General features: G+C 38.4%; 2 protein-coding genes across 5 annotated transcripts; both read right to left on the bottom strand.

Annotated features, from left to right (window-relative positions):
- Positions 1 to 4,020: 4,020 nt before the first annotated feature.
- Positions 4,021 to 42,257, bottom strand: LOC131232829 (myosin-12-like). Of its 4 annotated transcripts, XM_058229318.1 has the most exons (40): positions 41,983 to 42,257; positions 41,758 to 41,886; positions 38,464 to 38,607; positions 37,856 to 38,001; positions 37,611 to 37,767; positions 37,129 to 37,187; positions 36,879 to 37,038; positions 34,479 to 34,628; positions 33,872 to 34,008; positions 33,643 to 33,789; positions 30,718 to 30,819; positions 30,561 to 30,618; positions 29,952 to 30,053; positions 29,823 to 29,860; positions 29,204 to 29,330; positions 28,950 to 29,120; positions 28,711 to 28,842; positions 28,523 to 28,629; positions 28,236 to 28,296; positions 27,638 to 27,815; positions 27,346 to 27,551; positions 26,696 to 26,815; positions 26,434 to 26,532; positions 26,118 to 26,333; positions 25,572 to 25,711; positions 25,368 to 25,469; positions 24,754 to 24,868; positions 23,619 to 23,690; positions 23,343 to 23,402; positions 22,851 to 23,021; positions 22,574 to 22,729; positions 22,272 to 22,478; positions 22,027 to 22,173; positions 20,935 to 21,005; positions 20,723 to 20,822; positions 20,561 to 20,617; positions 20,411 to 20,467; positions 20,189 to 20,269; positions 5,006 to 5,088; positions 4,021 to 4,455 (listed from the first exon to the last, which is right to left on the bottom strand). In XM_058229318.1, exons 1-40 carry the CDS (start codon positions 41,983 to 41,985, stop codon positions 4,332 to 4,334), a joined length of 4,692 nt encoding a protein of 1,563 aa, XP_058085301.1. In that variant the 5' UTR covers positions 41,986 to 42,257; the 3' UTR covers positions 4,021 to 4,331. The 4 variants fall into 4 exon arrangements, with proteins under 4 accessions (XP_058085301.1, XP_058085298.1, XP_058085299.1 ...); XM_058229315.1 differs by having other exon boundaries at positions 41,758 to 42,257; XM_058229316.1 differs by having other exon boundaries at positions 23,619 to 23,663; positions 41,758 to 42,257.
- A 15,943-nt stretch (positions 42,258 to 58,200) lies between these two features.
- LOC131232430 (uncharacterized) lies at positions 58,201 to 59,671 on the bottom strand. The gene is made up of 4 exons (XM_058228648.1): positions 59,498 to 59,671; positions 59,129 to 59,402; positions 58,865 to 59,039; positions 58,201 to 58,657 (listed from the first exon to the last, which is right to left on the bottom strand). The coding sequence occupies exons 1-4, from the start codon at positions 59,669 to 59,671 to the stop codon at positions 58,201 to 58,203; spliced, it is 1,080 nt and encodes a 359-aa protein (XP_058084631.1).
- Positions 59,672 to 62,577: the final 2,906 nt, after the last annotated feature.

Genomic DNA, 62,577 nt, shown 5'->3' with positions numbered 1-62,577 from the left:
GTAATAATGAACGAGTGGCGTACACACAATCATATACACATGATGGGTCTCACACATCACAATTGACCCTCGCACATACAAGGGGGGCTTCACACAATCGCAATGGGTCTCATATAATCACAATGAGCCTCGCACAATCACAATGGGCCTCATATAATCACATTGCACCTCATATAATCGTAATGAGCCTTATATAATCATAATGGGCCTCATACAATCACACAATAGGCTCCATACAATCACGATGGACCTCACATAGTCACATTGGGCCTCATACAATCACAATGTTATACTAACACATATTTAGTGCGTATACCAATCATAGTCGTAATTGATAATCGGCCTATATATATGGCGAGGTTCATAGAAGGACAGCAGATCTAATCCATAACATAAGGATCGGTCCTCAATAGTGGATATACTAAACCTGATACCACCGATTTTTCTGCCTACGGTGACGATGAACTCTCATCATATCAAGGATGGGCCTAGATGGCTTACTCATATCAAGAGTGGGCCTAAGAACAAGGAGTGGGCTTCCTTGCCCGTTCCATCACGTAGCAATCTGGGCTTCCTAAGGGCCCAATAAGCATAAGGTGGGCCACATTCCCTATGGAAGGCTCGGTTTGAACACAAGATGGGTTCCAAGGCTTGGGTGGTCCTACAGGGTATGATGGAAAGCATCATTATCAAATGGGGGCCCAATGGATTGGGATAGCCTAATTACGGGAAAGATAGGTAATATAATCATCAATGAGGGGGGGGATGAGAATGGGCCTAACAACGGGCCCTAGGGAGAGTTACAATGTGGACATCTAACCATCATTGCTCATACAACGTGGACATTAAACCATCATTGCTCCCAAAGCTTGGCCCATTTAATATCAACTAGGAACATGGATAGGCATTATAAACATCATTACATACATCCTGGTGGAATCACACATCAAAACGGGCCTCATATACATCACCTTGGGCCTCACACAAGGGTTTTATCTACATCGCATTGGGCCTCACTCATGGGCCTCATAAAGATTACATTGGGCCTCATACTTGGGCCTTAAATACATCACAATGGGCTGCATCACATGTGCCTAATATACTTCATAATGGGATGCATCACATGTGCCTAATATATATCACAAAGGGCCGCATCACATGGGCCTAATACACATCATAATGAGCTGCATCACATGGGCATAATACACATCATAATGGGACAATCACAATGGGCCACATACAATCATAATGGGTCTCATACAATCACAATGGGTCTCATTACATAGGCCTCACATACATCACACTGGGCCTCACATATTACAATGGGCCGCATCACACGGGACTCATATACATCAAGTGGGTCCACCGCCCTAGCTAGACTATCTACACCATTCCTCTATTTTTAGAAATCATTATAAAGCGTTACCCCAAAAAAATGAATTATATCGAAAGATCATCTGGACCACACCACAAATAGCAGTGGAAATAATGATTTTAATTGTTAACAATTCGCAGGGCCCACCTTAATGTTTATTTTCCATCTAGTCTGTTCATAAGGTCACAAAGGCCTGAATTAAGGGAAAAACAAATTACATATTAATCCAGAACTTCTGTGACCCCAAAACAGTTTCATGGTGGATGTTCAATCCTTCACTGATTTTTGCAGTGTGGTCCACCTAATAGGCAAATCTGCCTTAACTTTCAGTCTACAGCCTTAAGACGAGCTTGAAAGTGGATGGATGGTTTGGATTAACACTTACCGTATGATCAGACCCTCAGAACTTACTAACGTCCATGCAAATGGACGGTTGGATATAACACATACATCATGCGGGACCCATAGAACTTGCTGACGTCAATTACAGCAACTGTATTGCTACATGGAAGGAGCACCAGCCAATCTGCCTCCGTCCACTGTCCACAGATGGACGGTTAGAATTAAATACATATATCAGGGTGGGTCCACGTCAACGTGACCCACTAGGGTTTTGAATCAAGCTGGTATTTGTGGTTTCCTTCATCCAGGCCCGTCCAGGACGGACAACCAGGATCAAACGCACACACATATCAAGGTGGATCCCCAACAAGTGCTTTTATATGTCTTCACATGATTGAGATGGTGTGGGCCACCTGAGTTCCGTGTACAACTAATTTTTGGGGATATCCCATTCCAAAAGGGGACCCTGCACGGTGGAGATGTTCAACATACATCAATGTGGGACCAGTGGTGGGGCCCACGGTCCTTGCATTCAACCAAGCAGCTCGACGCTGCTTGCTGCAGAATGCTGGCAGCAACAACGTCTGCTGTTATTATTTATTATTTATTATTATTATTATTATTTTATTTTCTTACGATTTTCATAGGTGGGACCCACATCAAGAGGATCTACTCTGCTGGTTGGGTTCCCGGACTCGGGACAGTTCCAATGAGTCTAATATTGGATATGTTTTGATGCACAGAAACATCACAGTGGGCCCTAACAATTTTAACAGTGAAAATCACTATTTTCTATGATGTGACCCGCCAGAGATTCGGATTGGCTTCATTTTTCGGCTCAACGATTAAAATGAGTTGGGAAATTGAATGGACGATGTGGATTTAATACATACATCATGGGGGTCCCAAGTCCAAGGATTGGACGGCGTGGACAGAAACATACATCAAGGTGGTCCCACCATTCCAGTCCTGCTGGACAGTGCGGATAGACATATACAATAAGGCAGGCCCCACCATCCACTGGACGGTCGTGGATAAAACACCTACTTCATGTGGGGTCCACATGAGTGTGGCCCACTAGATGTTTTGGAATAAGCTGATATTTATGTTTACCTGTGCTAGGCTTGCTGGACGGTTTGGACAGCAGACGTCCAGCGGTCCCTGGCCCATTTAGGCACTGGATTTGGACGGTGTGGATGTGCCGCACATATATATGCATGACAGGGTAGGGTCCACATCAGTGGGCCACCCCAAAACAAGCTGAGGTTTGTACTTTCCCTTCATCCAGGCCAGTTAAAAATAAGGTGGGCCGCTGCTGTTGGATAGTGGGTGGCCCACAGTTAAACAGCGTGGATGCATACATTTCAGTGGGGTTCACCACATATGTGGGAGAGAGAGAGAGAGAGAGAGAGAGAGAGAGAGAGAGAGAGAGATGGCAGAAAAGGGAGGAGCTCCGCCACTATGAGCTCCCCCTTAATCATACAACACAGACAACAAATGGGTCCCACCACAAGTGGGCCCTCAAATAAAATCAACGGTAAAAATTTTAGGATTACCCACCTATATCACTCCTTATTCGTCCCTTGGCCTCCTAGCCTTCTATGCTCAATTTTTAATGGAGGATGATGAAGATTGAAGGGTTGAGATGTGAGATGTTAGGGTAGGGAGTGGGCCACACCTGATTCTTCTCATGGAAAGCTTGAACATCGGCTCTCTCTTAGTGCTTGGGAGAATGGGTGGAGAATGAGAGAGAGAGGGGATGTAAGGAGAGAGGGATGGGTGAGTGATGGATGTGAGTGAGGAGTGTACTTGACTAGAGAGGTATAGTTGTATTGACTTTTGAGTGAGAGAGTTGGGTGTTGTACTTGATAGATTGATTAATTTGAGTGGTTATAGCTGATTTTAATGCTAGGTGATGGATCCGTTTTCCTACCACACGTGTGACACGTGGCAGGAAATACTAACACTATGCAACACCCAGTCACATCACATGCGGAGAAAGGTGGGCCCACTTGTATTCAAACGAGCGTTTTGGCGGTTCAAACTCCCGAGCTTTGCTTTGGGTTTCTTCAACACTAATCTTCTCACCTGTTCTCTCGTTAAAAAGAAGTTCCAATTCTTACTCAATTCAACATCTCATTTTCCTCCGATTCTAGTAATAAAGAGTACACCAGATTTGTATTACTGTAATACCAAAATCAGAAACAGATGGGTCAAATTGTCAACCATGGTGGGGGTAATGGGTGGCATTTCCCCACTTTGAGAGAACATTTGTTTTTTTTTTTTTTCAAAAGAAGTTAAAAAAAAAAAATTATTACATTTTTCCTTGACTAGTATGATGCAAAACATATCTATGCAAAATTAACAAACAGTTGTTTCTCTTTTTAATTACATTCCGAAAGCATTTGCACGACATAATACACTCAGCACGCCCAATTCCAACGGCGCAATCAATCAAAAGAAAAATAAAATAAAATTGCATTTCCGACTCTCTTGACAAAAATTCACAAAAAAAAAAAGAAACAAAGGAGAGAGAGAGAGAGAGAGAGAGAGAGAGAGAGAGAGAGAGAGAGAGAGAGAGGTTACAATATGCCTTTGTGAAAAAGTAAGAGTCTCAATCGGCACGTTGCAGGAGGAAATGGAACTCGGAGTTCTGACGGAGAAGAGGCGGCGGGTCCACGTCGGAGAGGCTGATGTCCAGCACCGACCGGGATATGTCGTCCAATGAGAAAGGTATGCTGCACAGTTCCCGTGTGAGTTAGGTTTGAATTGAAACTAGCTTCTTTCTGTAATTGTTTAGATTACAAGTAATGGTTGGGGGTTTTGGAGTGAAGGGGATTGACAGTTTTCTCAACAACGCATTTTCGATCAGGGCCATGCATCAGGTGGGCCCACCTGCCCTCTGCATCCCCTCACCTGGAATTTAAACTGGTCTATGTTTCTCTATCTGCCCACTTAATGACTGGACTGCCCTGATTTTTTGGATAAGGCATGTTCAAGGTTGGCCCAGCTGATGAATGGCTCATATCCCACACACAGTAGAACCACCGTGCTAGCATGCGTACCATGAAGAATCGTTTTTTATTTTTATTTTTATTTTTATTTTAAACACTCTTTTCAAAATTTTTTTTTTCTTGGAAAAGATAGAAAATTAAAACTAAGACTAGCAAATTGAGCTAAGCAACAAAATGTATCGTATCAGATAGCCCAAGGCATCGATGTGATGCAATGCATCAAAACAATATTTGCGCACTCGTTTCGTTGGTATTGGATGTTGTGTGAGATTACCTCGAATCATCGTCAAGTAAGAAAGAGTTATTAGAAGTGTTGACTGAATCTTCCGTCATTAACGTTCTCATCTTGCTGATTACCTGGACAAAAACAGCAGTGTAAATGCATATTTTTAGTGATTGTTTGCTTAGGCAAATATGAAATTAAATGAGAAAACAAAACAAGGTTGTAGATTAGGATGTATTCTTGAATATGCTGAAAAGAGTGAAAAGAAGGGTGCAAAATTAAAGATTGCTCTCTTGAATACTGCAAAGTAGGAGAAGAGTGTAGACTGCAGAATAAACAACATTTTTTCCAAAGAAATATATAATGCTCAACTGAATTGATAATGGTTTTCTCTATCCATTAATCCATGTAGGTGGGCCCACCTTCAGTGACCCAGATTGTAGATATGGTGTGCGTTTTTGGAGATGAATGGTGATGTTAGGGATGTAATGTTGAATGTATTCTATTGTGTATTACTTGAGAGACACCTATCTTTTAATTGAATTACTAGTAGGGAACTGCAATATGTGTGGCACATGTCAAGATGAATTATCAATCATGTCCATACATCTATTGGACACCAATAAGAGTGTCTTATGTTCGCTTATCAGACAATCCTGTCCATCCGTTTTCTTCCGTCCATTAACTATTTTTGGTTTCTGCCATTGCTTTAATATTCAGCGGTCAGATAGATAAGTCTAATTGGTGTATTCTTTTAGGCATGTGCCATCAATGCCAGGATCCAATAAATGAATGGAGCTGATTGGTTTAAAAATTGTCATTGAGACCAAAGAATGATGGGTCTAGCATATTCCAATTCCTCCTCTATATGTATCTACTTGAGGTTTTTTTAGGTAATAGAATTATTTAATACTTAGGCAGCATATGGGGGTGCAGGCAGTTAGAAATTGCTTACACGGCATGCATTAACTCAAATGAAACCATTTAAATTGTGGAAAACACTGCATCTAAGTCACAGTCCCAAAATCAGATGGTTGAGTAATCCTAACCTCTGATTAGGAGACACATGTTTGTCGAAATAGGACCATCGGATATTTTTCATTTTTAACCATCCAATAAATTTCCACTAATTATATAGATAATCAAATAGGCATAATTTTTGGCACATGATGCATCTACACTTGGGCCCATAATTTGAACAGTTTAAATTAAATTACTCTTGTATGCAACATATACGATTTCTAAGTGCCTGTGTATTATCCACCAGCCTCTGCAGAGTATCAATGTTTTTAGGAAAAGAGAATAGTTAAAATTGCTTAAAATTCTTTTTAAATGATACAGAAAAGAAGAGGCCTGCGACGTTGGAAGGTCCCTGTCTGAAGGACTTTTCATTTAGCAAATTTACTTGCATTATACATGTTGATGCATTTTTCCGGTTAGCCTTCCCTGGACCTTCAAGTACCTGCATAGTGAACGGACAAAGGAGACCCTGGCTAGCACAGGGGACTCTCCGATGCTTAAGTCAGCTAGGGAATCTGGGTCTAATCAAATAAGGGGTTTTAGGCTAAAGATTATGTGCACCTTTCACCATTGAAGGTGCTCCTATTTATAGGTGAGAAGAGGCAATAGCGTAGAGGAGATCTTCCTATTGCAGAGGGATTTAGATCCGGGATTCAGATCCTGAATGTGTGGGGGAATTTCCCAAGATCCTTGGCGAAGATCTCGGGATCCTGAGCGTGTCACGGATATCCTTCGAGATCTTTGGAGAAGATCTTGGGTGGATCTCCCTTAGATAAAATCTGTTTGATCGGAATCAGTGGAGATGTGTAGTAGGAGGCCGAAGTGGCCTTGGCCGACCTGACCCGACGGGAGTATGCCGACCTGGAGTTATATTGACCTAACTCCTTCAGCGAGTAGTCTAGCTTCTTTTGACGTCGGGCAGATCAATGGATCTTTCGACCTGCTGACGAGAGACCGAGTTCGACCTCGTTACCCGCTCGGCCTGGGATCAAGGGGTGGACTTTTAGCCGCGTTTGTCGTTATCCGACCTGGCGAAGTGCACGTAGTTCCGACCTGACCTTTTATTATTGGTCAGTCCATTTTTCCCGTAACAATACATGTCCTTTGAACTGTGTATTATATACTATATGGTAGGTCCATTGATCTAAAAAAAAAAAAAGACACATTTATGCCGTCTTTTTTTTTTTTTTTTTTTTTTCATTTTCTCACAACTCACATGGTATCAGAGCAATACTAATGAGGACATGTGAGCACCATACCAGAGGAGGAGGGCTCAGCCAGTCTCCTTATGGCTAGACGACCATTACTTGGGGCCCACTTGGCCCAATTCATATTACTAGACACGTTGAAGACCCCACGTTAATGTTCGTGCATCTTTGAAGACCCTACACTGGGAAGATGCATGTGGGCTGCATATAAAAGCTTGATAAACACATTAGACCGTTAGATCAGGTGGACACAATGATCGGACTGTTGGATCATCATCATTAGATATCTTAATTATGAACCCCCATGAGCCATGAAATAGTTTAGTTGTTTAGATTGTTTACATGCTTTATTATTTTTGGCATAACTTATATTTATGTTGAGATTATGGAGTTAAGAACAACTTTTCATTTATTAAGCGTCTTTATGTTGAGAATCTTATCTGAGAGTTTTTTTTTTTTTTTGTAAAAGGTCTTTTCTGAGACTATAAAAGAGAAAGGGGGTGTGTGGAGCTCTAATGCCATTATTTTGAAAAAAAAAGTTGTGTTTTTTCTTCTTCATGTGATTTAAAGAATACTCCATGTGATTTGGGGCTTGGGGGTGTTGTGATTCCATTCCCCATTCAACGTAGGTGTGAGGCTTCCATCTATCATCTTCCTTTTCTCTTCCTTTCTATCCAAAAGAGGTATTTTCTTGAAAACTTCATCTCTCTTCCTCCATTCCTATCTAAAACCATCGAAATCATATTTTTCTTCAACTTTTCATCATCCAACTTCAATCCCAATCAAAATTAACCAATGAGAACCCCAAAATCCCTAACTTCCCTTTATCCAAAACCTTAATTCCTCTCTACCAATACGTAAATCCATCAATCCCCTTAACCAATTCACCCAATTTAGCCCTAATTTCATCTTTTCCCCAAATTCTAAAAATCCCTAATTCCAAAATTCCCAATTCCCAACTCCCAATTCCCATGAACCATAATTTTCCAAATTTTAGTTTTTCTCCTTCCTAACCCTAATCATATAACCTACAAGTCAGTCCCTTGAGTGTGGAACGTGCCTATGCTAAATTGGAAGTTCTATCCTTCCATTGAGTTTAGTTTTAATTGATTTATGCAATTTCTTAGCATGCGGGCATGTGATTTAGGTTAAATAAGATTTTATTTCCTATTGTTTACTCTTAATTACGTTGTGGGTTTGCATGTTTTGTTAATTGAATTACTTTATGGACTTTTTCATAATCTCTGTGTTTCATGCTAGCATTAAATCATGTGTCCTGCATCAAATACATTCCTTGGTACTATTATCATCAGGTGGTAGTGAAATTCAATCATTATTCTACATCTAGTCTCTCTTCTAGAACAGCTTTTCTCTTGTCTAGATTAACCACAATTTTTAGGCATCTTCTTCTTCTTCTTCTTCTAGCTTGCCAAAAATTTTAGAAAAAGTTTTATTCCTTAAAAGTAGTCTTTGAAAAGCTCCTATCTTCTTTTTCTTCATCTTTTACCACCTGTTATCAATTTCGTTTTTCTCTTCCTTCGTACTTTTCATATCTGTAAATCCTCTAACAGTTCTTTCCGTCTCTTCTTTTTCATGTTGTAAATATGTATTTTACAATAGGACTATTCCATGTTAGACTTTTCTTCTTTACTTTTAAAGCTTTCCAATCATATAGAGTAAGAGCCATTCCAACACAAGCCTCTTTGTCTTTCAATGTTAGTTCCGTATTTTATTTACCCCTTTGACATGTGTCACATTCTTATTTTGTCTATATTCTCTTTAAATTAAAGAAAAGACTCCTTTTCTATACTTTCTTATAATTGTTATTTTACATTCTTAGTCATCCATGTTCTCTTTAATTACAAGAAAGGACTCCTTTTGTATACTTTCCTATACTTGTTTTATTCCAAATCCAGTGAATATAGCATTCCAGCCAAACTTTCAATCCCAACTCTATTTTCTATCCCATGATACTTTCCTAAAAATACATGTCACATCCAAATCTTTCTCATCCACTTGTTTCCTTGTATTATTTCCAGCTCTTAAATTCAAAAGGCTCCAACCAATCAAATTCCAGTCCAACTTTCAGTTCTAACTCCATTCTCTATCCATATATTCTTTCCTAACACTTCATGTCACATTCAACTCTTCCTCTTTCCTTGTTCCTTCTCTTGCTTCTTTACATAAAATTCAAAGAAAAAGAAAGAAAGGAACACACACACACACACACACGCAAAAAAAAGAAAAAAAAACTACTATTCATATGTGATCTCCTTGGACCCTTCAGAATTCAAAAATCTTCTCCATCAAGTCACAATTTTCAACATCCTTTCACTTATTGTTGTTTAGCACTTTCTTTAATTCTTATTTTCTTTTTCTTTATTTCTTTCTTCCTTTTTTCTCTTATCAGTATTACATATCATTGCACCCCTTTCTCTCGTTCTATTATTTTCTCATTCCTTTAGGAATTTCCATTAATACAATCTTAGTGCCTCTCCTTCTCTAATTTAGCACAAATGAAGGAATTGAACTTTTTTTTTTTTCCTAAGTGCAACAAAAAAGTATTAAAATGGTTTTTAAAAAAAGACCAAAAGCCAAAGGGCCAAGGCTTTTGTATCCTCTTTTGATGTAGCTTTGTTACATAAAATTGTACTACTTCTTTCCTTCCATATTGTCTAGAGACTTGAATCGTAGCAAGGCGCCATAGATCCCCTTCTCCTTTACCCCAATGGAACCCATTCCACATTTGGAAGAAATCTTGAATCTGAGCAGGCATCATACAATTTTACCCAAATAAGCAAAGCTAGCCGGATGCAGACAATACGACATAGAGAATGATCATTTTCTGCTCCTCAAGTGGTTGATGGTTAGGATCCTCCCTACCCACCAATCATCCAAAATGGCCACCCTCGTAGGACTTGGGTAATGCAAAATACATGCTGATGGATCTGATACTTGCCTTACCAATGATCATGACCATTGAATAAAAGGGTTTGGAGTTTCCACTATTTTCTAGACACTGTTGTGACTCATCTCTTTCTTCCATGCTTGGACTTCCATCAGAGGAATGGAATCCTCTCTCTTTATTGTTGAGGGCCCTCCTAAATGTTGGACACCAACACAACCTAATTGCTTTCCATAGAGCAAACCCGAGCCTTCATCGAATCTTTGATTGATGCCCCCTGAAACAATCTTGTGAATGTATGAGAGAGAGTGGATTTTTCGCACCACACATATTCCTAAAAATGTAGGCAGTTTCCATCTCCTAAGTCTGCAGCAACGAACTTAGAAAAAACCTTCTGTTGTTTGAACAATGGCTTCCATAGGCTTGAAGCCTTGTATTGGGACAATGCTTTAATGTACACCATCCTCCTAGCCTATTACCATTTTTGTATGCCAATACTTTTGTCCATAAAATGTTTTCTTCTATCTCAAATCTCCAAAGCCACTTTTCTAGCAACACAATTCATACGCTTGAGTGATTTTAGCCCTATCCCTCCCAAGTTTTGCATCTTGCATACTTCTCTCCCCACTGCACAAGATGAAATTTGTATTTTCTTTTTATCCCTGCAACTAGAACTCTGAATTCTTTTAAATATTTGGATAACACTAGAAGGGCAATAAAAGGGGATGTAATAAATAGGCTTATGGCTAATGTAGAGCTAGCGAGAGTGATCCACCCTGCAAATGACAAGTAGTTTCTTGTTTTAGCCTGAAAGCTTTCTTTCCACTCTTTCAACAAGTATATCCAATGGAGTGAAGGCTTCCCAATGTAAAGAGGAAGACCAAGTTGCAATGATGGAAGTTTCCATACTTTGCAACCAAAAATACAACCAAAAGGTGTTATATCCACTCCTTTTACTTGAACGCCTAAGATTTCGCCTTCTCAAGATTAATCATGAGACATGGAACTGCTTTGAAATGACTCATCACCTTGTGAAGGTTATCAACGTCATTCTTACTTGCATCACACAATAGCAAATTATTGCCGGCGAACTAAAGATGCGAAATTTGGAATATGAATTTTCCACTTTAAGCCTGTTAATTCATCCTTCCTTGTTCTCTTTGGCAATCATCTTGTTGAGGAGCCTTTGCAACAACTATGAACACGAAAGGACCCCTGGATGCAAACCCCTCATCACCATCATATAAGCCTTATCCCGTTTAATTGGGATTGGCTACATGATGCAACCCCTCGATCCCTTGAAAATCCCCTTGGGAGACCCATTTACGAGAATTGAGAAAAAGCCGATCCTACATACTCTTGTATCCAATTCCTCTGTTGAACCTTGAAATTGTGCCTACAAGGCCTATAATTTAATAAGTCTGAATCCACATGCCATTCACCTTTTCCACATCAATCTTCAAAATAACACCCAATCCACTTTCTCTGTACCTAGAATCAATACATTCATAAGCAATGAGCGAACATCTAGAATCCGTCGCTCATGAACGAAAGCTCCTTGAGATAAAGAGATCATCATTCTCAAGAAGTTTTTTAACCTTTTGCTAATTCAAAAATAAAATTGATGATCTTTTACTTCGTCTAGAAAATACTGGAAAGAAATCAATGTGATAACTGGTATAGGAGCATCATCACTCCCCCAAACTTGATACCGCCCCTTCAATCTCTTCCTCCCTTATCAGCCTCTCTAACGAGTTAGCCTCTTCCAATATCTGGTCAAAATAAAGATTATCTTACATCACCCTTCTCCACTTTTCTGCCTTAAAAATTCTTTAGTAAAGTTTTAAAATTTCTTCACAAATCCCTTCTTTTACTTTAGTCTTTCCCTATATATTGTGAAACTAAGAATTCTATTACTTCACCTACTTGCATTGGCCATTCGATGAACGTATTTTGTGTTCTTATCCCCCTATTTTAGCCATAATGCAATTTTACAGCTGCTGTCATTTAATTTCACCCCCTTTCACTTTCTTCTTGATTTCAGATTTTAAGTTGTTCCTGCTAAATCCCTCTTCTTCTGAAATGCTCTCCCCTCCTTATCGATAGCTTGAGTCTTCCAAAATCACGGCTTTTGATTTTGAAGGAATTGAACCTAATTGATTGAAATTCAATATGTACCACTTGTAAGGATCAAATCCTCCTATTTCTAATGCTAGAGAATTGATATTCCAAATAAGGGATTAGAGGAGAATCCAACGGCCTTCTAGTTATAAAACCAGAACAAAGGAAGAAGAATCACTCTTCATATTGACGAAAAGGAAAACTCAAAGAAACATCTTTCTTATAATGTCAAGCCCTAGTAAAATACACATGGCCTTCATGGTGTATATATAGGCCTCAAGTACAAATTAGTATACTACTAGAATAAAGTCCAAATCAAATCCTATTGTTTCACACATAGCAGCCAATATTTAACCTATGTATGTTAATATAAAAGAAATAAAGAGAACTTAGAGAAAGAATTCAAACCGAAATAGGGCCCTATATAGAACTGTATGGCCCTAGGGGCTGTACTGTTTGTACCAACTATGGATTAAAAGTGTAGTCCAAAATGAATACATATTGTCCGATACATATCAATTTCATTGTCTAATTATACAAGTAAATCACACTAATAAACTCCCGATTCGCCTTTTATAACCCATATTTGATGGAGATAAGTTTTCAAAACTGTTTATTTGTATATCTTAATTTATTTTGTAGGACATTAGAGTGATTTTTACTGAAACTTTTGTGTATCATCCAATACTTGTCGGTTTATGTAATGGATGATATAATACCTTTGCTAGTGCACTTATTTGTGCACCTTGTTTGTCAATCACGTGCATCAGTGTGTCAGGGAGTCAGTTGAGCCCTTGAAAGCTAAAGACTGAAGACACATGAAGACTAGAGCATCAAGGATGTGAAGAACAGGTATATGAGGTGCCTTGGTGACCCTAACTTTGACCCAAAACAGCCCTTGAACCTCTGGATGATCATGGCCTAATAGGTAAACCTTTGATTGATCATTCATTAGCCTTAGGATTCCCAATTGAACATGCTTAGATAGGTTATAAAGGTCTCGAACTGCTATTAAACCAAACTGCCCAAAACAACAGACTCATAGGTGCCATCGATCGATCTCCGATTGATTGATCGATCCATCCTCGATCGATCCATCCTCGATTGATCAGGCTCGAGTGATCGAACTTGACCCAAATCGTCCAGCAACAAATTCACTATAAGCCAGAATTACAACAATCGATCGATCAATTGAAGGGGAGTTCGATTGATCGATGACTCATACTGATCGATCAGACCGGCTAATTACTGCTTATTTTTTTTACTGTTGGAATTTGATTCTTTTATAAGAGGCATATGGGCCTTGGGAAAAATGGTTGTTTTTGAATGAGTTCGAAGCCCTAGTGTATACCAATACTTCCCAACACTTCCCAACACTTTTAGGCTCTCACCCAAATGGATTCAAGCCATCTTGCATGTGTGTAATCACTCTAATGAGCATTCCAAGCTCCCTATGAAGATGATCTTATTTCCTTGCATTCTTTGGACAATAGATTCCAATCCAATAGGAAAACTCTTGGTATTTCAAACATCTAGAATGCCCATCTAAGTGAATTCCCATTTGGAAACTAATTAAGCCTTTAGTTGCAGGAGATTCAACCAAACCCCTCTCATTACCTTGGTAGCTTAATAGGAGCATCAATTGCAAGGTAGCCGATTCAAGGAAGCAGAAGAAGACTGACTTCAACGATCCAGGGAGCATAAGGGTTGTTGATTGGAGCATGGGAGAGCATCGATCAAGCAACCCAAGCACGACACATTAACAGGGCTCAATCCGACAAGTGAGTTATCAATTAGTGAGTCCATACTCTCTTTCCTTGTGCAGGATTGATGGTAAGAGTTTATAATCCAAACTCGATATGTTCTTGTGTAGGATCCAGACTCTTGTGTAGGGCCGAATTTACTAGACACAGGGGCGTACATGTTAGTCTCCGTGGGGTCCTCTAACAGGAGTAAATGTAGGTTCTTGGACTAGGATCGAGGTTGGTGGTTAGCCGATAGAAAATCAACTAAAGTCTCTTGCGGGAGCCTTCGACAGGAGTGTATGCTAGGTTCTTATGTAGGACATCGATCCTTGTGTAGGGCTGTAAAGGTTAGAGGTAAACCTGATTTAAAAACACTTAAAGTGAATATTGGTACACTCAGGGAGAATGCGTCTGCCAGGAGTGGAGTAAGGAAATTGAACCACTATACATGCTTGTGTTTGGGATTGTGAATTGTTTACATGTTTAATTCATGCTTATGTGTTTGATTAGCTAAATCATTTGAATGCTTGAATTGAATCATATGCTAGGCACTTAACTTGTAAAGCACGCACAAGCACATTATCGATTATAGACTAGTTACTTCATTGGCATATCTATTGTATCCTATGTTATTGGACTACTTTGGCTTGGAAGCCTTAGTGTTAATTGCTTTACTTACTTTAAATTGGCATATTAGTTTAAGTAAGTAATTGAGTTTTAATTGGCAAAATTTTAATTGGTCCTATTCCCCCCGAACCCAATAGCCATTCATTTTATAGCTCTGTAAGCTTCCATATAGCATGGTGTCGTGTTAGACAACCAACGCAATTTGAACCTTACGCACCTATTTTAACCCTTGGTACCGTCTACTTATTCTCATCTATTGTTTGTATATAAAGCCTAAAAAGGTGTATGACTAGACTAGTAGGTCCAATTGTCCAACCTATTGATAATCTAGGTCATTTATTGGATCTACGGGCTCCAAAATCCGATCATATGATTGATTTGGTATAAATTTTCCATCAAGACCCTTGATTTGGTCCATATCATCAATTAGTTCAATTTGGACCCTTGAAGTGGTCCAGTTGTGTAATCCATCCCCTTGGATGGCTTGATCATTAGTTGGATGGACCTGATCTTAAATCATCTTAAATTATGAAGAGATTTTCTTTCTTCACTCTCTCATGCAAGTCCTCCTCTAACATCTTTTCTCTTTTATTGTTCTATTTCCTTGTATTCATCCATGCTTCTTTTGTTTCTCTTTAATCACCTCCATCATCATCATCTAAGCCTTATCCTAGTTAAATGGGATCAACTACATGACTCCTTTTCCACCATTCCACTCTATCAATGGCCATGCCTTTAGTTAGACCATAGGTCATCAAATATTTTCTTACTACCCCATCCACATCCTTTTGGGCCTTCCCCTTGCCTTTTAGAGCCTTTAACTTGTACCAACTCACTCCTAATTGGTGGTTCTTAGTCTCTGTTGCACATGGCCAAACCATTTAAGTCTACTTTTCCTCATCTTTATACCTATAGGTGTTATTCCTAAGTTTCCTTGAATGCATTCATTTCTAATTCTATCCTTTCTCGTCTTGCCACTCATCCATCGTTACATCTGCATTTCAGCTACACTCATCCTATGAACATCTTGTTCCATAATTGCCCAACATTTTGTCCTATAATGCATGGCTGGTCTTATAGCTATCCTATACAATTTCCCTTTCAGTTTGAGTGGTACTTGACAATCACATAAAACTCCAGAGGCACATCTCCATTTCTTCCGCCCAGCTTGAATTCTATAGGCAACATCATTCTCAATCTGCACTCCCATGAATTATTGACCAAAGGTACTAGAAGTGGTTAATTTTGGAAAACTTCTCGATCAACAATCTTAACTAATTCATCATTTTCATTCCTATTGTTTCTAAAATAGCACTATATACTTTGTTTCGTCCGACTAATTGTTTATCTCATTCCTCATCTTGTCAATCAAAGCTATGTCATATGCAAAAATTGTTGGGGGACCGCAGAAGCACACATAGTAGAATCAAGAGTAGTAAACCAATCGCACAAACCAAGCACCAAGAGAACACAATGAATTTAATGTGGAAAAACCCTTTCGGGAAAAAACCATGGCACAAGGCGACAGATGATCACTATGAAAGCAGAAATCACAAAGAGAAAGAGCTTATCCGATTCGAATGACCTAGAATCTCACCCTTGCTACACCCTTGAAACCCCTTGGACGAATTAGAAACCCTAGAAGTGCCTCCTAATCCCGTTTACACCCATATTTATAAGCTATGGAAGAATCCCAAACGAAATCGGAAACAAATCCCGCAAAATCGCAACTTAGCGTAAATTCGTGCGGATTTTGTCGATGGCATTGAATGGCCTTCGATGTCATCGAACCTAATCCTTTGATGGCATCGAAATAACACCTCATCTGTCTAGATACAAAACATGATTTTCCAAAAATTCTCGATTGCATCGAGCTATGTTCGATGGCATCAAACATCTCCTTCGATGGAATCAAACATCCTCCAATGGCATTGAAAAAACGCCCTGATAGTTCAGTGACCAATTGGAGAAAATTCGAAAAATCTCGATGGGATCGAGCACTGTTCGATGCCATCGAAGGTGACATCGAACAGTTTATCGATGGCATAGACAAGCCCTGTATTTAACTTGATTTAAGACATCAAATACAACAAAAAACATACATGATGGGATCTCTTTCTGTAAATGCTACATTAGCTTGTCCATATCCAATTCGAAAAGGTATGGGCTCAATGTTGACCCCTGGTGCAAGCCTACAATAATTGGGAACTCACTTGTGTCTCCAATAGTGGTCCTTACATTTGTTGTTCCTCCCTCATACATATCCTTAATTATGTCAATATACCCTCTTGAAACTCTTTCCTCTCCCAAGATCCACTAGATTAACTCTCTAGGGACCCGATCATATGCTTTCTTTAAGTCAGCAAATACCATGTGGAAATCCTTCCTCTCCATATAGTTCTCCATCAATTGTCTAAGTATGAAAATAGCTTCATTAGTATGCCTCCCAGGCCAAAAAAAAAGAGTTGATTTTTTATTTTTTATTTTTAAATACATTTGTCTCATGCCTTAGTCTTTGATCAATGACTCTGCCAAAGTTTCATAGTATGGCTCATAATTTAATCCCACGGTAGTTAGTGTGGCTCTGCTTGTCTCCTTTATTATAAATAAAGCATCCTTTATGTTCTTTTTAATCACCTCCATGTATTCTGAATCATTTGAAACACTTCGTGAATTGGTTTCCATTTGAGCTCAATGGAACCGACTTTCTCTTGTGGCATCTTCAAGCTATTGCCATTATATAAAAACCAACTGCTATTTTATCCACCACTATTCCCATAGGTGATACTCAGTTAGGGCAACTGATTATTTTTCTGTAGAATGCAATCCAGAGCTTACCTTGACTAGGTTTCCATTGACCAACTTCTCAGTTGACTTTATGCTGTTCTCACACTGGATGTTATGAATCAGACTTTGAGTATTTTACTACTAAAACTGTAAGGGATTCCTGAATGAGATATATTCTCACATCTCAGAGGCATAGTGTTCTATGTATTGATGATATCGGCCAATATCTTAGGTTTCCCACATGTGTGATGTTGTATCTTCCTGGAATACACTTCTTACATGATATCAACAATAATATTGTCAATATTGGCCGACATCTCGGCTCCAATATTTAGTATTTCCAGTGATATCTACGATATTTCCCATGATATTTGCGATATTAAGCGTGACATGCCACCCAGAACCTAGAGTTCAATTCTTCATTCTATAGGAAGGGAGTTGGCGATTACATTTTCCCTCTAAATATGGCCAACAGAAATGCTTGTCCTCAAAGATAAATTCCATATTTTATCAGACGTAATAGACAATCTCCACATCTAGGTAACTCCATGTAGATATGAAACCAAGATATACTTTTTTGTCCATTTTAGTTTTTTTTTTTTTTTTTTTTTTTTTTTTTGTATTGGATGTGTTTTTATGTTTGTATTGTATGCCATTTGAATAATAGGAGCACATTTCAGGTAAAATTGCCTCACTTGTGACTGACAATGCATGGTTGTCCCCTAGACAATGGGAAACTATCAGGCATTGTGTTTTTATTTTTTATTTTATTATTATTATTTTTATGTTTTGAGTTCTAAATATATAGCCATTTGTCTTTTAAAATCTCCTGAAATTTCACTCAGAAATTCCATCTTCCTGAAGTTTCCCAATGTTTCCCTGGGACTATTATTACACGATACATGCGATATTTCCATCTGTTTCTCCGATGTTTCCTTATCCCAAGGGTGCAATACATAATGCAATATTGACACTTTGAACATTTCAAAGGCAATATATACAAAGTTATTCTTTGAAATTTATAATTTGAAGAAGTTTGATACCACTATGACTAGATACCTAAACAAGTTGGTAGACTATGCCATAAGATGTTGCTATTCAACATCTAGTTTTCCGTGTTTCATCACAAGGAGTTTCTCGCTATGGTTTTCATGGCCGACTATCTCATGTTAGATGTGGCATTGGATGTGAAAAGTATTCTCCAAATAATCCTGGTGATGGAATTAGTTGTGGTTCAAACAATCTCAATAATGTTGCTCGTGAAGGTGTTGGAAGCCTCCTATTTCTCATTGGCAATAATCCGTATGGTGGTCTAGGTCATGGAAAACATAATCATTCATATGGAAGTATTCTTAGTGTCACTTCTTCATCATCTGCAATGAATTAAAAAGTATAATCAAGTTTGTCATACTGATATGTAATAAACTATATAACTATACATATAAATTTCTAGCCTCAGTCATGATCTTGAACATACTTACCTGAATCACAATTCAACTGATTCAAGTTCGAATTTTGTAGTTCGCAGTTCAATGCATTTCAAACTTCTTAAATTAGATGGGTAGGCTTGTTTTAGATCATTTTTCAGTTCATCTGTTTTGCAGTTTAAATTAACCTAGTTTTCTACACAAATATGATACTCTAGCTCCACAAAGATGGATCCATCTGTATAATCATTGGTCCCATTTCAAGTGTCCATGAATCAGAGGTTATGATTGATCAACAGATTTTGGGACTGCGACTGAGTGATGGTGGGCTCCACAATTTAGTCAGTTTAACCTGAGTTAACATCATCACTTGTACAATTTCTGAGTGCCTATGTATCAAGCATCATATTTCAGGTTTTGAACCTTGGGGAAATGAAATCTCCCTGCAAAAATCCACCTATATTAAAAAAATAAAATAAACTCATGATATATCTATAGTCTTTTAGTTGTTAGTTGCAACGCTTCAATTGAAAGTGGCGATACTTCGCAAGTTTCAACTAGAACTACTGGAAATCACCTTAAAAAGAAAAAGAAAAAGAAAAAGGTTTTTGCATGAATACAAAGTCGTTTCAAGTGCTATAGCTGAGCTGAAATGGAGTCAGCTCATTTTGTGTGATCTTTGGATTTCAACTGTTACTCCATCACCCACTGTGATAATTGGAGTGCCCTGGCAATGTCTGCAAATCCTTCTTCCATGAGCATCGTAAGCACGTTGAAAATTGATTATCATTTTGTAGGCAAGAAAGTTCTAGCAGGTCTGTTTTGCTCGACTAACTGGTGATATCTTGACTAAGTTGTAGTATCAGAATTGTCACAAAAATTAACCATACAATCTTTCAATGCATCATGCAGTCAGCTTGCCGAGGAGTGCTGGAGATGTAATATTGAATGTATTTTATTATGTACTCTTGAAAGACACCTTTCTATCTTGCATTCTGATACCTGTCTATTGATCTCTCAGAAATATAACACACATCCATTCTCTTCTTTCATTTTTCTCTCAACACATGCAGAGACACACCCCAAAATTGAAAATCCTAGCCGTATGATTTTTGGACTGCAAATGGGTGGCTGATCATGTGCAGTTGGATAGAGAGCAACAGTAGGACGGAGTATGGACACGATTACTTCATGAAAGAGCCCCCCTGTTCATGTCTATTTACAGTGGTACCAGATGAATCATCTGGATCACTGAAAGGTGTTCCCCACCCATAAGGAATCCTGGGATGAACCGTAAACATTGTATGTGCCAAGTATTATATATGACCTTATACTTTAGTGGAATGGAGGTGGAATGCGTTAAATAACAGAATAAAGTTTGATAGAATACTTACATCTGGAGATAGACCCTGGGTTCCATATTTGTCATCCCAAAACATTGTTCCGATGCGGTAAATTTGTGGAACACTCAAGACCTGGAAAATAGGTACCATTTTAATGGAATTGCAATCATGGAAGAGTTTTAAAGGAATTGCATCACACTCTGTATCAGTTCTGCAGGTTTTCGTGGATATTGACCAGGCTTTGATTTCGGGTATTTCAGTTCAACAACTAACCGGACAGAGCTCATTTGCGATCTCATCCAATGATTTTTGAGCTTTTTGATGCAAAACCTGTGAGTTAATGGAAGAAATCAAATGTGTTATGGGTGAGCAAATTTAAAACACAGGTAATTCAATATGAAAATTTGGGACATGGTCACATACAAGAAATCCAACTGCTTGTCTTATATGCCGGAGTTCATCCCATGACGTTCCTGCAAACTGCAAGTTGAAATATGTATTATAGTAATGTTGTTTTTATTCCCTTTGCATTTTTTTTTTTCTAACTTGCACAACCAACATCTTTCATGGTTTCACCAAGAGTACCTGATCTGTCGCTTTGAAGCACCATTGTTCTAATTCTTGCAAACCAGCTTTAACATATTCTCCGTTGCTAAACGAGCAGCATTCACGTCGGAGCAGTAAGCTGAAGAAGAACCCAATGAAAAATTGTGGTGTTATATGCTTAGTTTTTTTTTTTTTCCCCTCGAGTATCAGTGCATCTTTAATTGAGACATGGGATTGAAGAAGCCTCATACCTATTAAAGAGCTGCACATTTATGAATGAGAATACCTGACTGAAGGTTTTCCTTATGATCATGGAAGGGACCTGCAGATAGCAAACCAAAACATATGATATGTACACGAATTTCAAACTTCATCTCTGCCAATGTTGGTGCCACTGCTAGGATCTCTCTCTTGATCATGGTGTGCCGTAAAGGCCGTTACGGGGCCGTAAAGGTCGTTATGTAAAGGTAACAGTGGCAACTGTTACACGTTACGGGGTCATAATGGCCGTAACAGCCGTTATAGAAAAAATGACCCGTAATTGCTATTAACGGCAAGTTACGTCTCCTATAAAGGCCATAATAGCCCCATAATGGTCTATTACAAGACAGACATAAGTTTTTCATACTTTTTAATCAACATTACGGAGTAGATACAGGTTTTTTAGGGGGTTTTTCAATAAATAAAAAAAATAACAAAGAGAGACTGCAACGGCCATTACGGGGTTGTGACAGCCGTTATGCCCCGTTTTGTAAAGTTAACGGTGGTGGCTGTTACGGCCACCGTTACCTTTACGGAACACCTTGCTCTTGATATTAGGGGTTGCAATGGGCCAACCGAAGTTCAGCATGGGCCTGGCACCACAGGCCCAAGCCTAATCCCGAAAAAATTGGTTGGCCCAAGCATAAAAATTGATAACATCCCTATTTCCCCCTTGAATGTTCCTTATCTATTTGTTAATCAAGTAGGCCACATATGCACAAAGAATAAATATTTAGAGGAATGAACTGATGGTCTAAATTCAAGACAGATGGGTTGCCTAACCAAGGATTGGAATAGCATATTTGTAGGATATAATGTGTACATATAAAGTCAGTTTGGGCTGGCTCAGGCTTATACAATTTGAGCCCAAGCCCAACCCAAAAATTGACTGGGCCATGCATGTGAGGCCCAAACCCACCCCACGGGTCAAGCTGGTAGGTCCAAGCCCAGTGCCTAGCCTGGTCGGGTGGGCTACCCGGCCCATTGCCACCCTTGATACGTGCAAGTATACATTCATTTGTACATGAAAAAGCATGACCAGAAACTGTGAAGCTTAGCTGGGAATAATGATTGAAACTCACATAATTCTCACACATTACACCCAAGGTACGATCTAGACTCTGGACAATGCTTTGCCAGTGTATGCTTGATGCTTGTTTTGCAACCACATTTGAGTGAATGCTTTTGGATGACCCTCTTATTGATCTTACTCGTGCTGATCTTGGTGCCTGCAAATGAGAAATTTTATCAGGATTAAGTTAGTGATAGTAGTTCGATCCATAGTGTGTTGTTGAAATTCAGACAGCATACTATCATAATCATGTACCTGTATGCACATATTCAAGAATGGGCTGATCTCTTTCTTCAAACTGTCTCGGATCATCCCATATATTTTCTCAACATAAGCAGTCAAGTGCTGCTTAAATAGTAAGGCTGGGTATTTTGCCTCAACTCGGGATTGAATGTCTGGCTTTCCTACCATGCCACTGTAACCGCTGGAAATTCCTATCCCTGACGCAGATGAACGGTAACCCTGAAAAAATTCAATACCATAATGAGAGAACGTCATTACTGGTTGCCTCTTCCATTGTGAATTAAGTGGATTTGTTTAGGAGTCTAGATTCTTACTTGGGCCATTCTTCCAAACAAGGTGACGGGCGGTGTTCGGCTTCGGTGTGAAGTTTGACTTGATGCATGGCTTGCTTTCAGTGTGTTTTGCAAAAGAAACAGAAGTGTTGATGTTGTCGAAAGCCAGTAAGCAAGGTCACTGACATTCTCTTGATTCTGTTAGGCACACAAGAAAGCAGTCCTATTGATGGGAATCCGATATTACTCTCTCAAGTATTATTTGTTAATATAACAAAGAATAGCAATGGTCCAATAGGTTCATCTCATAGATCACCACCTCAATGGATATCCGGATCGTGTGAATGATTCGGTCGAATATGTTGGTCTTATCTGCTTCAAACGATCGCCATTGAATCAGTGACTTATACACAATACATGCAGCGGCTGGTCTGTTCTTGTCAAATCTCTTATCTTCAGCGAGACACTTGATAAGTGCATCATGATTTTCCTGGTTTAGAAAAAATAAACAAGGGTTGATGATAAATGGCATGCAGGAAATACCTAAATGGTTCCCTCAAAACTTCCTTAGACTGCATTTGGATGCACATTTGAAATGCCGTTGTCAACCTTCAATTTAATCAAGAATGGCAACTTTCAGGAAGCAGCCCTTAAACCGCAGCTGCATTCCTTTCAAATCCAAATTAGAAGTAATGTACAATTTGATTATTTCCATTTTACTATACTAATAATTGCAATTCAATTCGATAGTGCATCCAAACATACCCTTGTTTTATTCTAGAAATTCTCTTTAGGGGCTTGGACTACATACCTGTTGCCTGTCAGTAAGAGACTTCTGTTTGCTAAGAGGGATTTGACTAGGCGCCAACTCCTGCAAATCAAATTCATTTATTATATTATTATATTATTTAAAACGTAGCAACATAAGGTCGATTTTTATTATCTTCTATTCCCCAAGGGTGCGTTTGGTTGCACTGAAATTTCACTTTATTTCATGATTAATCAGTCTAATTCAGGGCAAATTTTCATGATTTTGGTGCAACCAAACATACCCTAAAGGGATTGTCTTGAATAATGTTTGACATACTTTTGTTTTAATTTCTTCTTCATCTTGATGACCATTTTCATCCCTCTGCATCACCAAAGAGAGGTAAGTTGCCTAGAAAAAAAGATAGAAAATAATAAACTCTATGAGCTAAATAGGAACTATATGATCTTCAGATTGAGGATGTGTAGAGTATCATCAGGTCCTTGGATTGAACTTCTGGGTTCTATGGTTTGGTGATCCACATAGTTAACTCGTGGATCATGGCCCGAAAATCCTCTCAACCAGAAGAATCCTAAACCTTCCAGGATAGGCCTGCAAATTGGGAATTAAGGAAAGAGATACAGCAAGTCCCCTTCTAATTGAAGAATGCGAATATTGGATGTTAGGACCTTTCAATCTGGGAAGTTTTGGGGCATGGTCCATCCTTGGCATAGCCCATAAGATCAACAGTTTTGATCATGGAACCGTGTACCCAACTTGTACAAAGTTACAAAATGAAAACCCCATGAAGCCTATCTTCGGGCTGAGGATCATGTTAACTCATTTGGTCTAAATCAGTGTTTTTAGTAGTGCTGTAGTGTATGCAAGTAGTGTAACTCCTTATGCTACAGTGCATGTAGTGTACATTACATGTAGCATAGATAGCGCAAGCTACCTGAAATCTTATTTTTTAAAGTGTTTTTTCTATGTTAGTTTAACACCTGTTTTAAAATGGTGATGACTTATACCTATGACATGTGGCATTACATTAAACTATTCCGGACCATCCAAATTGTGGTCTATATCATGAATTTGTGATGTTTCAATAAATGAAAAAAACAAGTGGTCACACTTAGAGAGAGAGAGAGAGAGAGAGAGAGAGAGAGAGAGAGAGAGAGAGAGAGAGAGAGAGAGAGAGAGAGAGAGAGAGAGAGAGAGAGAGAGAGAGATTTTGCATGGAAATAAGTGGTTGATGATCCAAATTCGTAGTCAAGAACTCATAGAAATGATGCATTTTGTAAATTTTATCATATATATATATAAATTAATAAATATTAAGGATTGTGTAGCTTATGCTACACGCTATGTAGCTTATGATACATGCTATAGAAGGCCAAATGCCACGCTATACGCTACACGCTACATGCTATACTGGTCTAAATCATAGTAAAGGAAGGTTTTGTTATCAGTGAACCTTAGTGACTGGTGGTGGTTTCCACTCAGGCGCGACTACTGTTTGTACAACGACTGCTGCCTGACTGCAGAGCAACTGATTCTCCTCCTCCAACTTTGCGATCTTACACTCAAGGCTGGAAAGAAGCAAAAAGATATTTCAGAAATGCTTATTCTGATTCTATATCACACCAAATAGGCAACTTCTTAGCATCAGGATTATAGAGGAAGTGTGCAATGTTCAATCTAGCATCTGCTTAGCCAAATAAACTGTACATGTGGGCCCACATTTTGGCGATCAAATTTGGATGGGAATTACGCTGAAAAGTGCCCCGATTAGATGATCCTTCACAATTAAATAGGTTCTTGTTAAAAGTAAACAACTGGTTGTAACTGTCCATTTTCATTGGATGGAAGGATCATCTTATAGGGGAGATAGTGGCATGGTCCATGCCCAGCAGGTCAACTGCTTAGATTACCGAAAGATGGCGCCTGCACCTTTGCTGGTTTAAATGAGGAAAGGTCATTTCTTTCTATCAGGCATCATGCTTTTAGATTCTATTGGAATTATTTGCTAGTTTAAGTTCTCTTCAAACAACTAGATAGCTCAAGAAATTTAAATTCTCAGATACCTACCTTTTCATTTCTTCAGAGAGGTCCTCATTTGTTGATGCAACCAAAGTCTCCTGGCGTAGAACCTGGTTTTCAGATTCCAAATTTGACAAGTTCGCTTCTAATCTGAAGTTCCAAGTAGAGTAGGAAGTTAATCTTTCTCAAATGTATACACGATGATGACATGAATCACAAGTCTGAAGAGAAAAATAGCAATTCATGTGTTACCTTTCTATCATTTCTTGGAGCTGGCAGATTCTTGAATGTGATTCTTCTGCATCTTTAGTACTTGCCTCACTCAGTTGTTGAACCTCGGAAAATCTTCTCTCAAATTCTTCAGCCTTCTTTTTCCATTCACTCAACTCATCCTGTATTTTTGTAACCAATAGCTTCTTCTTATATGAACATTGATGACATTGAAAGTGGAAGATAGTACTTCTATTGCAAATCAAATTGTAGCATTGGTTTATTACATTGATTTTGAGAGGATAAATCACATCAAGCATTTTAGAGAGTCAAACCCCTAAGTGTGTGCAAGGGCACTGCACGTGCATGAAATCCAGGCCCTTCATCATGTGAACCCACCTTGGGCATGTTGTTGCTAAAAAATTTACCTTGCCCACTCATCAGGTGAGCCACATGTGTATGTTAAAACAATAGGTTGATGGATCATGTATTATAGGAATGAGAAATGTGCACAAAGAAAGAATAATGGGCATGATACAGAAAAATGGGAGGCATGAGGAGCTTTGATCCTTCTGTCCCCTATTTTACCTCGAGTTCTTCATTCCTACTTGTTAGCAACTCCAACTTGGAATTGTCCACAACTGGAACCTCTTTTATAACAGGTGGTGCTTGTTCGATTGCTATCTTTGCAGCTTCCCTTTCCCTGATGATTGCTGCACTAGCTTCTTCCAGCCGTGTATGCATTTCATGTAAAGAAGATTGCAGCTTTGCAATTTCTTGGGCTTTTGCTTCCTCAATGTCAATCTACACGAGGTCATATATCAATTTTTACTCTGTAATCAACTGGGCTGTTCACACAGTTGTGAATTCAAGTATGCTCAACAAGATGGACGGAGAATCATACCCTCATATGCTTTTCGAATTCCAATCTCCATGTAAGCTCCTCAACACGCTTCTCCAGTTTGTCTTTGGCTTCTTTGAGTGCTCCTGTCTCTCTGGCAGCCTGCATAGGAGAAATACTCCAAATTATTATTATTTGTTATCTGATCAAGATAATAATAAATAACCACTACAGTAATATCGTAGCGGATTTGGGAATTCAGATTTATGTTAGAGAAACTACTACATTCGAATTGCAAAGTTTTGTTCTAGAAAGGAAAGGTCACCATTCTGAGCTTCCTAAGCTCCTTCCTTCCTACTCGCCCTCTCCATAGACACTGAAGTATAAGACTAGCCTTCTTATGCTTCTTATAAGCTGAAAGTGCTTGGAACCTACGCCATTGTGTCTGTAGCACAAAGGATTAAAAGATTAATTCATTTAAAGAGGTCAGTGACCAGGCTTGCTGAAAAAAGGAGGCAATATATGGTGTTCGTAGAGCATTTGGTCAGCATGACAAAGTTTTCATGTGCGAACCACCTTGTAGGCTCCGAATATTTATATGGTGGGAGTACCCATTGTGGATGAGAGGTATCCAAGAATGTCCCCAAGCAAATGATCCTAACCTTCTCTTAACCCTCACTGTATGCGAAAAAATGGTTGTTATGCCCCTTTCATCACATGGCTAGGATCATCTGGTAAGGGAGATCCCATGATTGGGCCCATCAAATCAATGGCTTATATTACTGAAAGGGGGAGCTCTGTTATTGGTGGATTGAACAAAAAAGAAAAAAGGAAAAGAGAAAAAGCTGTTCATATCTATGAGCATCCTTCAATATACATCAAAAGAATTGTTTACTCCTAGATTAAGTTTTTAGCCACCAATGAAATACCTTTAAGTTCTATAGATCAATATTAAAAACTTTTGGTTAGATTTACCTGAATAATAATTGCGGCCTTAGTTCTCCTTCTGTATCTGTACTCATCACGGGCTGCCATTGCACGCAAGCCAGTTTGGACAACAATTGCAGCTGCCCGTAATTCTGTGTAAGCTTTTCTAGATGTATGAGCACGAGCATGTTTTTGTATACGGAGCAATGCATCTTCCCTTCTCATTTGTTGATACAGCTTACGTGCAAGTTGGGCTGGAGCATACAGAGTAAAATGTCAGTTATCCATACAAAAGACATGATTTTCCACACAAGATACAATTAGGGACAAAATGAGAAACCTCTCCATAGTTTTTGCAAATGAACAGTAGCCTTCCGTAGGATGATGAACTCTTTTCGAGTAAGATATGTTCGGATTTGTCTCTGGATGAGTCTTGCAGCACTCGCCAAGACTTCAATTCTTCGTGCATCCAGTTCAGCCATCTGCCCTGCTCTAAGGAACACCTTTGTTTTCCCCATCTGAAATAGAGAAATGGGGTGTGATTTTCAAAGATTTACATAACATTTTCTTTTGAAAGCTCAAAGAAGTGCATCTTATTCTATTCACGCTTCATTTTCAAATAGTAACTTTAGGCTGCATTTGGATGCTCTACTTAATTGAATAACAATAATCAGTAAAATAAAGTGGCAATGGCAAAATATTATCTACCTTCATTAGCATTCAAAGCAAGGAAGTATCCCTAAAATTGCATCTATGGTCCTGTCAAATCCAGCTTGAAAGTGACAGTTGCAATTTGAAACCTATTCCCGCCATGTGAATAATAACAAAGATGATTGCAGTTTGGTTGGTTTTACTTCAAAGCAGTAGTTGCAATTCAATCCAATAGTGAAATACTGAATCTAAATTCAAGCTTATTAAATTGCTTGAATATGGCTTACCTGGTATCCCTTCAAGCCCATTCTATCACAGATGGTCGCACAAGCTGATTTCTCATCAGATCTGCCACAGGTTAAAGCAATGAAGTCATCAGTTAAAATACATGCATGGAAGCCATGGTGCCACAATCATCGAAGATGGGGATTTATTGTCATGACGACTTTGGTTGTGTTCGGATGCTTGTAATTTAATTCAATTGAACATCCAAATATGGCCGCACTTATTTCACACAATATATTTATGGTTATTATAAACAATAGTGGATCTTGGTTTTGCAAAAAGCACACACCCGTCAAGAACATCTGGAGCAAGCATCCCAAAACGATCAAGGAACTCATCAAAAGTTCTCTTTGTGGGATAACCGGCACAGCTGATTCTAATTGCCTCTAGCACACCCTTTCATCACAGCCATCATAAAGAACTTTATTAGCACAAGTTAAAGTGTAAAACCATGCTTCGTTGAAGGATAGTACTTACCCCACATCTCAATTGGTTTAAGACATTGAAATTTTCAAAGATTCCAGGCTTTAAGACAGCGTTAGGTTTCACACATCTGATGTAATGTGGCTCTGTTGTGTTGAGAGTCTCCATCAGAGCTTGCAATTGTTGCTGCATGGTTTTGAAGGTAAGAAATAGTAATGAAATCCAGGAGAAGAATAAGGCAACGCTTGAAAGAATGAAATTTAGAATTTTAAACCTCTTGAGCACTGAAGTACCTTGAAGCGGGTACCGATTGAAGAGAACTTGGATTGTTTTGAGGACTCCTCAGGTAATGGAGGAAAGAGATTGGCAACGAAAGAGCACTTGGATGCATTCAACAAAGCTTGATGTTCTGCTACGACATAATCTTTGTTTTTGTCGAGGAACTGATCAGCTTGGTAGGTAACCTGTTGAATAGGAGATTTTTAATACAAGGAACTTGCTGCTCTAAAGCATGTAAAAATCCCATATATTTCAGGATTCTGCTTACATCTCCTGCATAGTGATTGATGGTGAAGTCTGTTCGAGCAAGTTTTGGCTTACTGAAGCGCTTGTGGCCTTTATATGTTTGGTACATCTTCTGAGCAAATGTTTCATGAGTTGATTTTGGAAACATGCTGCAAGAGGTAACTCAAGTTCATCAATAGAAAAAAAAATCAGTAATTGAATGTACTCAGTAACAAGTACCTTGTAAAGACTGTTTCATATATCATATGAATGGGTATTTATTGTCAGTTTACCATAGCGTGGTTGCCACAGAATTCAAATGTGCTTTCTATTCAGTTGTTCTTTGCCAGCATATCCATTTACAGATAGTGGTCTTTCTCATCATCACCGTCTTAGCCTTCCTCCCAATAATTTTGGGTCTTCTTTCAACCAAAAGAGATGGGTATATGTGCTAAAATCACCCACACACCCATATATGCATTGCACCATCTGCATGCATGCATGCTTGTGTGTAATGAATGAGCCCATGTATACAGTGGTTCATACTCATACAGAGACAATAGTTTTTAGTTAAATGAATAGTTAGTGTAATCCTACTTTGACACTGATGCTTATATTTGTCATGATATGTTTACATGATCAAAGGAAAGGTAAATTCATACCATGCTTCATCAAGCAATGCAATAATTCCTCCAGGTTTCTGCATGTACGTATGAACAAATACTGAGTAATGATACGTGTAATTATTGTATTAAGGAAGACATTCAAAATGAAAATACAAAAATCGTTACCTTTTCTATAAGGTCCAAAACATCTTGGTTATCTACAAACTCTACGTAACTCCAGTTGATCTCTTCTCTTGTATACTCCTCTTGCTCCATTTTAAAAACATGCTGTAGAGAATAAAGTAATCATATTTCAGTTTATTTCTTTTATAAAGAAAAGTAGATGCTCAGAAGCCCATGTAGTCTCAACCAGTGATATTTGCGTGAATACAATTGTGATTGGTCTTCTCAGCACATGCTCACAATGGGCACGTGTGCAAGATATGGGCTTCCTTTTAAGCGGGTTTCACTGTGAACATGCCTTTGTCAAAAGATCAGGACATTTTTGCTTATAACATTGGCCACACATTTTTACGATGAAGGTGGACATTTAAATACAAAATGAATAATAGTCCACATTCAACATACATGTGCCCCACCTGATGAACAGACTAGCTTTATATGTTAGCCAGAGCATGTTTACAGTAGGGCCTGCTTGATCAACAACCTAGATCTTTCATGCCCCCACAATGTGTTGAGAAGGCCATTCTTAATCATATTCATATGAATATCTTTGGCATTTCTCTTGTGCTTGTGGATCTATTCAACAGTACACATAATTTCCTTTTTGCTTACTTGATTGAAATGCTGTTGCAATTTCTCATTTGTTAGGTTGATACATAACTGCTCAAAACTGCCAGACGAATTAGTAAAGTATCAGATCATCTCAATGATTGTGATAATGATTAAAGTAGGCAAATTAATTCTCTTGAGAAGTTATCACGTCATTTACCTGTTGATTTTGAAGCTCTCAAAACCATAGATATCAAGCACTCCAATCAAGCTTGTTGCATTAGGATCCTGGCCGATTGAACTATTTATTTTATCCACAATCCTGTAATTATTAATTAAAATATTCATCTGTTACAAGCAGTGTTCGTAGTATCAGTGTCATTATACTTATTGTTGGCTGGAGATACAGATACGTGTATCGATATCGCCAGTACCCAGAAATGTATCGTTGACAGAGCGAAGCATTGTGTAAACATGGGGAGAATGGTGGAATTTCTTACTGAAACTTGAGGAAATGTTAAAATGCACATATTTGCATTTAGGAATCAAATAATTGCAGAAAAGACCGACACCTGAGTTTTCCTTTAATAGGGGCCTCAAAGTACGTAACAATGACTCAAGGAAACATGGGGAAAATGGTGAAATTTCTCAATGATACTTTAGCAAATGCTAAAATACACATATTTCATATTTAGGAATTGAATAATAGCAAAAAAAAAAGAAAAGAAAAAAGAGATGCACATAGATTGCATTTCCTTTTAATGGGGGTCTAAAAGCATGTATCGTTGACTCAGGAAAACATGGGGAAAATGGGAGATCCATCCATCCATTCCATGTATGCATCCACACACACACTCACATACAAACACACATGCATGATCTATCCATCCATCCAACCATCCGTGCATGCATACATGCAATGGCACATACATGTATGGACACATGCATGATCCATCCATCCAGCCATACATGCACACACACACACACATGCACACATCCATCCATCCAACCATCCATCCAACATCCATCTATCCATCCAACTATCAATCCATGCATACATACGTACATCCATGATCCATTCATCCATCTATTCATGCATACATATACACACTAGTGTTTTAAATAGCATGTAGCATATAGCGTGGCGTTTGGCCCTCTATAGCGTGTAGCGTAAGCTACACAATCCTTAATATTTTTAATTAAAATAATAGAATATATGATAAAATTTACAAAATGCATAATTTCTATGAGTTCTTGACTACGAATCTGGATCATCAACCACTTATTTCCATGCAAAATCCCTCTCTTTGCCTTTACACATCTCTATGTATGACTTCTTTTTTATTTATTGAAACATCACAAATTCATGATATAGACCACAATTTGGATGGTCCGGATTGATCTTAATGCTCTATCTACAATATGGACCACAATTTGGTTGGTCTGGATTAGTTTAATGTAGTGTCATGTGTCATAGGTATAAGTCATCACCATTTTAAAATAGGTGTTTAACTAACGTAGAAAAAACACTTGAAAAAAATGAGATTTCAGGTTGCTTACTCTATCCACGCTAAACACTACGCCACGCTACATGCAACGTAGCTTACGTTGCATACCCTGTAGCTTACACTACCAGGGAATTATGCTACATGCATACGCTACACACTATGCTACAATGCTACTGAAAACACACACATACATATATGCATTTCATCATACAACCATGCACCCATAAAAAATTGAAATGGATTTTTTTTTTTTTTTTTTTTTTAATAAATAGATTTTTGGCAATATTATCAATAATATCGCCGATAAATTGGCGATACAAGTGACATCTGGAATTTTATGCAGTGAAAAATATCGCGATACATTGGCGATATTAATACATTGGCTATACTTTGCAATATATCAATGATATGTCATCAATACTTGGAATTTCTGATACTACCGGTGTTATCGGTATCGTCAAGCTGGCATTACCGATAATATTATTGATACTAAGAATAATGGTAACAAGTACTTACACCAAAATTGTTCTTCTAAACTTTGTGTAGGATCGGTTTTAGATTTGGACCCAATTGATTTTATTGAAACAGGTTCAAAAGGCACTTGAAAGAACTAATTTCAATGACAGGGAAAAATAACATGTCTAATCTATTTATAAGAAAGTTAGATTATGGTTTTCAATCAGCATGATATTAGGATTTCGTACCTACCTCCAGTATAAGTACCATGGCATGCATGTGCAACATTCGGGCCATTCATTAGGTGGGAACCATTGGCCACTGCACAATGCATCGTAAATTAAAAATCAAATGCATCCATTTATCAGGACAACCAAGTATCTACGTTGAATCTCAACTGTTGGTGTATCCTTTTTAATTGTCCATTTTCTATAATGGCTGGGGTTGCCTGATTTTTGGGCCATGGAACATACATTGTGGGTCTTACATGATAAAGGGCTTGTATTTTGTACATTCGTGCCATATGGGATTTTGTGAGAGTGGAACTCAAATCCTACTGTCTTTAGGTCTGTTTGAATTGGTGTAATCCAAAAAGTAGATATGGAAAGGAAAATGTCATATCGGAGGAAATATGTGGAAAAGAATACTTAATAACTGATTTGTTTTAGCATTCATGATTTCCATAAAAATGTGTATAGGTCAATGGTAAAAAAATAAGAGGTCTTTCTTGAAAAACATGGAAATCTCCTTTTCCCATTTTTTTTTTTTTTTTTAAAATTATTTTTTTTAAATTTTAAATTAAGGAAATGGAAATCTACCTTTTTTTTTTAAAAAAAAAGGAAAACCGTGGAAATGGAAATCAGTTTGCATAGCTACTTTTGCTTTTGCAAATAGCAGAAAATGTCACATATGAGGAAAACGATTTCTTTTACATGGTAGAAAATAGGAGTCCACAAATCTAAACAAGCCCTTCCTAGCCTTCACATTTGTCATCAACAGATATTTGCATTTGATCATATTCACTTTCTAAGATATTCACAAGTTTACAAGAATAATTAAAATCGGGCTCAGCTGTAATTTCGAACTCCTAAACTGGGGAGTGGATTTTTCTGCTGACCCTGAGAATGGTAAAACATGAAAGTTAATTCATATGTGAGATTTAATTCATATGTAAATCTTACCAATCGAATAATCTGGAGTAGACAGTCTTTGCCAAGGCATCACGGTTTAACGCAGCTGAAGCAGGATCAAGAGGCTTTGTAATGTTACCATCAGGCGTAACAATGACGCGCTGACAAAGCGAGTCTTCAAGGGCCTTCTCATTGCACCTGATTTGAATAATTAGATTTGGTTACTAAGATTAGACTGTCATTTGAAGAATTCATCAGGCAATGGAGATCAGAGTCATACATGAGCAGCTCAGCAGCCGTCTGAAGATGGTAAACTGATTTATCATCCTTCAGTTTGGAGGAGTCAACTTCCTTCCCTTTAATGAAATCAATATTCCCAAGGTGAAGAATCGCAGCCACTACACGGAATATTGCATCCTACATATGGAAACTTGTTTGTTTAATCCTGATAGCTTGTTGATTAGATTATGACTACTAGATAACTTCTGGAATGATTCTTGCCAAGAAGATTGAAGAGGATCTCTACGGGACCTCTCCAAGGTGGCTCACACATGTGAGATCTGGGCCATGTGTTGGTTGGGCCCCATAATGAACATGCTCTGGCTGAAAATTAGGTCTGTCCATTCATAAGATGGCCCATGCATGTACGTTGAATATAGAGTAACAGTTTTTTTTTTTCCCTCTCTCTAACAATCCATTTGTTTCTCAATGTGTTCCTCTTCATGAGTTGAGTGCCTGATTCTTAGGCTATGCCATGTTAACATGAGCGCATCACTTGATGGATGGCCTAGTCTCTCACACATGTGGGATTTTGGCACCTGTGCCTTGAAGATCCTCTTCATAGTTCATTGATCTTCTCTCCAATTTTTTTTTCTAACATCTCTAACCTGTTCTTCCTGGTTGATCCCGACAATATCCATTGCATTTCTGGTCTCAATGTACTCCCTAGCATCATTCACATTTGCCACTTCATAACAGTTCGTTTGGTTGAGATAATGAAATGTTCTTGGGTCTGCCAACTTGTACTTCTTCACATCCTGAAAAGGATTAAAGGCTTTAATTATTAGTGGCAACACTAGCAATTAACTACATATGTCAACACAAGGTCTCATCATAGTTAGAAAACTCAAAAGGTTGACTTGACTTGTTGTCCAGCTGAATTGGGTCAACTCAAGGACTCGACCAAGTTTTACTTGGCTCTATTTGTAATTATTAAATTCAGAATATTTGGAGGAATAAAAAATATTTAGGATGGTTGTTAGTGGGTGAAATATAGAAAACCACCAAAATAAACAAGTTCATAGACCATGGTGTGCTGGTAATAGACTTCTGTTTTCTTAGCCAAGGTCATTAATTCAAAACTTAGGGGCTTCTTTTAACTTTTCTTAAAAAATAAAAAATAAGAATAAAAAAACAACTTGAGCAAGTGGGTGACTCAGTTCGATTCATCATAAGCATGTCAAGTCAATTCAGGATCGAGTCATTTATCGTGAATGACTCAGCTCAAAATCTCATCAACTTGGGTTGACTTTGCCGAGCTTGAACATGAGTAATCAAGTTGTTGAACTATGCTAAAGAAACCAAATAGTGTTTTTGGCTCATCCCAACAAGTGTATAGGTGGGGCCTACATTTTGGTCTTTCACTGTTCATCTGGTGGGCACATAATAGGTGGTTCACGCCAGTGTTCGAAGTGTCGGTATTGCTACAAGTTTTGCTAGCCGGGATATAGAAATAGTGTCGATATTGCCGATAATATTGCTGATAACCGGAAATGCGGGGAAATATGGGAAAACGGTGGAATTTTTCAATGAAACTTCATGAGATGCTAAAATACACATATTTGCATATTTAGGAAAAAAAATGCAAAAAGAATGCATACATAATAGGTTTCCATTTAATGGGGGCATAAAAGCATGCACTGCTATAAGAAATCAGTCCAACCATCTCATCCATCCCATTTATCCATCCAAACATCTATTGATATTTCAAAATATCGGTAGCACATGATATTTCCCAACAAATCGTTGACGACTGGAAAAGAAATGAAAGATTGAGGTCTCGATATCGCCATGTTGTGATAATGATAATATTGCGATATTATTGTTTACAAATTGAACACTGCATACAACCAGCCCACAAAAATTATAAAATGGGAATTTTTTGAGATACTAATTTTTGGCGATATCAATACATTGGCAATATTATCAAAATATCGTAGATACATTGGTGATACAAGTGACACTTGGAATTTACACAGTCAAAAATATTGGCGATACACGGTAGTATCAATGCATTGGCAATAAAAAGCGAGGAATCTACATGGTTGAAAATATTGATGACATCGATACATTAGCGATATTTACTGATATTTAGGTATACATCGCCGATACCTAGAATTTCTGATAATACTGGTGTTATCGGGAGTCATGCTCACCTGCGCACTTACGCATGTGCACACCTTTGCACACATGTCATGGGCGTCTAATCTGAACAGTCCATGTGATGTGGAATCCCATGATACCCCAAGGGACAAATTTTCACCATGATCTAAAATTCTGGTGAGCCATAGCAAAGAGAAATGCAAAGAAAGGGAGGAAACTGTTTTCATTTTTCATGGCCCACCAAAGTTTTGGATCAAAGTAAAAAAAATTAGGCCCAGGGGGTTTCATGAGGTGCTGCTTCACGTGGACCGTTCAGATTTTGGAGTCACATCATGTATGATGACTTCTCAAAAAAGTTCGCATGAGTACCGTACAAACTGGTGCGCAGCTGAGCATTCGGCATGTTATCGGTATTGATAGAGTGTTATCTGTGTTGCCGAGCTAGAGATACAGATAATATCAGGGATATTTCGATAATATCAGAGATAATTCAAACAGTGGTTCATGCCACAAAAATCTCTTATGTGGAATCAATCTTGATTGTCCATTTGGTGGCTGCAAATAGATGGTTGAATTAAATGTCTGCTATAACCAGAAAAAAAAAAGTCTGATCCGATTGTATGCATAAGGTCTTCAACAAGAGAGATTGTTGGGAATGTGCAGTTCAGGATGGAACCCACCAGATGAATGGTTTGGTCATCATGCAAATATTAGTTCACCTGTATGTGTGCTAGCCAAAAACAGTAGACATTGTCACTCAACGAACATTGTATATTTCCTCATATTAATTGCATTATGCATTTTATTAGAAAATTATGGTGGTACTCTGCTCGACAGTCTAGAATCAGAAAGATGAATATCATCAATGTTAATAGAAATTCTTGCTATCCAAACATGGTTACTACCTCTGGTGGTGCAGCACAAAGCATGTAGAAGCAATGGTAGTTCCTTTCTGGATCAGACACCTGGCAGACACGTGACCGTTCGAGAAGATATGTGCGAACTGCTGCCCCAGAAATCTTCCCATGTTTGTCAAATTGGATCTCGACGAATTTACCAAAGCGACTGGTCAACAAATACTTAGTAATGTAAGATTTCTTGAAATTCAAACATTGCCTGTAAAAGTGAATTTCTGTAGAAGATACATTTTCTCACCTTGAATTGTTGTTCTTCACTGTTTTTGCATTTCCAAATGCCTCTAAGACAGGGTTGGACTGAAGACATATGGAAGAAGCTACCAAATCAAAATGTTGAAAGCTTTGGTGTATGGTAGTTGATGAACATAAGCTATTGTGGAGTATCGACCTGCAATCCGATCTGCGGGAAACCATACGAGCATGTGCTGTGCACGCTGGATACAAGCCATTCATCTAGCTGGCCAGCTAGTGTGTAAATACCGTGGCCCAAAAATGAGGTAACTCGAATCAAGTGGGCCACACACATATTGAATATGGACCATTGCCTTTTCCGTTTAACAACCAATTTCTTTGAAAGACATATGTCCACATGATAAGTGGATCAGCATGAATTTAGTGGGGCCCACCTAATGAATGACTTAATTCTCGAACACGTTGTCACGTGTGCTTGTGGGTAATCTGCAGATAGTGCATGGGACATTAGACCTTGAATTATCTTACCTCCAGAACCTGTTGTTCTACTGTTCTTCCCTCCGTACCCGATCTTCCACCCATGAACGCAAGGTATCTCATGAGCATCTTTGTTGTCTCAGTTTTACCAGCCCCACTTTCTCCACTCACTAAGATGGATTGGCTTCCATGTTCATTTTTCATTGCCCTGCAACAGAGTAGCCGAAAATCACCTATGGGGAAAAATTCATGTGTAACTGGTGAAGATATGATTGCAATCTAAATTTCTGACTTACCTATAGCAAGTATCTGCAACGGCAAAAAGATGTGGACTAAGCTCTCCAAAGGGAGCTCCTTTGTACTGCTCCATCATATGGACGTCGTACAAATGGGGTAGCCTTCGAAATGGATTTACAGCTATTAGAATGTTCCCTGTGTAGGTCTGTTTATTTCAGAAACTGTCGTTAGATTTCAATTTTTTTACCTTGTGCATACAACAGTTTACTTTTAGCGGTGATAGGGCTACTCATGAGAGTAGCTATTCGGATCCCACTCCCTCCACTCATGCCAATATCATATCATCACATGCATGTGCAAGAGAGGTCATTCACAAGGTGGGTCCGACTGTGAACTTGTCCTAGCCCATAGTGGATCAGCGTACATGAGATGAAAGAACTGACCAACAGACCATATTCTATGAACATCTGTGGCCGAGCTGATGAGTGGATGTACCAATCTTTGGGCTAGGGCATGTTCACAATTCATGATGAATACCAACCTGGATTTGTCATACGTGTGCCACGTTGGCACATTTGTCATGAAGAAAACCCTCAATTTCATGCAAGAGAGTAGCCATGTGATTCTTCTTGTAACTACAGAATTCATGTGTGTGAAATAAACTCACGTATATCTCATTGAGAGCAAAGCGGGAGGCAAGATTCTGTAGGACTCCTGGTTCATGGAGATAAGCTAACTTGGTCATGTCATCAACCCCTGCCGGCGGCGCTTCGGTATCTTTTGGGTATATACTTGAAAGGTTAGCAACAACCTGATTTTTACAACAAAAGTTAGTTTCAGTTATGATGCCATATATATAGCAAAGTGATATTAAAGTACTTTCTTCATTATATTGGAGATCTAAAGAAATCTGCAAAACATCTATGTGAGTTTCAGGTTAGTAATACATTAAACAACATATGCACTCAACTAGCTTAATTTTGTGCAAGAGAATCTCAAATCCGAGAAAATAATGAGATTATTTATTGTGATACAATGACAGACAGATTACTCGACCACACTACAGCTTGCTAATTGACGGTGGCACTGAGAGATCCACAATTACGATTCCGATGCCTAAAAAGGCTAATGTAGTGTTTGGAAGTACCCACAACCTACTTTTGGTTGAATCTGTTGGTTGGAGTGACTTCGTCTCAAAATGAAACCCACCCAATATCATTTTCTTCCCTCTCATTTATGCCCAAAACAAATTTCTTTCCGTTTCAAGTACTACTTGAAACAAACAAAATACCAGTTGGGGGGAAGAGCATTCCGCCTGCCTCATTCATAATGTACTTACTCTACAGAATCTATTTTCAGATAGGAGCTGAACCAAATAACTTGGTTCAGCTATTTTTTAAAAGGTGAGGACTTTTCCTGAAGCAGGACAGATCAGTCATCAAACACCAATTGAAACCTTAGTTTAAAATTATATTTCAAGTAAAATTTCCAATTTTCTTCTTGAAATTCAGGTTGCTTGAAATATCAATAGAAATATATGTTGATGAGGTGCTGAAAGTAACAAGATGTTTTTTTGTTTTTTCATCAGAAAAACCTTGATAATCTGGCAGTGTGTGATGGATCGTATGCACACACTTAGAAATTACTTACAAATTGCGCATGTGGCATACTAGTAGACAAATTGAACCATCCTAATTTTGGTACCCAGTGTAGATGCATCATAAACCAAAAACCAGCTTATTTGATTATCTGACTATTGGATTAGGGGACATTTATTGGATGGTTAAAAAAAATCAATGGTCCTATTTCCACAAGTGTCCACAAATCAGAGGTTAGGATAATTCAACCAATCTGGTCTTGGGATCATGACTTGGTGAAAGTGAGATGCACAATCTAGTCTGTCTTATTTGAGTTGACAAATGTGGCTTACAATTTCTGAGTGTCTGCGTATCAAGCATCATATATAGCATGAGTATCAAATAACTCCTCTTTTTCCTTTTTCTTTTTTCTTTTTCTTTTTCTTTCCAATGTTATTGTAGGTGGTCGTTCTCCAACACAAAATAGAGAGCAAGAGGTGATGATTTAATTAAATCCTTTTTATCCTGATAAAGTAATGATATTTGGAGTAGCAATTGAATTTTAAATTTATGTGTTGCTTCCAAACTGTCTTATTTTCAGTAATAAAATGTTTAGTCACTCCAGATGCAGCTGAAAACAGAACATGTTGGATCGCTGGATCACGACGGGACACTGAGAAGCAATAAACTGAAAAAAAAAAAAAAAAGCATATGAGAAAATGCAGATTACGTAGTTTGTCAGTGTGTGTTATGATGTCCATGGGAGAAGATGATCAGGGACCTTTCAATCTGCAGAAAGTTTTCTAGCACCTTGCGCATGATCCTAAAGAATGCAGTTCATGCCAATTAGGGTAAGGTGTATTACACCAATCATGGTCCCATCCAATTAAGGCTGCATGTACAGTGGTCCTTGGGTCATGTAAAACAAAACCTGAGACCCATTTTACAAGTAAACATTCTAAGAAATTAGTTTCTGATTCCTGAAACATCTTATATCCCAAAATAGACATAACAACCAGTGTTTAGAATTCCAGTTTCAGTGACCCACTCGGTCAGTGGAAAAGTCTCATTGTTTCATCTAAAATGATACAACTCGGATGAGTCAGCCCAAAACTGGAATTTACACAACCCCTGTGAGACTTGTTCGATGCTGACAAGTCATGGGCTGTGTCCTGAGTTGGAACGATTCCCAAGGACTCATCTGACTCGGGTGGGGTTGTTACCATCTTTCTGAACCATGTGTAATCTGGTCTAGGTCTGATAGCGAGTATACTTGGTATCTGATGGAATTTTTAATGTCAAAATTCATCCACTTTTTCCACAAAGCAGAAAAATTTGAAGCTGAAGAGGGCTTGATGAATTGCATGATGAAATCTTACACCACAGCTTAGGTAGTCCATGTCTCATATATCATTGTTCTTTTTCATCTTCCCTGAAACTCAAAGGTAAGTGAATGACACAGCTAAACTGCTCACTGCTGTTCAGTTTACAATTTCTGATTATTTGCAACTTGAAGGCAAAAGCATCCCTCATCGATTATCTCCTGTTCTTATTAAAATTGTTAGTTGTTTAGCATATCAACTCTATTGTTTTTTGGTTTTGTAGGACTTAATTCTATCTTCATGTCTGACAGCCACTATCTGTTTTCAATGTCTGTATTCTGCTTGGTGCTGTAGTTTACTGATAACATGCCAACAGTCTCAATCGCCAGTTGTGATGTGATGATATTAATTAGTACACTTGAAAAAGAGTGTAAATGCATAAATACATCCTATGAGAGAGAGAGAGAGAGAGAGAGAGAGAGAGAGAGAGAGAGAGAGAGAGAGAGAGAGAGAGAGAGAGAGATGATTTTCTGAGAAGTTTCTGATCAGGATTGATTAGCTATCCCTTTACATAGAAACATAGAAAACAGATTAGGATTCTATTACTATTATTTCAAGCAAATATTCATCCTCCAGTTGCAAATTCTGCTTTCTTTACTTCGTTGCATATAAAGACAAACAGTTGTATTTTTTGAAAAGTTATAAACAGTAGCACTTGTTTGCTAAAGAATCTTGGATTAGAAAAAAGGAAAAAAAAAAAATAAATCTAATGCATTCAACATAAACAAATTCTAGTCGTTTCATTAATGACCCACAAAACAGATTTCAAATTCTTTTACTGTTTCAGGAAATATTCATCCACCAGATCTAGATTCCCATCACTCTTCTTTATCTCATAGAAAGCTATAAACAGTTGTCTTTGTTTCTAACAGAATCTTTAATAAGAAAATCAATACGATCAGATTCTAACCCTTCTGTTAAAGATCCGAATGAATCGATCCTCTAAGATAATACATCAAACAAAACCAAAATGATCGTCAATTAAAAAACAATAGCTCTTACTGTTTTCTCATTAGTTGTAATGATCGTGGCATCGTGGCCATGGATTTCAGTCACTTCCCCGTCGATCCACGCGACCTCCAGATCTTCCACCCACACATGCGAGCCAACGACGATATTAACTGGTGTTCCCTTGATTTTTGAAAATTCACAGATAAAGAAAACAAGAAGAAAAATATCAGTCAATGAAATGGAAAGTATGCAGACGGAAGGAGCAACGGAACTGACCATAATTCAGAATTTAGAAGACAAGGATGATCATCAGATTAAGAACTCCAAGAAAAAGGAGGAACGGATACTAGTGTTGTTGTGGAGGAAGAAGTGAATGAAGAGATTAATGGTTTTATGGGAAATGGAGGTGTGGAGATTGAATGAAGAGAAGGAAAAAAAGAAAGAATGGAAAAAACGAGAGAATGTAATGTAATACAATGGAAATGGAGGATTTGAAAAGTAGGGAGAGTATTGGAATTGAACCAAGGTGGGTAACTTAAAAGCAAAAGGCAGGCTGCCACCACCACACCTGCCAACCTTTCCCATGCCATGTAGGATGCTGATATGGCAACCCATGGCCCCCAGATTCTGGTCGGTAGCCGACGGCTGCTATCAATCAGCTTGCAGCTGTGGTGCTTAGATTCCTTTTCTATTACGGATGTATACCATACTGTATGCGTAAGCTTTTGGAAGGTAGGACGATTTTATTTTATTTTGTTTTTGTTTTTGTTTTTGTTATATATATATATATATATATATATATCTTTTACATGCAGCCCACTTGCCAACCTGGCACATGCATAGGACCTCTGATCGAGACTGTGGGGCCGAACTGTGATGTATGTGCCTTATATCCACGTCATTGGTTCATTTTAGGGCATGATGCAAAATAATAATAATAATAATAATAATAACAATAATTTAAGCACATCCAAATCTCAGGTAGACCACACCACTGGAAAAAAAAATGGTAATTGACCATTAAAAACTTCCTGTGGGCCAAAAAAGTTTTGGATCAAGCATATGTTTGTGTGGGTCCTTCATACATGTCTTTGTGACCTTATCAAACGGTTGGATGGCAAAGATACATTCCAGTGGCACCCAAGAAGTTTTTCATGATTGGTATTCAATCACCCCTAATTCCTTTGTGCAAGTCCACCTAAGATTTGGATCTGCTTCGGTTTTGGTATCATGCCCTAAAATGAGCTGTCAAAAAGGATGGACGGCATGGATGTAAGGCATATACATTACAGTGGGCCTCAGAGTCAGGGAACCACCGGAACCGGGGATCCACTGAAGCCGGACCCTCTTAGCTGTGCGGTGGGCCACACCTGGGACAAAAATGTCGACCATTGGCAAGTAAATTTATTTATTTATTTATTTTAAAAATTAACTATAACTGTTGATTTCGCACCTTTCAAAATAATAATAATAATAATGTTGCTTTCGTATGGGGTGGCCCACTCAAATCAGTGAAAGAACCGGCCTAATTTTTGAAGCAGGTCATATTCTCATTGGATCCCGCTTTATTCACGGCTCACTTCCCATGGACATGTCCGCCCTTGTGGGGCCCTCCATCCCCACTCTATGAGTAGACTGTTCTTCTTCTTCTTTTTTTTTTTTTTTTTTTTTTTTTGTTGTGGAGTGGGTCGTCTACATATATGGGTCCCACCTGATGGATGGTTTGAATGTCCCACGAGCATGCCATGTGGAGTTGGTGGTGCATCGTTGCATGTGGTAGAATCAAAGCTCCATATAAATAAATAACTGCCTCATACCCGTATAGAGAATCTTTGTCGGAGAATTACTGTCAGGATACGTTGTAGAATAACTGCTGAACGGTACTTACAATGACATAAATGCCCCCATCTACTCTTTTGATTCACAAGCGTGTATTTTGATACTCCGGTCCTGTATGGTGCTTGATACGCAGCCACTTAGATCTGATACACGTGGTGTATATTAACCCAAATTAAATCGGAAGTGGATTAGGTGCGCCCCAGCCTCACCCAAATATGGCGTGGCCCTTACCGTGAGTCCCACAATGATGTGTGTATATATATATATATATATATATGCCGTGAGGGAAACAGATTGGCTACTCCCCCTGACACCAGCCCCGTGGGTGGTGGTCGGTGCTCTGTGGGCCCCTCCATGATGTATGTGTTTCATTCATTCCGTTCATCCATTTTTAAAGATCATTTTAGGACTTTATGCTGAAAATAAGAGGGATATAAATCTTAGGTGGACCACACCACAGGAAAACAATAGTGATTGGATATCCATCATTTAAATCCTCCTAAGGCCCACTGTACTGTTTATCAGACATCCAATCTGTTTATTAGGTTATAAATACCCAGATGAAGGGAAAAAACAAATATCAGCTTCATCCAATACTTTTATGGCTCCCAAAAAGTTTTTAATGGTCTACGTTCATTCAACACTGTTTCCTGTAATGTGGTCCAATTGAGATTTGGATATAACTCATTTTTGTGTAATAATGTAAAATGATCTATAAAAATAGATGGATGGCATGGATGAAACACACGCATCATGTTGGGGCCCATAGAGCACTGAACACCATCCATTGGGTGGTGGCAGGGCATCAAGGGTGGGTCCCATAAAGGCCCACAATCATATATATATATATATATATATATATATATATATATATATATATATATATATGTCCACCTGCCCCATCCATTTTTCCATATCATTTTACAGCATGAGCCCATAACGGAAATAGATCCAAAATCTCAGGTGGATCATGCTTTAGTAAATAGTGGTGATTGACAGCTAAAAACTTTTTATAGACTACAAAAGTTTTGGATCAAGTTATATATATGGGAAAAGGTTTTATGCGGTCGAGCTCATGTGAACTTCCCATGAGGTCGAGCAGTGTGGGCCCCATCATAATGTGTGTCAAACATCAACATGGTGCATTTGATAGGTCCCCTTTAAATTATAGGAAATCCCAAAAATCAGCCATATAGGGAACTCAGGTGGGCCATACCATCTAAAATCATGTGAAGACATGCCTAAAACATATAAAAGCACTTGGTGGGGCCCACCTGAAATTTGGATGCGTCTGAAACTTGGTCTGACCCCTCATCCAAGTGGGACACACATAATGGATGGGCTGGATTTGTGAACCACATCTCGGTGGGCCCAACAAATGATTATGAATGTTTTAATGGAAGGGTAGCCCCTCTCAACTTTTGCATGTGGTGTGGCCCACAAAAGTCAAGGATTGACTTGAATTTTAAGCCCTAGGCCCACAATGGAATGATGCATCTAACTAATGGTGTTGATGTTCAACATACATCATGGTAGGGTCCACACAACTTGACCTCATGGGAAGTTCCTCCATAAAACCTTTTCCACACACACACCAGTTTTGAACTTTTTTGAGAACTCATCATACATGATGTGAATCTAAAATCTGAATGGTCCATGTGACCCCCCCCCCCTTGGGGCCCAATTTTTAGTTTGATCCAAAACTTTGGTGGGCCATGAAAAATGAAAACAGTTTCCTCCCTTGATTTGCATTTCTCTTTACTATGGACCACTAGAATTTTAGATCATGGTGAAAATTTATCCCTTAGGGTTTCATGGGATTCCGCATCACATGGACCATTCGGATTAGACACCCATGACACGTGTGCAAAGGTGCGCAGGTATGTATATATATGGAAAAGGTTTTATATGGTCGAGCTCATGGGAACTCCCCATGAGGTTGAGCTGTGTGGGCCCCACCATGATGTATGTTGAACATCTACCCCATCAGTCAAACGCACCATTCTATAATGGGCCTAGGGCTTAAAAATCAAGTCAATCCGTAACTTGTGTGGGCCACACCATATACAAAAGTTGAGAGGGGTTATCCTCCATTAAAACATTCATAATCATTTTTTGGGCCCACCAAGATGTGGTTCACAAATCCAGCCCATCCATTATGTGTGTCCCACTTGGATGAGGGATCAATTTAAGTTTTAGACGCATCCAAATTTCAGGTGGGCCCCACCAAGTGCTTTTATATGTTTTAGGCATGTCTTCACATGATTTTAGATGGTATGGCCCACTTGAGTTCCGTATACGACTGATTTTTGGGCTATCCCATAATTTAAAGGGGACCCATCAAATGCACGGTGTTGATATTCAACACGCATCACGGTGGGGCCCACACAGCTTGACCTCATGGGAAGTTCCCATGAGCTCGACCGCATAGAACCTTTTCCCATTATATATATATATATATATATATATATATATATATATATATATATATATATATATATATATATATATATATATATATTGGCGCCCTTGGAAGTTTTTAATGGTGGGGTGTTCAATCACCACTTCTTCTTATAGCATGGTCCACTTGAGATTTTAATTTGATTCATTTTTATTTTCAGGATCATGCCCTAAAATGATCGACAAAATGGATGGATGGCATGAATATAGAATACATAAATCAAGGCCAGCCTCAATGCAAGTGACACCTAATGGGTCTAAGTTAAACCTACCAAATTATGTTTGTATAAAAATCTAGTTGGTTTTTTCCCATACAAATCCAACAATTTGTCATTTGGATTACTTGTGTAACTTCTTAGGTGCGCACCTTTGCACACGTGCCGTGGGCACAAAATCCGAATTGGCCATGTAATGCAGCACAACATGAAATCTCCACGGCTAACTCTCAACCTGATTCAAAACTCTTGTGAGGCACATCAAAGAGAGAGGCAAATCAAGGTAGGAAATTATTTCCTTTTTCCATGGCTCAATAAAGTTTTGGATCATGGTAAAAGTTAGGGCTGGGAGGTTTTATGGGGTGTTGCATCCGTGGATCGTTTAGTGCTCATATCACGTCAAATGAGTTCTAAAAAGTTCTCACGAGAACTAGTGCAAACTGGTGTGTAGGTGAGCATTTAAAGCGCGTGCACACACACACACATAGAGAGAGAGAGAGAGAGAGAGAGAGAGAGAGAGAGAGAGAGAGAGAAATGCTCACACACAACTAATTGGACCATTCAAATCAATCTAACTAGCTATGCATTAAATTATTAATTTATAGAAATATTTTTTTATTATTATCTACATTAATGCTCACTTGACATCAAGTATTACATGGGTATGTTGGTAACACATGTCAAAGATCTAACTCGTTTATCAAATATGGCCCACTAATTAAATTTTATTTGTCAAAAATTAATAAATGGACTTCATTGTTGAATCCACACATGTAAGTTGAAACTAAATTATTGGAATAGGTTTCTCATAACCCACTTTTATTGTATAGAAAATATTATGTAGTATATATATATATATTTGTAACTTTCATATGCATACAAGGAACTCTACTCAATTAACCGATCAGATTTCTTAGGCATGTGATACATTATTTGGACCCATCACACTGGACACCTTTGTCTATCTCACTTTCTTTGGAAACAAACCTCTTCCTCCTCCTTAATGCTCTCTCCCTATGTGTCTTTGGAAAATGACGTCAATTGCCTGCTACCCTTCCGTAGCTTTGTGCCATAGGAAGTTAGTGGGCCCACTATAATGTTTGTCATAAATCTACCCCATTCATCAGTTTTTTTTTTTTTTTTTTTTTTTTTTTTTTTTTTTCATAATAGGACATGGGGCCAAAAGTGAGACAGATCCAAAACTCTAGTAGCCACACAATAGAAAAGACGGTAGATTAAACATCCATTGTTGAAACATTTGTGGGGCCACCAAAGTTTTGGAAAATATTTTTGTATTTTCAATTCATAAAATAGGAATGACCTTATGAACAGTATGGATGGCATATAAATAACATGATGGACCCATAGAGGTTTCAATTATAGGCATTTCTCTAACAACTTTTTCTTATCGCAGAACCCACATGAGCGGTGGATTTGCCTTATATTGTTTGCCCCTGTACTACTACGATCTGGGATTTGCCTTATAATTTTTGCCCCTGTACTACTACGATCTGGTACAACAGATGACAAGGTAAATTTCTCACAAACATTAATGTAGACTTTGAGTACATGGTACTCTTCCAGCGTGTTTTCAAAGGATGTGGATTGCATCCTACCCCCATCTTCTCTAGCCATGAATGTGCAGTTCTATGGGTGGGCCCACCATGATGTATCTGTTTATCCACGCCATCCATCCCTTCTCTCAGTTCATTTTAAGGTATGTGCACGAAAAATGAAGCAGATCCAATGGTCAAGTATACCACACCAAAGATGACTATTGCATTTAATGCAACCCCGTCTTAATATTTGGTGTGGTCCACTTGAGAATTGGATCTACCTCATTTTTGTGCACATAAATTAAAATGATCTGAGAGAAGGGATGAATGGCATGGATAAACAGATTTTTCTAAGCGGAGTTGATTAGATGTTACCTTGACGATGAGCCCACCTTAATGAACATGTTATACATCCACCTTGTCCATCAATTTTTATTGATCATTTTTTAAAAGAAGAGCTAGCGATATCCTAGAAGGTGGGTGAATAGGACAATGCCAAATAATCGAAATAAAAACGGAATATATAAAGAATACGAAATCTCAATCACCTAAGTATTGAAACCTTGATTCCAAATAATTCGTAGGAAAACCTTCATGAAAATATTAGGCATGATAACCTTATTTTACAAATGTCTTTAAAATCAATCTTTCAAACTAGCAAGAGAATACAAAATAATTATAGCATTGACTACAAAAATGAAATAAATAACATCTACCACCAAAAGGAAATAAACATTCACCACAAGGCACAAAGGAATTATAGTGGTTCGGTGCTTAAAACAACCATACCTACTCCACTCAGCTTTCATTCTAACAAGGTTTTTACAGGTTTACCTTAATAACCTTATACATTTCTTTGTGATTTTCAGGGGCTCACCACAATAAAACCCCTTTTATGATTTTGACGGACTATCACAAACAAAAACCCACTTTTTTGATTTTCACGGGCTATCACAAATCAACCACTGAGATTTTCACAGGCTATCTCAGAAAAACCAAAATGAAATAAAGCAGTAAATAACTTATCTTCAAATGTCGATTGGAAGATGCAGTAGAAGCTTGTAATAGAAGAACTTCTTTCTTGTATGTGGAGGAGGCAGTATTCACTCAAATAGAAAGAGGATAGGGTTCTATAGTATTTTAAAAATGAACAACCCAGATGCTACTTGATTCAATTCTCTTATATCTCAAAAGGAGTATAAAATACTCTTTAGAATAAGATTGAAATGATCTTAAGAAAGGAAATTAAATAAGCTAAAAATAAATTATAAATACCACATGAATAGCTAGCCAAGAACTTGAGCTTTTTTCTCATTTGCAGAAAGTTTAGAGTGATTTTTCGTTGTAGTTTAGAATGAGAGAATGCCTCTATTTATAGCAAAAAATGTTGGAAATTCGGCTAGCCTAAGAATAACTTCGGTTGGCCGGATTCCACCAGATTCGATCTAACAACTATCGGATTGCATGGGATAAGATTTATCCAAAATTCAGTTGGCTCGAGGTGAAAGTTGGCTGGCCGAATTCTAAATAAATTCATTGCAGGAATTTGACCCGAACTTCACTCGGGTTGGCCGAATTTCAAGTTTAGGCTAGACGAATCAAAAGTTAGGTCAGTCGAATTTTTTTTTTTTTAAAAGAAGATATTTTGCTCGAACTTGAAGTTAAGTTAGTCAAGGAAGCTAGGCTAGCCGAACTTCAGAGTAAAAACACTATTAAAAATCCAAAATCAATTTTCATTTTGAAAGTACCTAACCTAAGGTCTTTCTAGAGTTATATCACCTGTGTTTTAGCAAATACATGGGATAACTTGTCTTGAACTTGTCTTGAACTTTGACTTGAACTTGTCTTGCAATCGGTTGACGACTGCTTGAGATGATATGCTAATCTAAGCTAATTATAAGTCGATCTTGAGTTGATCTTCAGACATGTAAAATAGTTGTGATTCTAAACTTGTGATCTGACTTGTAACACTTTTGTCCTCCGAAATTTGACAATCAATGTGTGCTAAACATATAAGCACTTATAATCTCCCCCTTCGTCAATTTCGTGACAAAACACACAACATAGACAATACATTCATACATACTCATAATCACAATCACTCCACAAGATTCATTCACAAGATTCAACAATATTAAAGCTACCCTGTGTAGATTTAATAATCATCCTTGTAATCCTCGTAACCAACTTTGTTTAACTAATGCTACGTCAATCAGCGGCATATAGCTAGCTAAAGCATGTATATAGCTACCCCTGAGAAATACACATATACTATGCACAAAATATGTAGCACACTAATTCCATAATAATTCCACAGGAAGAACAAATCATATGATACATCAATAAGCATATTTGTCAAAGCAGGGTAAAATCGAAATTAGGAATATCAGGAAAGATGTAACATTAAAATGAAGGACATTGTATAGGACAATGTATATGAAATATCCAAACATCTAAAATAAAACATCAAGATAAATAATACGGTATAGGATATAAACTATCCATACAAGCCATGAAAATATCCAAGCAAACCATCAGAATATTGTTTAGTACAGATTCAAGCAAATAAAATAAATAGATCTAGTTCACTCCGACTCTAATGAGGATGGTGTAGGTATCAAAGGATCATTAATCCTCAAACTCGGATTGAATTAATGGAAGTACTTTTTCATGTACTTCATAGTAAATTTTTGAGTTTGGGATAATGATTCCTGGGATACTTATAGAGCGTCAACTTTTTCTTCTAATGTAGATAACTTCTCATCAAATTGAGAAGGGTGATAGTCAGAGTTAATGGGTTCTTCTGAACCTTCTAGATCATTAAAGATATCATCCATGTTGATGTCAGCCTCTTGAGGTTCTTCCTAATTTTCTCTTTATTCCGGTAGGGGAGTGAGGTTCATCATATTCAAATTCGAATTATTGAAGAGGAGTTTGGATTCCGGCACTTCAAATGAAGGAATTTGGACATTATAGTGAAATGCAAGACAAGACATAAGATATCCAAGTGGAATCAACCCATGCTTAGGATGCACACGGAATTGAATAATGACATAACAGATCAAGGAAAATAAATAGATATGCATACTTGTTTCGACCAGAAACAAAAAGTACTTGATTTGTGAGAATTTCTTATTTAATATCGATGAAGATGAAACAAAGAGAATATTCATCAATTTCATTTATTATGAGTTCATTAATATCTTCTTAGTCCTTTGATTCCAGAAAATACATAAGTCAAATATAATTAAAATGTAAATTTTGGCAACATTCCGGTGCGTTTTCATCAAATCTCCAGCGGAGATGAGTTGTGCGGATTTCTCATGCTAGGATCCCTTAGAAATATCTGAAATAGCCTGGTCGTCTATCAGAAATTTCAGCATAATGACTGCTCTCAAAGATTACCCATGCAACTCATAAAGGAGTCGCGCGGCGCGGCCCTGCGCAACTCGCTATGAGTAGCGTAGCCCTCCTTTCTTCTCTCTATCTTCAATACTTGTCAAAGGGACTGACCTCCTAAAACATCTCATCTGTCAAATGAGGGGGTATTTATAGGCATCCGCACGTGTGAGCCCTCGACTCCTGTGCCATGGGCCCCACTTCGTATCACTAAATCCTCCTTCTCTGATGAAACTTGTGCGCCCCAGCGCAACTTAGGTGAGTTGTGCAGACTCGCGCAACTTGGGTTCGGCGCAACTTGTACTACTTTCCCTCTCCTTTTCATGCCTTTCTCTAACTCTCTCTCTAATCAATTTTGGTACCCCAACAGATGCCCCCTTGATCCAAAATTTGATTTTTATGAATCAATTTGAAGGATCAAACTTGCCATGGAGAACCTGAGTTGCGTGGCTTCGCGTAACTCTCTAGCGATGCCTTGAGCCTATAAATAATGGTCCACTCAACTGTTCCTCACTTTAAAATTTGATCATCCAACTAAACCCATCTTGCGCGCAAGCTATCCGCGCTACTTGCGCGCGCAACTCATTCGCCCTTGGTGCGATAAATTTCTGTCTCGAAACTCTGCCAAAATTTCTCTAACTTTTCTCTTCCTTGTCACCATGAATCCTTCAAAGGCTTCGTCCTTGAGAAAAAGGAATTCTTTGATTTCTTTCGCACGTGAACAATTCCCTCGTCACGTTTGGAATTGTATGGAGATTAATGAAAAACTACTGGAATTCCACCACCCTTACTCGGATAAAATCATCTCTTATCCCGTGAATCTTCAACGACATTGGTCATTCCCTCATAGCGAACCTTCCACCCACCAAAGCCACTTTGTCTTTATAGTTAATTGGATCATGAGAGAACCCCGAATCCTAGAAGGCCGCATAGAAGGAAAGGATTTGCATCAGAGAGCTGGTATGATATACAAAATGCGTTTTCTACGCCCTTACCATGATTCTCATAAGCCTTTTCCAACTCATTTCTTCGAGACTGCTCGTCAATATTTCTTTGTCAATCGTGTCCCCTGGAGGACAGATGACTTCATAGTCGAGGGTCTCCTATCTCCTCGAGATTTCTATAGTGCCTGGGCCCACGTTGTTGCTTAAAAACATACGGTCATTTTGGAATGAATTAATCTTTGTGATGCCATCGTGGCTACATTAGAGAATTTCTATGGAAACACAGCTATCTTTAGAGGCTTTCTTAACTTTTGGTCCCCCATAACCAACTCATTCCATCTTCCTCTGGGTGAGATGAGTATTACCATATGGGACCTTTGTTGTATAGCAAGTCTTCCCATCATGGGTAATATCCTTGATATTGATATCCCTTCGAATGAAGAATTGTCTCGTGCTTCTGCAGAAGACAGTAAATCCAGGATTTCGAAGACTACTCTGGAACTTTTCAGTGAGTTGGTTAACTTTTCCCTTCCTGAACACATCACTCCTCTTGAATGGTTGGCTCATTTCTCTCACAAACTACGATACACTTCTCTTCTCTTAATCTTTTCTCTTCAAATCTTCATCTTTCTTCTGAAATAACCTTGTTATTTTATCTTGACAGCTTTACAGGCTATAATCATCAGAATCTTAAAACCATCGATGAGAATATTACAAACACTACCGAATACAGTCACTCTTGTGAATTAGCTGCCTTCCTAGCTTATTGGTTAAGCTTGGTAAATATTCCTTGGTTCGGAACAAGTCATTAGACCATCCCTTTTTGTAGCTGCTAGCGCTATGGCTGAGGGTTAAAAGCATTAATTAGCTCCTTCAGTTCTGTGTTCCTTATATCGTGCTTTCAGTGATATAATTTCTGAGCCCATAGATTTATCACTCCAACCTTTCTCAGTCTATGCTCCTTGGACTTTTGATGACCCACCGGAAGCATATTCACATCCTTATCGGCTCCCTCTTTAACACTACCAACTGAGGAAGATGGTTGAAAGATCAAACGATTGGGTTACTTGTAAAATAGAAGACGGCGATCCTGTTGACTTTCATCATTTTCCTTTCACTATTCATTCAAAAGGCGTAGAAGCTGTTGATAATGACTCTATTTCTCATGGTGAGCACTCATTCCTTGTTTCCATCAGATCTAATACTCTTCCCTTAAGAGAAGGCATCATGTTTTGGCGTGAACCCTATTATCTAAACAGATTTGCCCGTCAGTTCAGGTTTGGCCAAACTGTGCTGGTGACTTGTGATATCATTACCAGATCTATGAGGAACTGTGGCACCGGGCCGTATAATTGGGCTTTGATATGGAGACAACTCTTGAGTGTTAACACTGGATCTTGTTTTATACTCTCAGGCCAAGGATACCCAGTCCACTCTTTCTATCCCTGGATGCGTTGGTGGGTCCTCCAATACTATTTGGTGCGCAGATATCATTCAGTTGACCATGCCATATTCATTCCTCCACCTCGACTAAGGAGTTATCAAGAAGACCAAGGCATCGGTTATTCTAGGGAGACTAACCACTCCCCCTGTTCTGGTCAATTCTGTGCAACGATTTCCTCGGAACACACTTCTTATGAAGCACAATTTGTTGATACTCTTGAATGTTGGATAGCTTTTGGAGTATCTCTGCACAGTACCCATGAATCTCCAAAATTTTCAGAAGAAGATGATAATTCTGTACAATTTCACCCTCCTCCTCCTTTGCAAATTATGAAGGACATTATTCCTGAAGCATCAAGAAGACAAGAGAAAAACAGGCACCGTCGTTCTCTTCAAAAGAACAAGTATATCATCATTGAATGCTTGTCCTCTTTGGAATAGAACAATAGTAAATACATATCGGTCAATTTTAATAGGAGTACATTTTAAACAGGAAATATAACTCTCTCCTTTATTTATTTATTATTTATTATTTATTTTTTATACTTCATATGAAACTTATCTATCTTAATGTTATATCTTCATGTGGCATGTATTTATCTTATCATTGCGTCATTTTTGAACTTGAGCAATTCTCATAGGTATGTTTGATAGACATGTGGAGCTTGAGTGATAAGTTATAATATTGGTTAGAATAACATTGTCTAGATGATATTCAGAATGGGCAGGACTAATTTTCAATTCTAGTTAGTTGCACGCACAGTTTAGACTCATAAGTAGTTGGAGCAACCACAGTTTAAACTCATAAGTAGTTGGAGTTGATCTTACGTGAATGGCCGTTGTAACTCTCTAGAGTTCGTGGGGCTTATCACGGCCAGAGAGTTCACAAACCGTGATCCATCAGAGGGGCCTAGTGAAGCTACTAGGGTCGTGGACTCGATAGGATTTACGAAAGGGTTGGCCATAGTAACTCTCTAGAGTTCACGGGGTGCGCAAGGCTACCGTCGAGGTACCATATCCAAGGCTGCCAGTCCATCAGTGGAGGGTCTCCTGCTTCAGAGACTTGCTCCCATGTGTTACTACTGAAATCAAACCAGCGATCTGGCGAGTCATCCTACAGAAACTCACTTTTCCTTCGCCTGCAAGGTCAAACCCATTCACAAGGGGCACTCTCCGGCCATCCTCATGACGCTACCTGAAACTATACAAATGGTATGGGTCTTACATAATTGCTTTGTCAATTGCCCGCATGGGTGCATATGAAGCTCTCTATGGGCTTTTTAGGGCCACAGACTCCATTGCTACCTGAATGATATATATACATATATATATGTCATTGACGATGATAGGTCTTATGCATAGTTGGCCGTATGAAGCTTGGCTAAGCTACCTTAAATGATAAGCTGCCATCGCTGTCATCGACCTTATATGTGGTTGGCCATATAGTCTTATTCCACTGCCAAAAATGGTAAATCAATAGTTGATATTTCACCATCGCTGATAATGTTCTACCAATATTCATATTATATTTAAAATAATATCAGCTTAGTGATGATAGCAATTTTAATAAGATAAGCTTGTACAAGCGATTAATGATGAAATGATAATTGCTAATTTTCGCAATTTTGGCGATAACCATCGACTTTTGGCACTTATCATCAATGCTTGGTCTTGACTTAGTTGCATAGCTTTACCATGTCGCCTGCAATAATAGTTCAATTTTATAGCAACACTTTCTTGCTATCATACATGACAGATCATCATTGCTACTTTAGTCTGTCGTGATCGTTACATTTAGCTTTTCCATCCGATGACCTATTCTTGTGATAATAATGAGTGATAACCATTGGCGATAATCATCAGCGTTATCATTAGCATTTTGGCGGCTGGCAACATATATATATTTGGCGCTTTTCACCTGACGGTATGGCTGATGCTTTTGATACACCACGAAAGTGTACATTTCATTAGTACCCAAAGAAAGAGAATACAACACTGAAAAGGAATAGAAAGATCCATCTTTATTGCACTCTTACCTGCCCCCTTTTGATTGAGAAGAACTATGGAGTTACGCTACAAGTCTTCTGAATCAAAACTATATACATATTCATGGACGATATATTTTTAAGGAGCGGGCGTTCACTGGTATACTTATACCCCATCAGTCTTGATCTACTACCCGATATGCCCCATTAGAATACACTTTAGATATTATATGTGGGTCATTCCATTTAGGGTCAAATTTGCCCCGTCTTGTAAGTGACCACTATCAATCTTTTCAACATTAATACCATATCACCCTTTTTGAAGGAATGATGCCTAACCCTTTTATCAAAAGCGGCAAAGATTCTTGCTTGATACAATTGTAATTTCTGTTGAGCTACTAACCGCTTTTCGTCCGACAGATCTAATTTAGCCAATCTAATCTTAGCGTTTTCATCATCAGTCATCGACTGATGTACTGCCACTCTGAGCGAGATAACTTGCATTTCTATAGGGATAACTACTTCAACCCCGTAGACTAGAGAGTATGGTGTTGCTTTCGTGGCAGTACAGTGAGTAGTTCGATAAGCCCACAAAGCTTCTTACAACTTCTCATCCCAATCACGTTTGTTTCCTACAACAGTTTTCTTCAATATTTCCACAATTGTCTTGTTAAAAGTTTCAGCTAATCCATTAGTTGGTGGATAGTAAGGTGTTGAAAATGAATGTTGAATATCATATTTCTAGCACAATTTCTCCATTCCCCTATTCTTAAATGGTGTCCCATTATCAGTAAGAATCTTTTTCGGAATACTGTAATGGTATATTATTGCATGTCGTATGAAATTCATGACGTCCCTCTCTTTGACACTTCTCAACACAATAGCTTTAGTCCACTTGAAAAAGTAATCCGTGGCTGCCAAGATGTACTATTTCCCTCTGGATGACGATGGGTTTATAGGACCAATAACATCAAGTCCCTAGGCTGCGAAGGGCTAAGAAGCTACTGATTGATGCAAATCTTCAAGGGGTACATGTATTATATCACCATGTATTTAACATTCATGACATTGTTGTGCATAATCAATTGCATCCTTGAACATTGTAGGCCAGTAATACCCTATTCAACATATTCGATGAAACGAATTTCTACTAGCCTGATGAGCTCCACATTCTCCTGAAGTGCTTCACCCAATATTTGATTCGCTTACTTCATATCCAAACATTGCAACAGTACCTCGTTGTAGGATTTCTTGTAAAGTTTTTCATTACATATAATGAATTTCTTTGCTCTTTGCCTTATTTGCAGCCTTTGTGCGGGATCCTTCGGTAGGTTATCATATTTGAGATAATCCACAAAAGGTTGGAGCCAATCATCAATCGTGATATCTAAACATGATATGGGAAGTACTTCAGTAATCTCGACATCATCAGTAAGCGGTAAGAACATTCTTTCTTAGATTGTTACTTGTAGAGGGCTCCGATTAGAACAAGCCAAGGCCGCAACCAAATTGGCCAAAGCTTCTGCCCTTGCATTTTCTGACATGGGTATGTGTTTGACTTCAGCGTCCTGAAATTGCTCTAAAAGCTATTGCGTGCGATGATAATATGGGAGGAGCTCTTACTTCCTTACTTTGAATTTTATCGTGAGCTGGTTTATTACCAACTTAGAATCGCCAAAAATTTGAAACACCCTTATCTTCATTTCCTGAGCTATTTTCATCCCTATAATGAGAGCTTGATATTCAACCTCATTATTGGTGCATGTTATGCCTAATGTGAAAGAATATGGCAATAGATCGCCTTGTGGACTAATAAATATTACCCCAGCACCAGTTCCTGAAGTTCTGGAAGCACCATCAAAATACATATACCACAGGTTGTATAATTCTGTCATCATCACTTGTTCATCTGGAAAATCATCATTTATCATTTCACTGTCCGACACAGGATGGGCTGCCAAGAAATCTGCCATTACCTGTCCTTTTATTGCTCTTGACGGTTCATACGTGATCGCATATTCTGATAGTAAAAGCATCAATTTGGTCAATCTTCCCGATAGCATCAGCCTTGTTATTAAGAATTTCAGTGGATCCACTCGCAAAATCAAAATTATATCATGGGAGAAACAATAATGTCTTAATTTCTGTAATGCAAAGATCAGAGCTAGACACACTTTCTCGATAGGCAAATAGTTGCCTTCGGCTCCCACTAAAGTTTTGCTCAGATAATAAAGTGCAATTTCCTTCCCTTGCTCATTCGTTTGTGCCAACAAAGCCCCTAAGGAATTTTCTGGTGTAGAAATATAGAGAATGAGGGGTCTACCTTTTACAGGCATTGCTAGTACTGGAGGATGTTTCAACAACTCTTTGATTGAATTGAATGCGTTTTGACATGACTGGTCCCATGCAAATTCTACTCCTTTCTTCATTAGATGAGAAAACGGTTGATGCCTTCCCGTAAGATTTGAAATGAAACGACGAATATATGCCAACTTTCCTTGTAAACCTTTTAATTCCTTTAATGTTTTTGGAGGTGACATTTCCTGTATAGCTCTGATCTTTCCTGGGTCAATTTCAATTCCTCGATGTCTAATGACAAAACCGAGAAACTTCCCTGATGAAACGCCAAATGCACATTTACATGGATTCATTTTCAGTTGCTTCTTTCTGAGACGACAGAATACTGAAACCAGATGTTCACAATGTTCTTCATGGTCATTGTTCTAATCACCAAATCATCTACATAACATTCGACATGTTTGTGCATCATATCTTGGAATATATTTTGCATCGTTCTCTGATATGTTACACCAGCATTTTTGAGACCAAACGGCATGACTCTGTTACACCAGCATTTTGAGGTTCTGAATGCTGTGGCTTCCACAGCTTTCGGAGTCATTCTTATCTGATTATATCCCACGTAACCATCCATAAAGGACATGACAACATATTTCATCGTACTATCAATTAATAGCTCAGTAATTGGCAGTAGGAAGTCATCCTTTGGACATACTTCATTCAAGTCCCTGAAGTCGATGCATACTCTGATTTGTCCACTCTTCTTTTTCACTAAGACGATATTCGATATCCATTTGGGATACTTGACCTCCCTGATGAACCCAACTTTGATGAGTTTGCTCACTTCTTCTTCAATCAGAGGGATCGGCTCCGAATGAAATCACCGTTGCGCTTGTTTAATTGGCCTCTTGTCCTTAGAAATATTTAACCAATGCATTGACACTGATGGTTCCAGACTTGACATTTCAGCATATGTCCAGGCAAATACATCTTTATTCTCTTTCAAAAGTCTTACATACCGGTTGGCCTCCTGTTCAGAAAGACCGGCGCTTATGAATATGTTCTGAGGTTCTTCTTTCATCCCTATGTTTATTTCTCGCAAGCTATCAATCGTCGATTGCCCCCTATCTTCCATTTGCTTGGGAGCTACTTCAGAATTTTTAATCATTTCAATTTCCTCTTCTTCTGTCGCCTCTACAGTGATTGTGTTTATTGAGGATTCCCCTCCCATCTGTGAAATCTTTCCCGTTTGTTTTCATTAACCCCAACCGGGATTAAAATACCTTTTCCACAGTTTAAACCAACTGGCTCTTCACAATCGAAGCCCATATTCTTTATTATTCTTTTGCTAGTAGAGCTGTACCTTTCCAAATCTTCGAGTATCAATTTCGCAGATCTCATCTTATTATCTCTCTTTGCCTGTATCTCTCCCTCTGACGCTACATAGAATTCAATAGGTTCAGGGTTCTTCTTATTGGCCTCAACATGGAACCTGTTGGGCATAACTGAGAATGGTTTCTTCCTTTCGACTTCCGGTAGCGGCATCGTATAATTTGCCTACAAAATTTCTAACTGCTCGGGTGATAATAATGTCACGGAGGTTGTCCCGGTCTTCTAAGATGTTTTGGTACAAAATAGAATTTCTGTCTCACCTTCTCTTTCTTGGACATCGCAATCTTTGCAATTCCATTTTTTGCTGTGATAGTATTATCTTTCACCATTTCATTATTATTGCTTCTTTCATTATTTCCTGTGGTGAATTCGTCATAATAACTGGCATCAACAAAGAAAGATTCTGACTCTGTATATGGTTTTGCATCAGCCATCACCTTACACTGAATCCTGTCTTTACAATACTTAAAGTATTGGTGAAGAGTTGATGGTACGATGCCATATTGATGCATCTAAGGTCTTCCCAGAAGGAGATTATATGTTGTTACTGCATCAATAACATGACAAACAACATCCGTTATCAGCTCCCTGATTTCCGATGTTAATGTGATTTTACCAAGCGCCCTTTGTCTATCTTGATTGAACCCTTGTATCATCATCCCACTGGGGTGCAGATGAGAGCGGCGATATCTAAGTTCACTTAGCATCATTAGTGGAAATAGATTCACTATAGACCCATTTTCTAGCATTATCCATTTTATTTGTTTACTGCTGACATGGCTTTCAACCATCAGCGGTCTATTATGATCTTCACCACTGATCAAGTCTTTATCAGAGAAAGAAATAACTGGCATACAATTGTTTCGTTCATCGTGTTCCATCTCTGTAAGCAATGCTCTCCTGACGTTATTATCAAATAGGGCCTGTATTAGACTGTTTCTAGAATCTTCTGACAATCGTAATGCATCATATACACTTAGCCGAGCTGGTATGCCTTTTAAATGACTCACTACATCATATGCCACCCCTTCCACCTTATCTTTCCCTTTTTCTTTGTTACTGTCATGGCATTCTTCGTGTATCTCTTTCCTTATTACCTCTGCGTTCTGCCTGTAGGGACTCTTTACCCTCTTTCTAAAACGTAATGTGACCACTGTAGCTTTACCCATTCATTCAAGAGAATAATGGTCACCCATCCTTCTAACGTAATTTGAATGCATATGTTCCTATCAAATATCATGTGCAAGATTAGCTAGTATTTATTTGTAAATAAATTCTATTTTGGAGATAAAAGGGAGGATGTTTCCACTGAGAGTCGCCATTTTGGTGCTTTATAAGATGCCAAACAAGGATAAAATCCTCTAAGCCATTCTTAAATCAATACTAAATAAGAGTCCCCAACAGAGTCGCCATTTTGTTTCGACCAGAAACGAAAAGCACTTGATTTGGGAGAATTTCTTATTTAATATCGATGAAGATGAAACAAAGAGAATATTCATCAATTTCATTTATTCTAATTTCATTAACATCCTCTTAGTCCTTTGATTCCAGAAAATACACAAGTCAAATATAATCAAAATGTAAATTTTGGTATCATTCCAGCGCGTTTTCATCAAATCTCCAGGGGAGACAAGTTGTGCAGGTTTCCCATGCTAGGATCCATTGGAAATATCTGAAATAGCTTGGTCATCTGTCAGAAATTTCAGCATAATGACTGCTCTCAAAGATTACCCGCGCAACTCATACAGGAGTTGCGCGGCCCTGTGTAACTCGCTATGAGTAGCGCAGATTCCTTCTCTCTGTCTTCAATACCTGTCAAAGGGATTGACCTCCTAAAACATCTCATCTGTCAAATGAGGGGGTGAGGGGGTATTTATAGGCATCCGCACGTGTGAGCCCTCGACTCCTGTGCCATGGGCCCCACTTCGTATCACCGAATCCTCCTTCTCTGATGAAACTTGCGTGCCCCAGTGCAACTCGGGTGAGTTGTGAGGACCCGCGTAACTTGGGTCCCGCACAACTTGGGTCCTGTGCAACTTATACTACTTTCCCTCTCCTTTTCATGCCTTTCTCTAACTCTCTCTCTAATCACTTTTGGTACCCCAACGATACCTGTGACAACGACATGGACAACACGAAGCGTAAAGGGAATAAGATCAGTTTATTCTCAACCCTAGGATACACATTTGATGTAAAGATGCGATGCATGACGTGGTAGTTGGGTAATAATTTGTTTGAGGGAAAGGCGTTACTGGACCGCTATTCCGCATTGAATCCACATAGTGTCCTTGTAATTGACTATTTTTTAGAGTTAGTCATTTTCTCTGAAAGCATTGCGATAGGTATTCCATCTTCTGCCATGTCAATTTCCATTAAGGTAGAAATAGTGGAAGGCGTAATAATGATTGTCTCCTCTAAAAATTTAATTGTGAAAGTTAATTTATCAAGAGAGACATCACAAATTGAGGCAAACATGGCTTACACGACGAATCGATAAGTTGTCCAACCCCAATGCAAAATCTTTTCCCATCAAACCTCAAAAAGGATTTCTACGTGACCCAAACGAGCAATATGGTTTACATTTACTGATTTTTCTATGATAATACTTCTTGTACGAAAATCCTGAACTTTTTTCGGGTCATCCTCCAGTAAACGTAAGGGACGAACACCCAGAGGGGTCAATCGAGAATATGAACCAGCTCGTGCCTTATGTACAGTTCTTTTAACTCTTGGTTCTATTAGATAATACAAGAAAAATGTAATTAGAAATGTAGATCACATTTTGAAGAAAACCCAACAAGAAATGTGTTTTGAGATGTAGAAAAAAACTACACAAACTTGAAAATCTAGGAAAGAGCAACCTAAATCTTGAAAGAAAATGAAATAAAACCATCTACAAGAGAGTTGATATGATGAGTTGGCTGAATGAAGCACCTGCGAACCGAAGAAGAAGAAGTGGAGAATGCAACATTTAGGGTTTCCTCCCCTTTTTGTTCAATCCACATGCAATTCAGCTAGCCCGAGCACGTTCTCGGCTGGTCAAATTTATCGGTCAGCAACGGGCTAGTCGAAAAACCACAAAAAAATTAATTTTTCATTTTTAACTTTTTTTTAAAATTTTTTTATGCATCTTTTTATTAAAATAAAGATAAAAATTAAATGCAAAGAAAATAATAATTATTTAATAATACATAATCCAATATCATGCTTCAAATTTGAGAACTTAACACTGTCAAGCGGCTTAGTTAGTATATTTATAAGCTACTTTTCAGTTTGAATGTATTCCAGTGTGATAGTCTTATCTTCGACTAATTTTCGAAAGCAGTGATATCTTATATTA

The sequence above is a fragment of the Magnolia sinica genome, chromosome 18 (genome assembly GCF_029962835.1).
Source record: "Magnolia sinica isolate HGM2019 chromosome 18, MsV1, whole genome shotgun sequence".
Lineage (NCBI taxonomy): Eukaryota > Viridiplantae > Streptophyta > Magnoliopsida > Magnoliales > Magnoliaceae > Magnolia > Magnolia sinica.
The sequence above is the reverse complement of the archived record's forward strand: the minus strand, read 5'-3'. Positions and strand labels throughout refer to the sequence as shown.

Coding starts and splice junctions, on each gene's coding strand:
- LOC131232829 (XM_058229315.1), bottom strand. CDS start 41,985: ATGGTCAGTTCCGTTGCTCCTTCCGTCTGCATACTTTCCATTTCATTG. Junction 37,188..37,610: donor TAGAACAACAGGTTCTGGAG/GTAAGATAATTC, acceptor ATATGTCTTCAG/TCCAACCCTGTCTTAGAGGC. Junction 30,619..30,717: donor GAGAGCTTCAAAATCAACAG/GTAAATGACGTG, acceptor TTCGTCTGGCAG/TTTTGAGCAGTTATGTATCA.
- LOC131232430 (XM_058228648.1), bottom strand. CDS start 59,671: ATGGCTGATGCAAAACCATATACAGAGTCAGAATCTTTCTTTGTTGAT. Junction 59,040..59,128: donor TGGTTTAAACTGTGGAAAAG/GTATTTTAATCC, acceptor CAATCACTGTAG/AGGCGACAGAAGAAGAGGAA. Junction 58,658..58,864: donor TCTGAACAGGAGGCCAACCG/GTATGTAAGACT, acceptor TGGGTTCATCAG/GGAGGTCAAGTATCCCAAAT.